This window comes from Scyliorhinus torazame, unplaced genomic scaffold, assembly GCF_047496885.1.
Source record: "Scyliorhinus torazame isolate Kashiwa2021f unplaced genomic scaffold, sScyTor2.1 scaffold_622, whole genome shotgun sequence".
Taxonomy (NCBI): Eukaryota; Metazoa; Chordata; class Chondrichthyes; order Carcharhiniformes; family Scyliorhinidae; genus Scyliorhinus; species Scyliorhinus torazame.
In genome coordinates this window covers 1-70,282 of record NW_027308349.1, presented here as the reverse complement: position 1 = coordinate 70,282, position 70,282 = coordinate 1, and the positions used below count along the sequence as shown (strand labels likewise).

The 70,282-nt window shown below is 50.4% G+C and overlaps 1 protein-coding gene across 1 annotated transcript; it reads left to right on the top strand.

The window, feature by feature from the left end:
• The first annotated feature begins 37,228 nt into the window (after positions 1-37,228).
• LOC140406561 (probable ATP-dependent RNA helicase DHX34) lies at positions 37,229-68,760 on the top strand. The gene is made up of 15 exons (XM_072494557.1): positions 37,229-39,240; positions 41,593-41,844; positions 43,395-43,497; positions 44,176-44,393; positions 45,786-45,960; positions 49,024-49,217; positions 51,216-51,317; positions 54,032-54,262; positions 54,948-55,121; positions 55,760-55,880; positions 56,589-56,695; positions 58,284-58,580; positions 66,435-66,614; positions 67,656-67,812; positions 67,935-68,760. Exons 1-15 carry the CDS (start codon positions 37,873-37,875, stop codon positions 68,069-68,071), a joined length of 3,816 nt encoding a protein of 1,271 aa, XP_072350658.1. The 5' UTR covers positions 37,229-37,872; the 3' UTR covers positions 68,072-68,760.
• The last annotated feature ends 1,522 nt before the right edge of the window (positions 68,761-70,282 follow it).

Genomic DNA, 70,282 nt, shown 5'->3' with positions numbered 1-70,282 from the left:
AATGCGTGATTAGAGGGATAAAAGTCAGCGCTGTGTGAAAGGAGAATAGCAGAATGTGGGAAAAGAGGGATAAAGGTCAGCGCTGTGTGAAAGGAGAATAGCAGAATGCGTGAATAGAGGGATAAAGGTCAGCAATGTGTGAAAGGAGAATAGCAGAATGTGTGAATAGAGGGATAAAGGTCAGCGCTGTGTGAAAGGAGAATAGCAGAATGTGTGAATAGAGGGATAAAGGTCAGCGCTGTGTGAAAAGAGAATAGCAGATTTTGTGAATAGCGGATAAAGGTCAGCGCTTTGTGTAAAGAGAATAGCAGAATGTGTGAATAGAGGGATAAATGTTAGCGCTGTGTGAAAGGAGAATTGCAGAATGTGTGAATAGAGGGATAAAGTACAGTAATTCGTGAAAGGAGAATAGCAGAATGTGTGAATAGAGGGATAAAGTACAGTAATTGGTGAAGGGAGAATAGCAGAATGTGTGAATAGAGGGATTAAGGTCAGCGCTGTGTGAAAGGAGAATAGCAGAATGTGTGAATAGAGGGATAAAGTACAGTAATTCGTGAAGGGTGAATAGCAGAATGCGTGAATAGAGGGATAAAGGTCAGCGCTGTGTGAAAGGAGAATAGCAGAATGTGTGAAGAGAGGGATTAAGGTCAGCGCTGTGTGAAAGGAGAATAGCAGAATGTGTGATCAGCGGGATAAAGGTCAGCGCTGTGTGAAAGGAGAATAGAAGAATATGTGAATAGCGGGATAAAGGTCAGCGCCGTGTGAAAGGAGAATAGCAGAATGTGTGAATAGAGGGATAAAGGTCAGCGCTGTGTGAAAAGAGAATAGCAGAATGCGTGAATGGAGGGATAAAGGTCAGCGCTGTGTGAAAGGAGAATAGCAGAATGCGTGAATAGAGGGTTAAAGGTCAGCGCTGTGTGAAAGGAGAATAGCAGAATGTGTGAATAGAGAGATAAAGGTCAGCGCAGTGTGAAAGGATAATAGCAGAATGCGTGAATAGAGGGATAAAGGTCAGCAATGTGTGAAAGGAGAATAGCAGAATGTGTGAATAGAGGGATAAAGGTCAACGCTGTGTGAAAGGAGAATAGCAGAATGTGTTAATAGAGGGAAAAAGGTCAGCGCTGTGTGAAAGGAGAATAGCAGAATGCGTGAATAGAGGGATAAAGGTCAGCGCTGTGTGAAAGGAGACTAGCAGAAAGTGTGAATAGAGGGATAATTGTCAGCGCTATGTGTAAGGAGAATAGCAGTATGTGTGAACAGCGGATATAGGTCAGCGCTGTGTGAAAGGAGAATAGCAGAATGCGTGAATAGAGGGATAAAGGTCATCGTCGTGTGAAAGGAGAATAGCAGAATATGTGAATAGATTGATAAAGGTCAGCACTGTGTGAAAAGAGAATAGCAGAATGCGTGAATAGAGGGTTAGAGGTCAGCACTGTGTGAAAGGAGAACAGCAGAATGGGTGAATAGAGTGATAAAGGTCAGCGCCGTGTGAAAGGAGAATAGCAGAATGCGTGAATAGAGGGATAAAGGTCAGCACTGTGTGAAAGGAGAATAGCAGAATTTGTGTATAGAGGGATAAAGTTCAACGCTGTGTGAAAGGAGAATAGAAGAATGTGTGAATAGAGGAATAAAGGTCAGCGATGTGTGAAAGCAGTATAGCAGAATGTGTGAATGGAGGGATAAAGGTCAGCGCTGTGTGAAAGGAGATTGGCAGAATGTGTGAATAGAGGGATAAAGGTCAGAGCTGTGTGAAAGGATAATAGCAGAATGCGTGATTAGAGGGATAAAAGTCAGCGCTGTGTGAAAGGAGATTAGCAGAATGTGGGAAAAGAGGGATAAAGGTCAGCGCTGTGTGAAAGGATAATAGCAGGAAGCGTGAATAGAGGGATAAAGGTCAGCAATGTGTGAAAGGAGAATAGCAGAATGTGTGAATAGAGGGATAAAGGTCAGCGCTGTGTGAAAGGAGAATAGCAGAATGTGTGAATAGAGGGATAAAGGTCAGCGCTGTGTGAAAGGAGAATAGCAAATTTTGTGAATAGCGGATAAAGGTCAGCGCTTTGTGTAAAGAGAATAGCAGAATGTGTGAATAGAGGGATAAAAGTTAGCGCTGTGTGAAAGGAGAATTGCAGAATGTGTGAATAGAGGGATAAAGGTCAGCGCTGTGTGAAAGGAGAATAGCAGAATGTGTGAATAGAGGGATAAAGTACAGTAATTGGTGAAGGGAGAATAGCAGAATGTGTGAATAGAGGGATTAAGGTCAGCGCTGTGTGAAAGGAGAATAGCAGAATGTGTGAATAGAGGGATAAAGTACAGTAATTCGTGAAGGGTGAATAGCAGAATGCGTGAATAGAGGGATAAAGGTCAGCGCTGTGTGAAAGGAGAATAGCAGAATGTGTGAAGAGAGGGATTAAGGTCAGCGCTGTGTGAAAGGAGAATAGCAGAATGTGTGATCAGCGGGATAAAGGTCAGCGCTGTGTGAAAGGAGAATAGAAGAATATGTGAATAGCGGGATAAAGGTCAGCGCCGTGTGAAAGGAGAATAGCAGAATGTGTGAATAGAGGGATAAAGGTCAGCGCTGTGTGAAAAGAGAATAACAGAATGCGTGAATAGAGGGATAAAGGTCAGCGCTGTGTGAAAGGAGAATAGCAGAATGCGTGAATAGAGGGTTAAAGGTCAGCGCTGTGTGAAAGGAGAATAGCAGAATGTGTGAATAGAGAGATAAAGGTCAGCGCAGTGTGAAAGGATAATAGCAGAATGCGTGAATAGAGGGATAAAGGTCAGCAATGTGTGAAAGGAGAATAGCAGAATGTGTGAATAGAGGGATAAAGGTCAACGCTGTGTGAAAGGAGAATAGCAGAATGTGTTAATAGAGGGAAAAAGGTCAGCGCTGTGTGAAAGGAGAATAGCAGAATGTGTGAATACAGGGATAAAGGTCAGCGCTGTGTGATAAGAGAATAGCAGGATGTGTGAATAGAGGGATAAAGGTCAGTGCTGTGGGCAACGAGAATAGCAGAATGTGTGAAAAGAGGGATAAAGGTCAGCGCTGTGTGAAAGGATAATAGCAGACTGCGTGAATAGAGGGATAAAGGTCAGCAATGTGTGAAAGGAGAATAGCAGAATGTGTGAATAGAGGGATAAAGGTCAGCGCTGTGTCAAAGGAGAATAGCAGAATGAGTTAATAGAGGGATAAAGTTCAGCGCTGTGTGAAAGGAGAATAGCAGAATGCGTGAATAGAGGGATAAAGGTCAGTGCTGTGTGAAAGGAGAATAGCAGAATGTGTGAATAGAGGGATAAAGGTCAGCAATGTGTGAAAGGAGAACATCAGAATGTGTGAATATAGGGATATAGGTCAGTGCTGTGAGAAAGGAGAATAGCAGAATGTGTGAATGGAGGGATAATGGTCAGCGCTGTGTGAAAGGAGAATAGCAGAATTTGTGAATAGTGGATAAAGGTCAGCACTGTGTGAAAGGAGAATAGCAGAATGTGTGAACAGAGGGATAAAGGTCAGCGCTGTGTGAAAGGAGAATAGCAGAATGTGTGAATAGAGGGATAAAGTACAGCAATTGGTGAAGGGAGAATAGCAGACTGTCTGAATAGAGGGATTAAAGTCAGCGCTGTGTGAAAGGAGAATAGCAGAATGTGTGAAGAGAGGGATTAAGGTCAGTGCTGTGTGAAACGAGAATAGCAGAATGTGTGAAGAGAGGGATAATGGTCAGCGCTGTGTGAAAGGAGAATAGCAGAATGTGTGAACAGCGGATAAAGGTCAGCGCTGTGTGAAAGGAGACTAGCAGCATGTGTGAATAGAGGGATAAAGGTCAGCGCTGTGTGAAAGGAGAATAGCAGAATGCGTGAATAGAGGGATAAAGGTCAGCACTGTTTGCAAGGAGAATAGCAGAATGTGTGAATAGAGGGATAAAGGTCAGCGCTGTGTGAAAGGAGAATAGCAGATTTTGTGAATAGCGGATAAAGGTCAGCGCTTTGTGTAAAGAGAATAGCAGAATGTGTGAATAGAGGGATAAAAGTTAGCGCTGTGTGAAAGGAGAATTGCAGAATGTGTGAATAGAGGGATAAAGGTCAGCGCTGTGTGAAAGGAGAATAGCAGAATGTGTGAATAGAGGGATAAAGTACAGTAATTGGTGAAGGGAGAATAGCAGAATGTGTGAATAGAGGGATTAAGGTCAGCGCTGTGTGAAAGGAGAATAGCAGAATGTGTGAATAGAGGGATAAAGTACAGTAATTCGTGAAGGGTGAATAGCAGAATGCGTGAATAGAGGGATAAAGGTCAGCGCTGTGTGAAAGGAGAATAGCAGAATGTGTGAAGAGAGGGATTAAGGTCAGCGCTGTGTGAAAGGAGAATAGCAGAATGTGTGATCAGCGGGATAAAGGTCAGCGCTGTGTGAAAGGAGAATAGAAGAATATGTGAATAGCGGGATAAAGGTCAGCGCCGTGTGAAAGGAGAATAGCAGAATGTGTGAATAGAGGGATAAAGGTCAGCGCTGTGTGAAAAGAGAATAACAGAATGCGTGAATAGAGGGATAAAGGTCAGCGCTGTGTGAAAGGAGAATAGCAGAATGCGTGAATAGAGGGTTAAAGGTCAGCGCTGTGTGAAAGGAGAATAGCAGAATGTGTGAATAGAGAGATAAAGGTCAGCGCAGTGTGAAAGGATAATAGCAGAATGCGTGAATAGAGGGATAAAGGTCAGCAATGTGTGAAAGGAGAATAGCAGAATGTGTGAATAGAGGGATAAAGGTCAACGCTGTGTGAAAGGAGAATAGCAGAATGTGTTAATAGAGGGAAAAAGGTCAGCGCTGTGTGAAAGGAGAATAGCAGAATGTGTGAATACAGGGATAAAGGTCAGCGCTGTGTGATAAGAGAATAGCAGGATGTGTGAATAGAGGGATAAAGGTCAGTGCTGTGGGCAACGAGAATAGCAGAATGTGTGAAAAGAGGGATAAAGGTCAGCGCTGTGTGAAAGGATAATAGCAGACTGCGTGAATAGAGGGATAAAGGTCAGCAATGTGTGAAAGGAGAATAGCAGAATGTGTGAATAGAGGGATAAAGGTCAGCGCTGTGTCAAAGGAGAATAGCAGAATGAGTTAATAGAGGGATAAAGTTCAGCGCTGTGTGAAAGGAGAATAGCAGAATGCGTGAATAGAGGGATAAAGGTCAGTGCTGTGTGAAAGGAGAATAGCAGAATGTGTGAATAGAGGGATAAAGGTCAGCAATGTGTGAAAGGAGAACATCAGAATGTGTGAATATAGGGATATAGGTCAGTGCTGTGAGAAAGGAGAATAGCAGAATGTGTGAATGGAGGGATAATGGTCAGCGCTGTGTGAAAGGAGAATAGCAGAATTTGTGAATAGTGGATAAAGGTCAGCACTGTGTGAAAGGAGAATAGCAGAATGTGTGAACAGAGGGATAAAGGTCAGCGCTGTGTGAAAGGAGAATAGCAGAATGTGTGAATAGAGGGATAAAGTACAGCAATTGGTGAAGGGAGAATAGCAGACTGTCTGAATAGAGGGATTAAAGTCAGCGCTGTGTGAAAGGAGAATAGCAGAATGTGTGAAGAGAGGGATTAAGGTCAGTGCTGTGTGAAACGAGAATAGCAGAATGTGTGAAGAGAGGGATAATGGTCAGCGCTGTGTGAAAGGAGAATAGCAGAATGTGTGAACAGCGGATAAAGGTCAGCGCTGTGTGAAAGGAGACTAGCAGCATGTGTGAATAGAGGGATAAAGGTCAGCGCTGTGTGAAAGGAGAATAGCAGAATGCGTGAATAGAGGGATAAAGGTCAGCACTGTTTGCAAGGAGAATAGCAGAATGTGTGAATAGAGGGATAAAGGTCAGCGCTGTGTGAAAGGAGAATAGCAGATTTTGTGAATAGCGGATAAAGGTCAGCGCTTTGTGTAAAGAGAATAGCAGAATGTGTGAATAGAGGGATAAAAGTTAGCGCTGTGTGAAAGGAGAATTGCAGAATGTGTGAATAGAGGGATAAAGGTCAGCGCTGTGTGAAAGGAGAATAGCAGAATGTGTGAATAGAGGGATAAAGTACAGTAATTGGTGAAGGGAGAATAGCAGAATGTGTGAATAGAGGGATTAAGGTCAGCGCTGTGTGAAAGGAGAATAGCAGAATGTGTGAATAGAGGGATAAAGTACAGTAATTCGTGAAGGGTGAATAGCAGAATGCGTGAATAGAGGGATAAAGGTCAGCGCTGTGTGAAAGGAGAATAGCAGAATGTGTGAAGAGAGGGATTAAGGTCAGCGCTGTGTGAAAGGAGAATAGCAGAATGTGTGATCAGCGGGATAAAGGTCAGCGCTGTGTGAAAGGAGAATAGAAGAATATGTGAATAGCGGGATAAAGGTCAGCGCCGTGTGAAAGGAGAATAGCAGAATGTGTGAATAGAGGGATAAAGGTCAGCGCTGTGTGAAAAGAGAATAGCAGAATGCGTGAATGGAGGGATAAAGGTCAGCGCTGTGTGAAAGGAGAATAGCAGAATGCGTGAATAGAGGGTTAAAGGTCAGCGCTGTGTGAAAGGAGAATAGCAGAATGTGTGAATAGAGAGATAAAGGTCAGCGCAGTGTGAAAGGATAATAGCAGAATGCGTGAATAGAGGGATAAAGGTCAGCAATGTGTGAAAGGAGAATAGCAGAATGTGTGAATAGAGGGATAAAGGTCAACGCTGTGTGAAAGGAGAATAGCAGAATGTGTTAATAGAGGGAAAAAGGTCAGCGCTGTGTGAAAGGAGAATAGCAGAATGCGTGAATAGAGGGATAAAGGTCAGCGCTGTGTGAAAGGAGACTAGCAGAAAGTGTGAATAGAGGGATAATTGTCAGCGCTATGTGTAAGGAGAATAGCAGTATGTGTGAACAGCGGATATAGGTCAGCGCTGTGTGAAAGGAGAATAGCAGAATGCGTGAATAGAGGGATAAAGGTCATCGTCGTGTGAAAGGAGAATAGCAGAATATGTGAATAGATTGATAAAGGTCAGCACTGTGTGAAAAGAGAATAGCAGAATGCGTGAATAGAGGGTTAGAGGTCAGCACTGTGTGAAAGGAGAACAGCAGAATGGGTGAATAGAGTGATAAAGGTCAGCGCCGTGTGAAAGGAGAATAGCAGAATGCGTGAATAGAGGGATAAAGGTCAGCACTGTGTGAAAGGAGAATAGCAGAATTTGTGTATAGAGGGATAAAGTTCAACGCTGTGTGAAAGGAGAATAGAAGAATGTGTGAATAGAGGAATAAAGGTCAGCGATGTGTGAAAGCAGTATAGCAGAATGTGTGAATGGAGGGATAAAGGTCAGCGCTGTGTGAAAGGAGATTGGCAGAATGTGTGAATAGAGGGATAAAGGTCAGAGCTGTGTGAAAGGATAATAGCAGAATGCGTGATTAGAGGGATAAAAGTCAGCGCTGTGTGAAAGGAGATTAGCAGAATGTGGGAAAAGAGGGATAAAGGTCAGCGCTGTGTGAAAGGATAATAGCAGGAAGCGTGAATAGAGGGATAAAGGTCAGCAATGTGTGAAAGGAGAATAGCAGAATGTGTGAATAGAGGGATAAAGGTCAGCGCTGTGTGAAAGGAGAATAGCAGAATGTGTGAATAGAGGGATAAAGGTCAGCGCTGTGTGAAAGGAGAATAGCAGATTTTGTGAATAGCGGATAAAGGTCAGCGCTTTGTGTAAAGAGAATAGCAGAATGTGTGAATAGAGGGATAAAAGTTAGCGCTGTGTGAAAGGAGAATTGCAGAATGTGTGAATAGAGGGATAAAGGTCAGCGCTGTGTGAAAGGAGAATAGCAGAATGTGTGAATAGAGGGATAAAGTACAGTAATTGGTGAAGGGAGAATAGCAGAATGTGTGAATAGAGGGATTAAGGTCAGCGCTGTGTGAAAGGAGAATAGCAGAATGTGTGAATAGAGGGATAAAGTACAGTAATTCGTGAAGGGTGAATAGCAGAATGCGTGAATAGAGGGATAAAGGTCAGCGCTGTGTGAAAGGAGAATAGCAGAATGTGTGAAGAGAGGGATTAAGGTCAGCGCTGTGTGAAAGGAGAATAGCAGAATGTGTGATCAGCGGGATAAAGGTCAGCGCTGTGTGAAAGGAGAATAGAAGAATATGTGAATAGCGGGATAAAGGTCAGCGCCGTGTGAAAGGAGAATAGCAGAATGTGTGAATAGAGGGATAAAGGTCAGCGCTGTGTGAAAAGAGAATAGCAGAATGCGTGAATAGAGGGATAAAGGTCAGCGCTGTGTGAAAGGAGAATAGCAGAATGCGTGAATAGAGGGTTAAAGGTCAGCGCTGTGTGAAAGGAGAATAGCAGAATGTGTGAATAGAGAGATAAAGGTCAGCGCAGTGTGAAAGGATAATAGCAGAATGCGTGAATAGAGGGATAAAGGTCAGCAATGTGTGAAAGGAGAATAGCAGAATGTGTGAATAGAGGGATAAAGGTAAACGCTGTGTGAAAGGAGAATAGCAGAATGTGTTAATAGAGGGAAAAAGGTCAGCGCTGTGTGAAAGGAGAATAGCAGAATGTGTGAATACAGGGATAAAGGTCAGCGCTGTGTGATAAGAGAATAGCAGGATGTGTGAATAGAGGGATAAAGGTCAGTGCTGTGGGCAACGAGAATAGCAGAATGTGTGAAAAGAGGGATAAAGGTCAGCGCTGTGTGAAAGGATAATAGCAGAATGCGTGAATAGAGGGATAAAGGTCAGCAATGTGTGAAAGGAGAATAGCAGAATGTGTGAATAGAGGGATAAAGGTCAGCGCTGTGTGAAAGGAGAATAGCAGAATGAGTTAATAGAGGGATAAAGTTCAGCGCTCTGTGAAAGGAGAATAGCAGAATGCGTGAATAGAGGGATAAAGGTCAGTGCTGTGTGAAAGGAGAATAGCAGAATGTGTGAATAGAGGGATAAAGGTCAGCAATGTGTGAAAGGAGAACATCAGAATGTGTGAATATAGGGATATAGGTCAGTGCTGTGAGAAAGGAGAATAGCAGAATGTGTGAATGGAGGGATAATGGTCAGCGCTGTGTGAAAGGAGAATAGCAGAATTTGTGAATAGTGGATAAAGGTCAGCACTGTGTGAAAGGAGAATAGCAGAATGTGTGAACAGAGGGATAAAGGTCAGCGCTGTGTGAAAGGAGAATAGCAGAATGTGTGAATAGAGGGATAAAGTACAGCAATTGGTGAAGGGAGAATAGCAGACTGTCTGAATAGAGGGATTAAGGTCAGCGCTGTGTGAAAGTAGAATAGCAGAATGTGTGAAGAGAGGGATTAAGGTCAGTGCTGTGTGAAACGAGAATAGCAGAATGTGTGAAGAGAGGGATAATGGTCAGCGCTGTGTGAAAGGAGAATAGCAGAATGTGTGAACAGCGGATAAAGGTCAGCGCTGTGTGAAAGGAGACTAGCAGCATGTGTGAATAGAGGGATAAAGGTCAGCGATGTGTGAAAGGAGAATAGAAGCATGTGTGAATAGAGGGATAAAGGAGAACGCTGTGAGAAAGGAGAATAGCAGAATGCGTGGATAGAGGGATGAAGGTCAGCGCTGTGTGAATGAAGAATAGCAGAATGTGTGAATAGCGGGATAAAGGTCAGCGCCGTGTGAAAGGAGAATAGCAGAATGTGTGAAGAGCGGGATAAAGGTCAGCGCTGTGTGAAAGGAGAACAGCAGAATGTGTGAATAGAGGGATAAAGGTCAGCGCTGTGTGAAAGGAGAATAGCAGAATGTGTGAATAGAGGGATAAAGGTCAGCGCCGTGTGAAAGGAGAACAGCAGAATGCGTGAATAGAGGGATAAAGGAGAGCGCTGTGAGAAAGGAGAATTGCAGAATGCGTGGATAGAGGGATAAAGGTCAGCGCTGTGTGAATGAAGAATAGCAGAATGTGTGAATAGCGGGATAAAGGTCAGCGCCGTGTGAAAGGAGAATAGCAGAATGCGTGAATAGAGGGATAAAGGTCAGCACTGTTTGCAAGGAGAATAGCAGAATGTGTGAATAGAGGGATAAAGGTCAGCGCTGTGTGATAGGAGAATTGCAGAATGTGTGGATAGAGGGATAAAGTACAGCAATTGGTGAAGGGAGAATAGCAGAATGTGTGAATAGAGGGATAAAGGTCAGCGCTGTGTGAAAGGAGAATAGCAGAATGCGTGAATAGAGGGATAAAGGTCAGCACTGTTTGCAAGGAGAATAGCAGAATGTGTGAATAGAGAGATAAAGGTCAGCGCTGTGTGATAGGAGAATTGCAGAATGTGTGGATAGAGGGATAAAGTACAGCAATTGGTGAAGGGAGAATAGCAGAATGTGTGAATAGAGGGATAGAGGTCAGCACTGTGTGAAAGGAGAATAGCAGAATGTGTTAATAGAGGGGTAAAGGTCAGCGCTGTGTGAAAGGAGAATAGCAGAATGCGTGAATAGAGGGATAAAGGTCAGCGATGTGTGAAAGGAGAATAGCAGAATGTGTGAATAGAGGGATAAAGGTCAAGGCTGTGTGAAAGCAGAATAGCAGAATGTTTGAATAGAGGGATAAAGGTCAGCGCTGTGTGAAAGGAGACTAGCAGAAAGTGTGAATAGAGGGATAAAGGTCAGCGCTATGTGTAAGGAGAATAGCAGAATGTGTGAACAGCGGATATAGGTCAGCGCTGTGTGAAAGGAGAATAGCAGAATGTGTGAATAGAGGGATAAAGGTCAGCACTGTCTGAAAGGAGAATAGCAGAATGTGTGAATAGAGGGATAGAGGTCAGCACTGTGTGAAAGGAGAATAGCAGAATGTGTTAATAGAGGGGTAAAGGTCAGCGCTGTGTGAAAGGAGAATAGCAGAATGCGTGAATAGAGGGATAAAGGTCAGCGCTCTGTGAAAGGAGAATAGCAGAATGCGTGAATAGAGGGATAAAGGTCAGCTCTGTGTGAAAGGAGAATAGCAGAATGCGTGAATAGAGGGATAAAGGTCAGCGATGTGTGAAAGGAGAATAGAAGCATGTGTGAATAGAGGGATAAAGGAGAACGCTGTGAGAAAGGAGAATAGCAGAATGCGTGGATAGAGGGATGAAGGTCAGCGCTGTGTGAATGAAGAATAGCAGAATGTGTGAATAGCGGGATAAAGGTCAGCGCCGTGTGAAAGGAGAATAGCAGAATGTGTGAAGAGCGGGATAAAGGTCAGCGCTGTGTGAAAGGAGAACAGCAGAATGTGTGAATAGAGGGATAAAGGTCAGCGCTGTGTGAAAGGAGAATAGCAGAATGTGTGAATAGAGGGATAAAGGTCAGCGCCGTGTGAAAGGAGAACAGCAGAATGCGTGAATAGAGGGATAAAGGAGAGCGCTGTGAGAAAGGAGAATTGCAGAATGCGTGGATAGAGGGATAAAGGTCAGCGCTGTGTGAATGAAGAATAGCAGAATGTGTGAATAGCGGGATAAAGGTCAGCGCCGTGTGAAAGGAGAATAGCAGAATGTGTGAATAGTGGGATAAAGGTCAGCGCCGTGTGAAAGGAGAATAGCAGAATGTGTGAATAGAGTGATAAAGGTCAGCGCTGTGTGAAAAGAGAATAGCAGAATGCGTGAATAGAGGGATAAAGGTCAGCGCTGTGTGAAAGGAGAATAGCAGGACACGTGAATAGAGGGATAAAGGCCAGCGACGTGTGAAAGGAGAATAGCAGAATGTGTGAATAGAGAGATAAAGGTCAGCGCTGTGTGAAAGGATAATAGCAGAATGCGTGAATAGAGGGATAAAGGTCAGCGCTGGGTGAAAGGAGAATAGCAGAATGTGTGAAAAGAGGGATAAAGGTCAGCGCTGTGTGAAAGGATAATAGAAGAATGCGTGAATAGAGGGATAAAGGTCAGCAATGTGTGAAAGAAGAATAGCAGAATGTGTGAAGACAGGGATAAAGGTCAACGCTGTGTGAAAGGAGAATAGCAGAATGCGTGAATAGAGGGATAATGGTCAGGGCTGTGTGAAAGGAGAATAGCAGAATGTGTGTATAGAGGGATAATGGTCAGGGCTGTGTGAAAGGAGAATAGCAGAATGTGTTAATAGAGGGATAAAGGTCAGCACTGTGTGAAAGGAGAATAGCAGAATGCGTGAATAGAGGGATAATGGTCAGGGCTGTGTGAAAGGGGAATAGCAGAATGTGTGAACAGCGGATAAAGGTCAGCACTGTGTGAAAGCAGAATAGCAGAATGTGTGAATACATGGATGAAGGTCAGCGCTGTGTGAAAGGAGAATAGCAGGATGTGTGAATAGAGGGATAAAGGTCAGCGCTGTGGGCAAGGAGAATAGCAGAATGCGTGAATGGAGGGATAATGGTCAGCGCTGTGTGAAAGGAGAATAGCAGAATGTGTGAACAGAGGGATAAAGGTCAGCGATGTGTGAAAGGAGAATAGCAGAATGCGTGAATAGAGGGATAAAGGTCAGCGCCGTGTGAAAGGAGAATAGCAGAATGTGTTAATAGAGGGATAAAGGTCAGCGCCGTGTGAAAGGAGAATAGCAGAATGCGTGAATCGAGCGATAAAGGTCAGGGCTATGTGAAAAGAGAATAGCAGAAAGCGTGAATAGAGGGATTAAGGTCAGCGCTGTGTGAAAGGATAATAGAAGAATGTGTGAATAGAGGGATAAAGGTCAGCGCTGTGTGAAAGGCGAATAGCAGAATGTGTGAATAGGGGGATAAAGGTCAGAGCTGCGTGAAAGGAGAATAGCAGAATGTGTGAATAGAGGGATAAAGGTCAGAGCTGTGTGAAAGGAGAATAGCAGAATGTGTGAATAGGGGGATAAAGGTCTGCGCTGTGTGAAAGGAGAATAGCAGAATGTGTGAATAGAGGGATAAAGGTCAGAGCTGTGTGAAAGGAGAATAGCAGAATGTGTGAATAGGGGGATAAAGGTCAGCGCTGTGTGAAAGGAGAATAGCAGAATGTGTGAATAGAGGGATAAAGGTCAGCGATGTGTGAAAGGAGAATAGCAGAATGTGTGAATGGAGGGATAAAGGTCAGTGCTGTGTGAAAGGAGTAGAGCAGAATGTGTGAATAGAGGGATAAAGGTCAGCGCTGTGTGAAAGCATAATAGCAGAATGTGTGAATAGAGGGATAAAGGTCAGAGCTGTGTGAAAGGAGAATAGCAGAATGTGTGAATAGAGAGATAAAGGTCAGCGCAGTGTGAAAGGATAATAGCAGAATGCGTGAATAGAGGGATAAAGGTCAGCAATGTGTGAAAGGAGAATAGCAGAATGTGTGAATAGAGGGATAAAGGGCAACGCTGTGTGAAAGGAGAATAGCAGAATGTGTTAATAGAGGGAAAAAGGTCAGCGCTGTGTGAAAGGAGAATAGCAGAATGTGTGAATACAGGGATAAAGGTCAGCGCAGTGTGAAAGGAGAATAGCAGAATGTGTGAATAGAGGGATAAATGTCAGCGCTGTGTGAAAGGAGAATAGCAGAATGTGTGAATAGGGGGATAAATGTCAGCGCTGTGTGAAAGGAGAATAGCAGAATGTGTGAATAGAGGGATAAAGGTCAGAGCTGTGTGAAAGGAGAATAGCAGAATGCGTGAATAGAGGGTTAAAGGTCAGCGCTGTGTGAAAGGAGAATAGCAGAATGTGTGAATAGAGAGATAAAGGTCAGCGCTGTGTGAAAGGAGGATAGCAGAATGCGTGAATAGAGGGATAAAAGTCAGCAATGTGTGAAAGGAGAATAGCAGAATGTGTGAATAGAGGGATAAAGGTCAGCAATGTGTGAAAGGAGAATAACAGAATGCGTGAATGGAGGGATAAAGGTCAGCGCTGTGTGAAAGGAGAATAGCAGAATGCGTGAATAGTGGGATAAAGGTCAGCGCTGTGTGAAAGGAGAATAGCAGAATGCGTGAATGGAGGGATAAAGGTCAGCGCTGTGTGAAATGAGAATAGCAGAATGCGTGAATAGAGGGATAAACGTCAGCGCTGTGTGAAAAGAGAATAGCAGAATGCCTGAATAGAGGGATAAAGGAGATCGCTGTGAGAAAGGAGAATAGCAGAATGCGTGGATAGAGGGATGAAGGTAAGCGCTGTGTGAATGAAGAATAGCAGAATGTGTGAATAGCGGGATAAAGGTCAGCGCCGTGTGAAAGGAGAATAGCAGAAGGTGTGAAGAGCGGGATAAAGGTCAGCGCCGTGTGAAAGGAGAACAGCAGAATGCGTGAATAGAGGAATAAAGGAGAGCGCTGTGAGAAAGGAGAATAGAAGAATGCGTGGATAGAGGGATAAAGGTCAGCGCTGTGTGAAAGGAGAACAGCAGAATGTGTGAATAGAGAGATAAAGGTCAGCGCTGTGTGAAAGGATAATAGCAGAATGCGTGAATAGAGGGATAAAGGTCAGCGCTGGGTGAAAGGAGAATAGCAGAATGTGTGAAGAGAGGGATAAAGGTCAACGCTGTGTGAAAGGAGAATAGCAGAATGTGTTAATAGAGGGATAAAGGTCAGCACTGTGTGAAAGGAGAATAGCAGAATGCGTGAATAGAGGGATAATGGTCAGGGCTGTGTGAAACGAGAATAGCAGAATGTGTGAACAGCGGATAAAGGTCAGCACTGTGTGAAAGCAGAATAGCAGAATGTGTGAATACATGGATGAAGGTCAGCGCTGTGTGAAAGGAGAATAGCAGGATGTGTGAATAGAGGGATAAAGGTCAGCGCTGTGGGCAAGGAGAATAGCAGAATGCGTGAATGGAGGGATAAAGGTCAGCGCTGTGTGAAAGGAGAGTAGCAGAATGCGTGAATAGAGGGATAAAGGTCAGCGCCGTGTGAAAGGAGAATAGCAGAATGTGTGAATAGAGTGATAAAGGTCAGCGCTGGGTGAAAAGAGAATAGCAGAATGCGTGAAAAGAGGGATAAAGGTCAGCACTGTGTGAAAGGAGAATAGCAGAATGTGTGAATAGAGGGATTAAGGTCAGTGCTGTGTGAAAGGAGAATAGCAGAATGTGTGAATAGGGGGATAAATGTCAGCGCTGTGTGAAAGGAGAATAGCAGAATGTGTGAATAGAGGGATAAAGGTCAGCGATCTGTCAAAGGAGAATAGCAGAATGTGTGAATAGAGGGATAAAGGTCAGCGCTGTGTGAAAGGATAATAGCAGAATGCGTGAAAAGAGGGATAAAGGTCAGCGCTGTGTGAAAGGAGAATAGCAGAATGTGTGAAAAGAGGGATAAAGGTCAGCACTGTGTGAAAGGAAAATAGCAGAATGCGTGAATAGAGGGATAAATGTCAGCAATGTGTGAAAGGAGAATAGCAGAATGTGTGAATACAGGGATAAAGGTCAGCGCTGTGTGAATGGAGAATAGCAGAATGAGTTAATAGAGGGATGAAGTTCAGCGCTGTGTGAAAGGAGAATAGCAGAATGCGTGAATAGAGGGATAAAGGTCAGTGCTGTGTGAAAGGAGAATAGCAGAATGTGTGAATGGAGGGATAAAGGTCAGTGCTGTGTGAAAGGAGTAGAGCAGAATGTGTGAATAGAGGGACAAAGGTCAGCGCGGTGTGAAAGCATAATAGCAGAATGTGTGAATAGAGGGATAAAGGTCAGAGCTGTGTGAAAGGAGAATAGCAGAATGTGTGAATAGAGAGATAAAGGTCAGCGCAGTGTGAAAGGATAATAGCAGAAAGCGTGAATAGAGGGATAAAGGTCAGCAATGTGTGAAAGGAGAATAGCAGAATGTGTGAATAGAGGGATAAAGGTCAACGCTGTGTGAAAGGAGAATAGCAGAATGTGTTAATAGAGGGAAAAAGGTCAGCGCTGTGTGAAAGGAGAATAGCAGAATGTGTGAATACAGGGATAAAGGTCAGCGCAGTGTGAAAGGAGAATAGCAGAATGTGTGAATAGAGGGATAAATGTCAGCGCTGTGTGAAAGGAGAATAGCAGAATGTGTGAATAGGGGGATAAATGTCAGCGCTGTGAGAAAGGAGAATAGCAGAATGTGTGAATAGAGGGATAAAGGTCAGAGCTGTGTGAAAGGAGAATAGCAGAATGTGTGAATAGAGAGATAAAGGTCAGCGCTGTGTGAAAGGAGGATAGCAGAATGTGTGAATAGAGGGATAAAGGTCAGCAATGTGTGAAAGGAGAATAGCAGAATGTGTGAATAGAGGGATAAAGGTCAGCAATGTGTGAAAGGAGAATAACAGAATGCGTGAATGGAGGGATAAAGGTCAGCGCTGTGTGAAAGGAGAATAGCAGAATGCGTGAATAGTGGGATAAAGGTCAGCGCTGTGTGAAAGGAGAATAGCAGAATGCGTGAATGGAGGGATAAAGGTCAGCGCTGTGTGAAAGGAGAATAGCAGAATGCGTGAATAGAGGGATAAACGTCAGCGCTGTGTGAAAAGAGAATAGCAGAATGCCTGAATAGAGGGATAAAGGAGAGCGCTGTGAGAAAGGAGAATAGCAGAATGCGTGGATAGAGGGATGAAGGGCAGCGCTGTGTAAATGAAGAATAGCAGAATGTGTGAATAGCGGGATAAAGGTCAGCGCCGTGTGAAAGGAGAATAGCAGAATGTGTGAAGAGCGGGATAAAGGTCAGCGCCGTGTGAAAGGAGAACAGCAGAATGCCTGAATAGAGGAATAAAGGAGAGCGCTGTGAGAAAGGAGAATAGAAGAATGCGTGGATAGAGGGATAAAGGTCAGCGCTGTGTGAATGAAGAATAGCAGAATGTGTGACTAGCGGGATAAAGGTCAGCGCCGGGTGAAAGGAGAATAGCAGAATGTCAGAATAGTGGGATAAAGGTCAGCGCCATGTGAAAGGAGAATAGCAGAATGTGTGAATAGAGGGATAAAGGTCAGCGCTGTGTGAAAAGAGAATAGCGGAATGCGTGAATAGAGGGATAAAGGTCAGCGACGTGTGAAAGGAGAATAGCAGAATGTGTGAATAGAGAGATAAAGGTCAGCGCTGTGTGAAAGGATAATAGCAGAATGCGTGAATAGAGGGATAAAGGTCAGCGCTGGGTGAAAGGAGAATAGCAGAATGTGTGAAGAGAGGGATAAAGGTCAACGCTGTGTGAAAGGAGAATAGCAGAATGTGTTAATAGAGGGATAAAGGTCAGCACTGTGTGAAAGGAGAACAGCAGAATGCGTGAATAGAGGGATAATGGTCAGGGCTGTGTGAAACGAGAATAGCAGAATGTGTGAACAGCGGATAAAGGTCAGCACTGTGTGAAAGCAGAATAGCAGAATGTGTGAATTCATGGATGAAGGTCAGCGCTGTGTGAAAGGAGAATAGCAGAATGTGTGAATAGAGGGATAAAGGTCAGCAATGTGGGAAAGGAGAACAGCAGAATGTGTGAATATAGGGATAAAGGTCAGTGCTGTGAGAAAGGAGAATAGCAGAATGTGTGAATAGTGGGATAAAGGTCAGCGCTGTGTGAAAGGAGAATAGCAGAATTTGTGAATAGCGGATAAAGGTCAGCGCTTTGTGTAAGGAGAATAGCAGAATGTGTGAATAGAGGCATAAAGACAGCGCTGTGTGAAAGGAGAATTGCAGAATGTGTGAATAGAGGGATAAACGTCAGCGCTGTGTGAAAGGAGAATAGCAGAATGTGTGAAGAGAGGGATTAAGGTCAGTGCTGTGTGAAAGGAGAATAGCAGAATGTGTGAAGAGAGGGATTAAGGTCAGCGCAGTGTGAAAGGAGAATAGCAGAATGTCTGAATAGAGGGATAAAGGTCAGCGCTGTGTGAAAGCAGAATAGCAGTATGTGTGAATATAGGGATAAAGGTCAGTGCTGTGTGAAAGGAGAATAGCAGAATGTGTGAACAGCGGACAAAGGTCAGCGCTGTGTGAAAGGAGAATAGCAGAATGTGTGAATAGAGGGATAAAGGACAGCGCCGTGCGAAAGGAGAATAGCAGAATGTGTGAATAGAGGGATAAAGGTCAGCACTGTTTTCAAGGAGAATAGCAGAATGTGTGAATAGAGGGATAAAGGTCAGCGCTGTGTGAAAGGAGAATTGCAGAATTTGAGGATAGAGGGATAAAGGTCAGCGCTGTGTGAAAGGAGAATAGCAGAATGTCTGAATAGAGGGATTAAGGTCAGCGCTGTGTGAAAGGAGAATAGCAGAATGTGTGAAGAGAGGGATTAAGGTCAGCGCTGTGTGAAAGGAGAATAGCAGAATGTGTGAACAGCGGATAAAGGTCAGCGCTGTGTGAAAGGAGAATAGCAGAATGTGTGAATAGAGGGATAAAGGTCAGCGGCTTGTGAAAGGAGAATAGCAGGATGTGTGAATAGAGGGAGAAAGGTCAGCACTGTGTGCAAGGAGAATAGCAGAATGTGTGAATAGAGGGATTAAGGTCAGCGCTGTCTCAAAGGAGAATAGCAGGATGTGTGAATAGAGGGATAAAGGTCAGCGCCGTGTGAAAGAGAATAGCAGGATGCGTGAATAGAGGGATTAAGGTCAGTGCTGTGTGAAAGGAGAATAGCAGAATGTGTGAATAGAGGGATAAAGGTCAGAGCTGTGTGAAAGGAGAATAGCAGAATGCGTGAATCGAGGGATAAAGGTCAGTGCTGTGTGAAAGGAGAATAGCAGAATGTGTGAATAGAGGGATAAAGGTCAGCGCTGTGTGAAAGGGGAATATCAGAATGTGTGAAAGGAGGGATAAAGGTCAGCGCTGTGTGAAAGGAGAATAGCAGAGTGTGTGAATAGAGAGATAAACGTCAGCGCTGCGTGAAAGGAGAATAGCAGAATGCGTGAATAGAGGGATAAAGGTCAGCGCTGTGTGAAAGGAGACTAGCAGAAAGTGTGAATAGAGGGATAATTGTCAGCGCTATGTGTAAGGAGAATAGCAGTATGTGTGAACAGCGGATATAGGTTAGCGCTGTGTGAAAGGAGAATAGCAGAATGCGTGAATCGAGGGATAAAGGTCAGCGTCGTGTGAAAGGAGAATAGCAGAATATGTGAATAGATTGACAAAGGTCAGCACTGTGTGAAAAGAGAATAGCAGAATGCGTGAATAGAGGGTTAGAGGTCAGCACTGTGTGAAAGGAGAATAGCAGAATGGGTGAATAGAGGGATAAATGTCAGCGCCGTGTGAAAGGAGAATAGCAGAATGCGTGAATAGAGGGATAAAGGTCAGCACTGTGTGAAAGGAGAATAGCAGAATTTGTGTATAGAGGGATAAAGTTCAACGCTGTGTGAAAGGAGAATAGCAGAATGTGTGAATAGAGGAATAAAGGTCAGCGATGTGTGAAAGCAGTATAGCAGAATGTGTGAATGGAGGGATAAAGGTCAGCGCTGTGTGAAAGGAGATTGGCAGAATGTGTGAATAGAGGGATAAAGGTCAGAGCTGTGTGAAAGGATAATAGCAGAATGCGTGATTAGAGGGATAAAAGTCAGCGCTGTGTGAAAGGAGAATAGCAGAATGTGGGAAAAGAGGGATAAAGGTCAGCGCTGTGTGAAAGGATAATAGCAGAATGCGTGAATAGAGGGATAAAGGTCAGCAATGTGTGAAAGGAGAATAGCAGAATGTGTGAATAGAGGGATAAAGGTCAATGCTGTGTGAAAGGAGAATAGCAGAATTTGTGAATAGAGGGATAAAGGTCAGCGCTGTGTGAAAGGAGAATAGCAGATTTTGTGAATAGCGGATAAAGGTCAGCGCTTTGTGTAAAGAGAATAGCAGAATGTGTGAATAGAGGGATAAAAGCTAGCGCTGTGTGAAAGGAGAATTGCAGAATGTGTGAATAGAGGGATAAAGGTCAGCGCTGTGTGAAAGGAGAATAGCAGAATGTGTGAATAGAGGGATAAAGTACAGTAATTGGTGAAGGGAGAATAGCAGAATGTGTGAATAGAGGGATTAAGGTCAGCGCTGTGTGAAAGGAGAATAGCAGAATGTGTGAATAGAGGGATAAAGTACAGTAATTCGTGAAGGGTGAATAGCAGAATGCGTGAATAGAGGGATAAAGGTCAGCGCTGTGTGAAAGGAGAATAGCAGAATGTGTGAAGAGAGGGATTAAGGTCAGCGCTGTGTGAAAGGAGAATAGCAGAATGTGTGATCAGCGGGATAAAGGTCAGCGCTGTGTGAAAGGAGAATAGAAGAATATGTGAATAGCGGGATAAAGGTCAGCGCCGTGTGAAAGGAGAATAGCAGAATGTGTGAATAGAGGGATAAAGGTCAGCGCTGTGTGAAAAGGGAATAGTAGAATGCGTGAATAGAGGGATAAAGGTCAGCGCTGTGTGAAAGGAGAATAGCAGAATGCGTGAATAGAGGGTTAAAGGTCAGCGCTGTGTGAAAGGAGAATAGCAGAATGTGTGAATAGAGAGATAAAGGTCAGCGCAGTGTGAAAGGATAATAGCAGAATGCGTGAATAGAGGGATAAAGGTCAGCAATGTGTGAAAGGAGAATAGCAGAATGTGTGAATAGAGGGATAAAGGTCAACGCTGTGTGAAAGGAGAATAGCAGAATGTGTTAATAGAGGGAAAAAGGTCAGCGCTGTGTGAAAGGAGAATAGCAGAATGTGTGAATAGAGGGATAAAGGTCAGCGCTGTGTGAAAGGAGAATAGCAGAGTGTGTGAATAGAGAGATAAACGTCAGCGCTGCGTGAAAGGAGAATAGCAGAATGCGTGAATAGAGGGATAAAGGTCAGCGCTGTGTGAAAGGAGACTAGCAGAAAGTGTGAATAGAGGGATAATTGTCAGCGCTATGTGTAAGGAGAATAGCAGTATGTGTGAACAGCGGATATAGGTTAGCGCTGTGTGAAAGGAGAATAGCAGAATGCGTGAATAGAGGGATAAAGGTCAGCGTCGTGTGAAAGGAGAATAGCAGAATATGTGAATAGATTGATAAAGGTCAGCACTGTGTGAAAAGAGAATAGCAGAATGCGTGAATAGAGGGTTAGAGGTCAGCACTGTGTGAAAGGGGAATAGCAGAATGGGTGAATAGAGGGATAAAGGTCAGCGCCGTGTGAAAGGAGAATAGCAGAATGCGTGAATAGAGGGATAAAGGTCAGCACTGTGTGAAAGGAGAATAGCAGAATTTGTGTATAGAGGGATAAAGTTCAACGCTGTGTGAAAGGAGAATAGCAGAATGTGTGAATAGAGGAATAAAGGTCAGCGATGTGTGAAAGCAGTATAGCAGAATGTGTGAATGGAGGGATAAAGGTCAGCGCTGTGTGAAAGGAGATTGGCAGAATGTGTGAATAGAGGGATAAAGGTCAGAGCTGTGTGAAAGGATAATAGCAGAATGCGTGATTAGGGGATAAAAGTCAGCGCTGTGTGAAAGGAGAATAGCAGAATGTGGGAAAAGAGGGATAAAGGTCAGCGCTGTGTGAAAGGATAATAGCAGAATGCGTGAATAGAGGGATAAAGGTCAGCAATGTGTGAAAGGAGAATAGCAGAATGTGTGAATAGAGGGATAAAGGTCAGCGCTGTGTGAAAGGAGAATAGCAGAATGTGTGAATAGAAGGATAAAGGTCAGCGCTGTGTGAAAGGAGAATAGCAGATTTTGTGAATAGCGGATAAAGGTCAGCGCTTTGTGTAAAGAGAATAGCAGAATGTGTGAATAGAGGGATAAAAGCTAGCGCTGTGTGAAAGGAGAATTGCAGAATGTGTGAATAGAGGGATAAAGGTCAGCGCTGTGTGAAAGGAGAATAGCAGAATGTGTGAATAGAGGGATAAAGTACAGTAATTGGTGAAGGGAGAATAGCAGAATGTGTGAATAGTGGGATTAAGGTCAGCGCTGTGTGAAAGGAGAATAGCATAATGTGTGAATAGAGGGATAAAGTACAGTAATTCGTGAAGGGTGAATAGCAGAATGCGTGAATAGAGGGATAAAGGTCAGCGCTGTGTGAAAGGAGAATAGCAGAATGTGTGAAGAGAGGGATTAAGGTCAGCGCTGTGTGAAAGGAGAATAGCAGAATGTGTGATCAGCGGGATAAAGGTCAGCGCTGTGTGAAAGGAGAATAGAAGAATATGTGAATAGCGGGATAAAGGTCAGCGCCGTGTGAAAGGAGAATAGCAGAATGTGTGAATAGAGGGATAAAGGTCAGCGCTGTGTGAAAAGAGAATAGTAGAATGCGTGAATAGAGGTATAAAGGTCAGCGCTGTGTGAAAGGAGAATAGCAGAATGCGTGAATAGAGGGTTAAAGGTCAGCGCTGTGTGAAAGGAGAATAGCAGAATGTGTGAATAGAGAGATAAAGGTCAGCGCAGTGTGAAAGGATAATAGCAGAATGCGTGAATAGAGGGATAAAGGTCAGCAATGTGTGAAAGGAGAATAGCAGAATGTGTGAATAGAGGGATAAAGGTCAACGCTGTGTGAAAGGAGAATAGCAGAATGTGTTAATAGAGGGAAAAAGGTCAGCGCTGTGTGAAAGGAGAATAGCAGAATGTGTGAATACAGGGATAAAGGTCAGCGCTGTGTGATAAGAGAATAGCAGGATGTGTGAATAGAGGGATAAAGGTCAGTGCTGTGGGCAAGGAGAATAGCAGAATGTGTGAAAAGAGGGATAAAGGTCAGCGCTGTGTGAAAGGATAATAGCAGAATGCGTGAATAGAGGGATAAAGGTCAGCAATGTGTGAAAGGAGAATAGCAGAATGTGTGAATTGAGGGATAAAGGTCAGCGCTGTGTGAAAGGAGAATAGCAGAATGAGTTAATAGAGGGATAAAGTTCAGCGCTGTGTGAAAGGAGAATAGCAGAATGCGTGAATAGAGGGATAAAGGTCAGTGCTGTGTGAAAGGAGAATAGCAGAATGTGTGAATAGAGGGATAAAGGTCAGCAATGTGTGAAAGGAGAACATCAGAATGTGTGAATATAGGGATAAAGGTCAGCAATGTGTGGAAGGAGAATAGCAGAATGCGTGAATAGAGGGATAAAGGTCAGTGCTGTGAGAAAGGAGAATAGCAGAATGTGTGAATGGAGGGATAATGGTCAGCGCTGTGTGAAAGGAGAATAGCAGAATTTGTGAATAGTGGATAAAGGTCAGCACTGTGTGAAAGGAGAATAGCAGAATGTGTGAACAGAGGGATAAAGGTCAGCGCTGTGTGAAAGGAGAATAGCAGAATGTGTGAATAGAGGGATAAAGTACAGCAATTGGTGAAGGGAGAATAGCAGACTGTCTGAATAGAGGGATTAAGGTCAGCGCTGTGTGAAAGGAGAATAGCAGAATGTGTGAAGAGAGGGATTAAGGACAGTGCTGTGTGAAACGAGAATAGCAGAATGTGTGAAGAGAGGGATAATGGTCAGCGCTGTGTGAAAGGAGAATAGCAGAATGTGTGAACAGCGGATAAAGGTCAGCGCTGTGTGAAAGGAGACTAGCAGCATGTGTGAATAGAGGGATAAAGGTCAGCGCTGTGTGAAAGGAGAATAGCAGAATGCGTGAATAGAGGGATAAAGGTCAGCACTGTTTGCAAGGAGAATAGCAGAATGTGTGAATAGAGGGATAAAGGTCAGCGCTGTGTGATAGGAGAATTGCAGAATGTGTGGATAGAGGGATAAAGTACAGCAATTGGTGAAGGGAGAATAGCAGAATGTGTGAATAGAGGGATAGAGGTCAGCACTGTGTGAAAGGAGAATAGCAGAATGTGTTAATAGAGGGGTAAAGGTCAGCGCTGTGTGGAAGGAGAATAGCAGAATGCGTGAATAGAGGGATAAAGGTCAGCGATGTGTGAAAGGAGAATAGCAGAATGTGTGAATAGAGGGATAAAGGTCAGGGCTGTGTGAAAGCAGAATAGCAGAATGTTTGAATAGAGGGATAAAGGTCAGCGCTGTGTGAAAGGAGACTAGCAGAAAGTGTGAATAGAGGGATAAAGGTCAGCGCTATGTGTAAGGAGAATAGCAGAATGTGTGAACAGCGGATATAGGTCAGCGCTGTGTGAAAGGAGAATAGCAGAATGTGTGAATAGAGGGATAAAGGTCAGCACTGTCTGAAAGGAGAATAGCAGAATGTGTGAATAGAGGGATAGAGGTCAGCACTGTGTGAAAGGAGAATAGCAGAATGTGTTAATAGAGGGTAAAGGTCAGCGCTGTGTGAAAGGAGAATAGCAGAATGCGTGAATAGAGGGATAAAGGTCAGCGCTCTGTGAAAGGAGAATAGCAGAATGCGTGAATAGAGGGATAAAGGTCAGCGCTCTGTGAAAGGAGAATAGCAGAATGCGTGAATAGAGGGATAAAGGTCAGCGCTCTGTAAGGTTTTCGGGCAATTCGGCCCTTTTGGAGAAACTCAGAGACTGTAAACTGACTTTCCAGCCAAGGGAACAGAACCAGTTTTCCCAGCAGGCTTGGCCCGCTGAGCTGAGTGGGGACATAAGCACATAAATATTTACAAACACCCCCCTAGGAGCTACAAGGAAGAAGGAGCCAGACAACAAGATAACATCAAGACACAGACAAAGGGGCACGGGAATACACAGGAGGCTTGCATGCAAGCAGGACAATGGGATGGTCATAGCCCCATGCAAATGTAAATGACCTGGCCTCCACCAGAGCAGAATCCAATCAACACCCCATCAACATAGCAGCATCTCCGGAGCAGATGGAAGTCTTTGAAAATCTTCAAGGGAGCTCAACCTCGTTATCTCAAAAAAAACAGACTGGAGGCGGACCTAGGGGAGGTACTCCCATCTCGACAGCTCTGACCGGCTCAAAGGGGGCGGGACCAGCGGGAACTTTAAAACTTACCTTTTCAATGCAAAAGGGGCTGGCCGATCACAGAACAAAGCCAGGTAAAGCAATATAAAAGGGGCTGTGTTTTCAATTGGGGGGCTCTTCGTTCGTGGCTCGACCTCTGCACCCCTGACTTGACCTCTGCAGCCTGTGACCGTAAGTACTCCGCAGCAGCTTGCGAAGCTCCCTTGATTTTAATAGTGGTTGAGGCTTTGGGGAAGGGAACTTGTTTTGTGCCTTGTGATTTTGCTAAAACCTGTGTAACCGTAAGAATTTTCGTTGTGTCCGCTATATTACCTTTTGAATAGACTTAGTTGTATTAGAGCATAAGATTTTATTGTGTTTCTTCTGTTGATGATTTTGACCTGGGTTTTACAATAAACCTTGATTTGATGCTAATTGGAGTCGTTTAAATTCTTCAATCCTTCACCAGCGATCTCTGACCAAGTAATTGTTAAAATACTCCTCACCTTAATTCCGGGTTCAAGAATCGAGGGTCATCTTGAGCGATTCACTCAGGACAGACTGCTGGTTAGGAAATAAACAGCAGTGTCCTATTCTCTCTCTTGGGAAAGCTACTCTAGTGGAGTAGGAACCGGGTGGGGGTTGTACCACCGGCAAGAGAGAGAATCACCTGGGTATTGGTAGGGGTCTGGAGATCTGTGTGATATAAGTCTCAGGCTGTCGGTTAGGAATAAACGGCAGGCTTGAATCAGTGCTCTCTTCAGTGGAAGTGTCCCAGTGCGACATCCCCTGGCCTCTGAAGTTTCAGTGCCAGCTGGAGAGAGACACACACAGACATCCAAACCCCAGATATCGGCCCAGTAGTGGAGTAGCGGAGATGGCACCCTCTACAATGCTGTGTGAAAGGAGAATAGCAGAATGCGTGAATAGAGGGATAAAGGTCAGTGATGTGTGAAAGGAGAATAGAAGCATGTGTGAATAGAGGGATAAAGGAGAACGCTGCGAGAAAGGAGAATAGCAGAATGCGTGGATAGAGGGATGAAGGTCAGCGCTGTGTGAATGAAGAATAGCAGAATGTGTGAATAGTGGGATAAAGGTCAGCGCTGTGTGAAAGGAGAACAGCAGAATGTGTGAATAGAGGGATAAAGGTCAGCGCTGTGTGAAAGGAGAATAGCAGAATGTGTGAATAGAGGGATAAAGGTCAGCGCTGTGTGAAAGGATAATAGCAGAATGCGTGAATAGAGGGATAAAGGTCAGCAATGTGTGAAAGGAGAATAGCAGAATGTGTGAATTGAGGGATAAAGGTCAGCGCTGTGTGAAAGGAGAATAGCAGAATGAGTTAATAGAGGGATAAAGTTCAGCGCTGTGTGAAAGGAGAATAGCAGAATGCGTGAATAGAGGGATAAAGGTCAGTGCTGTGTGAAAGGAGAATAGCAGAATGTGTGAATAGAGGGATAAAGGTCAGCAATGTGTGAAAGGAGAACATCAGAATGTGTGAATATAGGGATAAAGGTCAGTGCTGTGAGAAAGGAGAATAGCAGAATGTGTGAATGGAGGGATAATGGTCAGCGCTGTGTGAAAGGAGAATAGCAGAATTTGTGAATAGTGGATAAAGGTCAGCACTGTGTGAAAGGAGAATAGCAGAATGTGTGAACAGAGGGATAAAGGTCAGCGCTGTGTGAAAGGAGAATAGCAGAATGTGTGAATAGAGGGATAAAGTACAGCAATTGGTGAAGGGAGAATAGCAGACTGTCTGAATAGAGGGATTAAGGTCAGCGCTGTGTGAAAGGAGAATAGCAGAATGTGTGAAGAGAGGGATTAAGGTCAGTGCTGTGTGAAAAGAGAATAGCAGAATGTGTGAAGAGAGGGATAATGGTCAGCGCTGTGTGAAAGGAGAATAGCAGAATGTGTGAACAGCGGATAAAGGTCAGCGCTGTGTGAAAGGAGACTAGCAGCATGTGTGAATAGAGGGATAAAGGTCAACGCTGTGTGAAAGGAGAATAGCAGAATGCGTGAATAGAGGGATAAAGGTCAGCACTGTTTGCAAGGAGAATAGCAGAATGTGTGAATAGAGGGATAAAGGTCAGCGCTGTGTGATAGGAGAATTGCAGAATGTGTGGATAGAGGGATAAAGTACAGCAATTGGTGAAGGGAGAATAGCAGAATGTGTGAATAGAGGGATAGAGGTCAGCACTGTGTGAAAGGAGAATAGCAGAATTTGTTAATAGAGGGGTAAAGGTCAGCGCTGTGTGGATGGAGAATAGCAGAATGCGTGAATAGAGGGATAAAGGTCAGCGATGTGTGAAAGGAGAATAGCAGAATGTGTGAATAGAGGGGTAAAGGTCAGGGCTGTGTGAAAGCAGAATAGCAGAATGTTTGAATAGAGGGATAAAGGTCAGCGCTGTGTGAAAGGAGACTAGCAGAAAGTGTGAATAGAGGGATAAAGGTCAGCGCTATGTGTAAGGAGAATAGCAGAATGTGTGAACAGCGGATATAGGTCAGCGCTGTGTGAAAGGAGAATAGCAGAATGCGTGAATAGAGGGATAAAGGTCAGCGCTGTGTGAAAGGAGAATAGCAGAATGCGTGAATAGAGGGATAAAGGTCAGCGATGTGTGAAAGGAGAATAGAAGCATGTGTGAATAGAGGGATAAAGGAGAACGCTGCGAGAAAGGAGAATAGCAGAATGCGTGGATAGAGGGATGAAGGTCAGCGCTGTGTGAATGAAGAATAGCAGAATGTGTGAATAGTGGGATAAAGGTCAGCGCTGTGTGAAAGGAGAACCGCAGAATGTGTGAATAGAGGGATAAAGGTCAGCGCTGTGTGAAAGGAGAATAGCAGAATGTGTGAATAGAGGGATAAAGGTCAGCGCCGTGTGAAAGGAGAACAGCAGAATGTGTGAATAGAGGGATAAAGGAGAGCGCTGTGAGAAAGGAGAATTGCAGAATGCGTGGATAGAGGGATAAACGTCAGCGCTGTGTGAATGAAGAATAGCAGAATGTGTGAATAGCGGGATAAAGGTCAGCGCCGTGTGAAAGGAGAATAGCAGAATGTGTGAATAGTGGGATAAAGGTCAGCGCCGTGTGAAAGGAGAATAGCAGAATGTGTGAATAGAGGGATAAAGGTCAGCGCTGTGTGAAAAGAGAATAGCAGAATGCGTGAATAGAGGGATAAAGGTCAGCGCTGTGTGAAAGGAGAATAGCAGGACACGTGAATAGAGGGATAAAGGCCAGCGACGTGTGAAAGGAGAATAGCAGAATGTGTGAATAGAGAGATAAAGGTCAGCGCTGTGTGAAAGGATAATAGCAGAATGCGTGAATAGAGGGATAAAGGTCAGCGCTGGGTGAAAGGAGAATAGCAGAATGTGTGAAAAGAGGGATAAAGGTCAGCGCTGTGTGAAAGGATAATAGAAGAATGCGAGAATAGAGGGATAAAGGTCAGCAATGTGTGAAAGAAGAATAGCAGAATGTGTGAAGACAGGGATAAAGGTCAACGCTGTGTGAAAGGAGAATAGCAGAATGCGTGAATAGAGGGATAATGGTCAGGGCTGTGTGAAAGGAGAATAGCAGAATGTGTGTATAGAGGGATAATGGTCAGGGATGTGTGAAAGGAGAATAGCAGAATGTGTTAATAGAGGGATAAAGGTCAGCACTGTGTGAAAGGAGAATAGCAGAATGCGTGAATAGAGGGATAATGGTCAGGGCTGTGTGAAAGGGGAATAGCAGAATGTGTGAACAGCGGATAAAGGTCAGCACTGTGTGAAAGCAGAATAGCAGAATGTGTGAATACATGGATGAAGGTCAGCGCTGTGTGAAAGGAGAATAGCAGGATGTGTGAATAGAGGGATAAAGGTCAGCGCTGTGGGCAAGGAGAATAGCAGAATGCGTGAATGGAGGGATAATGGTCAGCGCTGTGTGAAAGGAGAATAGCAGAATGTGTGAACAGAGGGATAAAGGTCAGCGATGTGTGAAAGGAGAATAGCAGAATGCGTGAATAGAGGGATAAAGGTCAGCGCCGTGTGAAAGGAGAATAGCAGAATGTGTGAATAGAGGGATAAAGGTCAGCGCCGTGTGAAAGGAGAATAGCAGAATGCGTGAATCGAGCGATAAAGGTCAGGGCTATGTGAAAAGAGAATAGCAGAAAGCGTGAATAGAGGGATTAAGGTCAGCGCTGTGTGAAAGGATAATAGAAGAATGTGTGAATAGAGGGATAAAGGTCAGCGCTGTGTGAAAGGCGAATAGCAGAATGTGTGAATAGGGGGATGAAGGTCAGAGCTGCGTGAAAGGAGAATAGCAGAATGTGTGAATAGAGGGATAAAGGTCAGAGCTGTGTGAAAGGAGAATAGCAGAATGTGTGAATAGGGGGATAAAGGTCTGCGCTGTGTGAAAGGAGAATAGCAGAATGTGTGAATAGAGGGATAAAGGTCAGAGCTGTGTGAAAGGAGAATAGCAGAATGTGTAAATAGGGGGATAAAGGTCAGCGCTGTGTGAAAGGAGAATAGCAGAATGTGTGAATAGAGGGATAAAGGTCAGCGATGTGTGAAAGGAGAATAGCAGAATGTGTGAATGGAGGGAGAAAGGTCAGTGCTGTGTGAAAGGAGTAGAGCAGAATGTGTGAATAGGGGGATAAAGGTCAGCGCTGTGTGAAAGGAGAATAGCAGAATGTGTGAATAGGGGGATAAAGGTCAGCGCTGTGTGAAAGGAGAATAGCAGAATGTGTGTATAGAGGGATAAAGGTCAGCGATGTGTGAAAGGAGAATAGCAGAATGTGTGAATGGAGGGATAAAGGTCAGTGCTGTGTGAAAGGAGTAGAGCAGAATGTGTGAATAGAGGGATAAAGGTCAACGCTGTGTGAAAGCATAATAGCAGAATGTGTGAATAGAGGGATAAAGGTCAGAGCTGTGTGAAAGGAGAATAGCAGAATGTGTGAATAGAGAGATAAAGGTCAGCGCAGTGTGAAAGGATAATAGCAGAATGCGTGAATAGAGGGATAAAGGTCAGCAATGTGTGAAAGGAGAATAGCAGAATGTGTGAATAGAGGGATAAAGGTCAACGCTGTGTGAAAGGAGAATAGCAGAATGTGTTAATAGAGGGAAAAAGGTCAGCGCTGTGTGAAAGGAGAATAGCAGAATGTGTGAATACAGGGATAAAGGTCAGCGCAGTGTGAAAGGAGAATAGCAGAATGTGTGAATAGAGGGATAAATGTCAGCGCTGTGTGAAAGGAGAATAGCAGAATGTGTGAATAGGGGGATAAATGTCAGCGCTGTGTGAAAGGAGAATAGCAGAATGTGTGAATACAGGGATAAAGGTCAGCGCAGTGTGAAAGGAGAATAGCAGAATGTGTGAATAGAGGGATAAATGTCAGCGCTGTGTGAAAGGAGAATAGCAGAATGTGTGAATAGGGGGATAAATGTCAGCGCTGTGTGAAAGGAGAATAGCAGAATGTGTGAATAGAGGGATAAAGGTCAGAGCTGTGTGAAAGGAGAATAGCAGAATGTGTGAATAGAGGGTTAAAGGTCAGCGCTGTGTGAAAGGAGAATAGCAGAATGTGTGAATAGAGAGATAAAGGTCAGCGCTGTGTGAAAGGAGGATAGCAGAATGCGTGAATAGAGGGATAAAGGTCAGCGCTGTGTGAAAGGAGAATAGCAGATTGTGTGAATGCAGGGATAAAGGTCAGCGCAGTGTGAAAGGAGAATAGCAGAATGTGTGAATAGAGAGATAAAGGTCAGCGCTGTGTGAAAGGAGAATAGCAGAATGCGTGATTAGAGGGTTAAAGGTCAGCGCTGTGTGAAAGGAGAATAGCAGAATGTGTGAATAGAGAGTTAAAGGTCAGCGCAGTGTGAAAGTGTAATAGCAGAATGCGTGAATAGAGGGATAAAGGTCAGCAATGTGTGAAAGGAGAATAGCAGAATGTGTGAATAGAGGGATAAAGGTCAACGCTGTGTGAAAGGAGAATAGCAGAATGTGTTAATAGAGGGAAAAAGGTCAGCGCTGTGTGAAAGGAGAATAGCAGAATGTGTGAATACAGGGATAAAGGTCAGCGCAGTGTGAAAGGAGAATAGCAGAATGTGTGAATAGAGGGATAAAGGTCAGTGCTGTGTGAAAGGAGAATAGCAGAATGTGTGAATAGAGGGATAAAGGTCAGCGCTGTGTGAAAGGAGAATAGCAGAATGTGTGAATAGAGGGATAAAGGTCAGCGATGTGTGAAAGGAGAATAGCAGATTGCTTGAATAGAGGGATAAAGGTCAGCGCCGTGTGAAAGGAGAATAGCAGAATGTGTGAATAGAGGGATAAAGGTCAGCGCCGTGTGAAAGGAGAATAGCAGAATGCGTGAATCGAGCGATAAAGGTCAGGGCTATGTGAAAAGAGAATAGCAGAAAGTGTGAATAGAGGGATTAAGGTCAGCGCTGTGTGAAAGGATAATAGAAGAATGTGTGAATAGAGGGATAAAGGTCAGCGCTGTGTGAAAGGCGAATAGCAGAATGTGTGAATAGGGGGATAAAGGTCAGAGCTGCGTGAAAGGAGAATAGCAGAATGTGTGAATAGAGGGATAAAGGTCAGAGCTGTGTGAAAGGAGAATAGCAGAATGTGTGAATAGGGGGATAAAGGTCTGCGCTGTGTGAAAGGAGAATAGCAGAATGTGTGAATAGAGGGATAAAGGTCAGAGCTGTGTGAAAGGAGAATAGCAGAATGTGTGAATAGGGGGATAAAGGTCAGCGCTGTGTGAAAGGAGAATAGCAGAATGTGTGAATAGAGGGATAAAGGTCAGCGATGTGTGAAAGGAGAATAGCAGAATGTGTGAATGGAGGGATAAAGGTCAGTGCTGTGTGAAAGGAGTAGAGCAGAATGTGTGAATAGGGGGATAAAGGTCAGCGCTGTGTGAAAGGAGAATAGCAGAATGTGTGAATAGGGGGATAAAGGTCAGCGCTGTGTGAAAGGAGAATAGCAGAATGTGTGAATAGAGGGATAAAGGTCAGCGATGTGTGAAAGGAGAATAGCAGAATGTGTGAATGGAGGGATAAAGGTCAGTGCTGTGTGAAAGGAGTAGAGCAGAATGTGTGAATAGAGGGATAAAGGTCAGCGCTGTGTGAAAGCATAATAGCAGAATGTGTGAAGAGAGGGATAAAGGTCAGAGCTGTGTGAAAGGAGAATAGCAGAATGTGTGAATAGAGAGATAAAGGTCAGCGCAGTGTGAAAGGATAATAGCAGAATGCGTGAATAGAGGGATAAAGGTCAGCAATGTGTGAAAGGGGAATAGCAGAATGTGTGAATAGAGGGATAAAGGTCAACGCTGTGTGAAAGGAGAATAGCAGAATGTGTTAATAGAGGGAAAAAGGTCAGCGCTGTGTGAAAGGAGAATAGCAGAATGTGTGAATACAGGGATAAAGGTCAGCGCAGTGTGAAAGGAGAATAGCAGAATGTGTGAATAGAGGGATAAATGTCAGCGCTGTGTGAAAGGAGAATAGCAGAATGTGTGAATAGGGGGATAAATGTCAGCGCTGTGTGAAAGGAGAATAGCAGAATGTGTGCATAGAGGGATAAAGGTCAGAGCTGTGTGAAAGGAGAATAGCAGAATGCGTGAATAGAGGGTTAAAGGTCAGCGCTGTGTGAAAGGATAATAGCAGAATGTGTGAATAGAGAGATAAAGGTCAGCGCTGTGTGAAAGGAGGATAGCAGAATGCGTGAATAGAGGGATAAAGGTCAGCAATGTGTGAAAGGAGAATAGCAGAATGTGTGAATAGAGGGATAAAGGTCAACGCTGTGTGAAAGGAGAATAGCAGAATGTGTTAATAGAGGGAAAAAGGTCAGCGCTGTGTGAAAGGAGAATAGCAGAATGCGTGAATAGAGGGATAAAGGTCAGTGCTGTGTGAAAGGAAAAAAGCAGAATGTGTGAATAGAGAGATAAAGGTCAGCGCTGTGTGAAAGGAGAATAGCAGAATGCGTGATTAGAGGGTTAAAGGTCAGCGCTGTGTGAAAGGAGAATAGCAGAATGTGTGAATAGAGAGATAAAGGTCAGCGCAGTGTGAAAGGGTAATAGCAGAATGCGTGAATAGAGGGATAAAGGTCAGCAATGTGTGAATGGAGAATAGCAGAATGTGTGAATAGAGGGAAAAAGGTCAGCACTGTGTGAAAGGATAATAGCAGAATGTGTGAATAGAGGGATAAAGGTCAGCGCTGTGTGAAAGGAGAATAGCAGATTGTGTGAATGCAGGGATAAAGGTCAGCGCAGTGTGAAAGGAGAATAGCAGAATGTGTGAATAGAGAGATAAAGGTCAGCGCTGTGTGAAAGGAGAATAGCAGAATGCGTGATTAGAGGGTTAAAGGTCAGCGCTGTGTGAAAGGAGAAAAGCAGAATGTGTGAATAGAGAGTTAAAGGTCAGCGCAGTGTGAAAGTGTAATAGCAGAATGCGTGAATAGAGGGATAAAGGTCAGCAATGTGTGAAAGGAGAATAGCAGAATGTGTGAATAGAGGGATAAAGGTCAACGCTGTGTGAAAGGAGAATAGCAGAATGTGTTAATAGAGGGAAAAAGGTCAGCGCTGTGTGAAAGGAGAATAGCAGAATGTGTGAATACAGGGATAAAGGTCAGCGCAGTGTGAAAGGAGAATAGCAGAATGTGTGAATAGAGGGATAAAGGTCAGTGCTGTGTGATAGGAGAATAGCAGGATGTGTGAATAGAGGGATAAAGGTCAGCGCTGTGTGAAAGGAGAATAGCAGAATGTGTGAATAGAGGGATAAAGGTCAACGCTGTGTGAAAGGAGAATAGCAGAATGTGTTAATAGAGGGAAAAAGGTCAGCGCTGTGTGAAAGGAGAATAGCAGAATGTGTGAATACAGGGATAAAGGTCAGCGCAGTGTGAAAGGAGAATAGCAGAATGTGTGAATAGAGGGATAAAGGTCAGTGCTGTGTGATAGGAGAATAGCAGGATGTGTGAATAGAGGGATAAAGGTCAGCGCTGTGTGAAAGGAGAATAGCAGAATGCGTGAATAGAGGGATAAAGGTCAGCACTGTGTGAAAGGAGAATAGCAGTATGCGTGAATAGAGGGATAAAGGTCAGCGCCGTGTGAAAGGAGAATAGCAGAATCTGTGAATAGAGGGATAAAGGTCAGCGCTGTGTGAAAGGAGAATAGCAGTATGCGTGAATAGAGGGATAAAGGTCAGCGCCGTGTGAAAGGAGAATAGCAGTATGCGTGAATAGAGGGATAAAGGTCAGCGCCGTTTGAAAGGAGAATAGCAGAATGTGTGAATAGAGGGATAAAGGTCAGCGCTGTGTGCAAGGAGAATAGCAGAATGCGTGAAAAGAGGGATAAAGGCCAGCACTGTGTGAAAGGATAATAGAAGAATGCATGAATAGAGGGATAAAGTTCAGCGCTGTGTGAAAGGAGAATAGAAGAATGTGTGAATAGAGTGATAAAGTTCAGCGCTGTGTGAAAGGATAATAGAAGAATGCGTGAATAGAGGGATAAAGGTCAGCAATGTGTGAAAGGAGAATAGCAGAATGGGTGAATAGAGGGAAAAAGGTCAACGCTGTGTGAAAGGAGAATAGCAGAATGTGTTAATAGAGGGATAAAGGTCAGCACTGTGTGAAAGGAGAATCGCAGATGCGTGAATAGAGGGATAAAGGTCAGTGCTGTGTGAAAGGAGAATAGCAGAATGTGTGATCAGCGGATAAAGGTCAGCACTGTGCGAAAGGATAATAGCAGAATGTGTGAATACAGGGATGAAGGTCAGCGCTGTGTGAAAGGAGAATAGCAGGATGTGTGAATAGAGGGATAAAGGTCAGCGCTTTGGGCAAGGAGAATAGCAGAATGCGTGAATGGAGGGATAAAGGTCAGCGCTGTGTGAAAGGAGAATAGCAGAATGTGTGAATAGAGGGATAAAGTTCAGCGCTGTGTGAAAGGAGAATAGAAGAATGTGTGAATAGAGGGATAAAGTTCAGCGCTGTGTGAAAGGATAATAGAAGAATGCGTGAATAGAGGGATAAAGGTCAGCAATGTGTGATAGGAGAATAGCAGAATGTGTGAATAGAGGGATAAAGGTCAACGCTGTGTGAAAGGAGAATAGCAGAATGAGTTAATAGAGGGATAAAGGTCAGCACTGTGTGAAAGGAGAATAGCAGAATGCGTGAATAGAGGGATAAAGGTCAGCGCTGTGTGAAAGGAGAATAGCAGAATGTGTGATCAGCGGATAAAGGTCAGCACTGTGTGGAAGGATAATAGCAGAATGTGTGAATACAGGGATGAAGGTCAGCGATGTGCGAAAGCAGTATAGCAGAATGTGTGAATGGAGGGATAAAGGTCAGTGCTGTGTGAAAGGAGAATAGCAGAATGTGTGAATAGAGGGATAAAGGTCAGAGCTGTGTGAAAGGATAATAGCAGAATGCGTGAATAGAGCGATAAAGGTCAGCACTGTGTGAAAGGAGAATAGCAGAATGTGTGAATAGAGGGATAAAGGTCAGCGCTGTGTGAAAGGAGAATAGCAGAATGCGTGAATAGAGCGATAAAGGTCAGCGCTATGTGAAAGAGAATAGCAGAATGCGTGAATAGAGGGATAAAGGTCAGCACTGTGTGAAAGGAGAATAGCAGAATGTGCGAATAGAGGGATAAAGTTCAGCGCTGTGTGAAAGGAGAATAGCAGAATGTGTGAATAGAGGGATAAAGGTCAGCGATGTGCGAAAGCAGTATAGCAGAATGTGTGAATGGAGGGATAAAGGTCAGTGCTGTGTGAAAGGAGAATAGCAGAATGTGTGAATAGAGGGATAAAGGTCAGAGCTGTGTGAAAGGATAATAGCAGAATGCGTGAATAGAGCGATAAAGGTCAGCACTGTGTGAAAGGAGAATAGCAGAATGTGTGAATAGAGGGATAAAGGTCAGCGCTGTGTGAAAGGAGAATAGCAGAATGTGTGAATAGAGGGATAAAGGTCAGCGCTGTGTGAAAGGAGAATAGCAGAATGTGCGAATAGAGGGATAAAGTTCAGCGCTGTGTGAAAGGAGAATAGCAGAATGTGTGAATAGAGGGATAAAGGTCAGCGATGTGCGAAAGCAGTATAGCAGAATGTGTGAATGGAGGGATAAAGGTCAGTGCTGTGTGAAAGGAGAATAGCAGAATGTGTGAATAGAGGGATAAAGGTCAGAGCTGTGTGAAAGGATAATAGCAGAATGCGTGAATAGAGCGATAAAGGTCAGCACTGTGTGAAAGGAGAATAGCAGAATGTGTGAATAGAGGGATAAAGGTCAGCGCTGTGTGAAAGGAGAATAGCAGAATGTGTGAATAGAGGGATAAAGGTCAGCGCTGTGTGAAAGGAGAATAGCAGAATGTGTGAATAGAGGGATAAAGGTCAGCGCTGTGTGAAAGGAGAATAGCAGAATTTGTGAATAGCGGTATAAACGTCTGCGCTGTGTGAAAGGAGAATAGCAGAATGTGTGAATAGAGGGATAAAGGTCAGCGCTGTGTGAAAGGAGAATAGCAGAATGTGTGAATAGAGGGATAAAGGTCAGTGCTGTGTGAAAGGAGAATAGCAGAATCTGTGAATAGAGGGATAAAGGTCACCGCTGTGTGAAAGGAGAATAGCAGAATGTGTGAATAGAGGGATTAAGGTCAGGGCTGTGTGAAAGGAGAATAGCAGAATGTGTGAATAGAGTGATAAAGGTCAGTGCTGTGTGAAAGGAGAATAGCAGAATCTGTGAATAGAGGGATAAAGGTCACCGCTGTGTGAAAGGAGAATAGCAGAATGTGTGAATAGAGGGATAAAGGTCAGGGCTGTGTGAAAGGAGAATAGCAGAATGTGTGAATAGAGGGATAAAGGTCAGCGCTGTGTGAAAGGAGAATAGCAGAATGTGTGAATAGAGGGATAAAGGTCAGCGCTGTGTGAAATGAGAATAGCAGAATGTGTGAATGGAGGGATAAAGGTCAGTGCTGTGTGAAAGGAGAATAGCAGAATGTGTGAATAGAGGGATAAAGGTCAGCGATGTGTGAAAGGAGAATAGCAGAATGTGTGAATAGAGGGATAAAGGTCAGCGCTGTGTGAAAGGAGAATAGCAGAATTTGTGTATAGAGGTATAAAGGTCTGCGCTGTGTGAAAGGAGAATAGCAGAATGTGTGAATAGAGGGATAAAGGTCAGCGCTGTGTGAAAGGAGAATAGCAGAATGTGTGAATAGAGGGATAAAGGTCAGCGCTGTGTGAAAGGAGAATAGCAGAATGTGTGAATAGAGGGATAAAGGTCAGTGCTGTGTGAAAGGAGAATAGCAGAATGTGCGAATAGAGGGATAAAGGTCAGCGCTGTGTGAAAGGAGAATAGCAGAATGTGTGAATAGCGGGATAGATGTTAAGGATGGTTTTCTCAGAAATGCTGGCTCTTGTCAGTGTGCTGAGGGTAAGACTGTGTTTGGATGTGTGACCTGTTTTGTGGGCCTCGGGCCTCTGTGTCTGTCTGTGGTTCGGGCGCGGTCGGGCGGGCGCGCCAACCCCCTTTGTTCTGCGGGCGGTGGCGCGACTGCGCCTGCGCACATATTGTCATAGTGGTTCGTGCCGGCGCGGACCTCCCGAAAGTCGCGCGGTCGGTCCGACAGACGTCATCACTGCGCGACTCATGTTCGGGAGAGCAGGAGTCAGGCAGCAGAGAGAGAGAAGAGATAGAGAAAGAGACTGAGAGACTGGGGGGAGAGAGGGAAAGGAAAGGGAGGTAGGGAAAGGAAAAAGGAGGGGGAGAAGGAAAGGATGGAGAGATAGAGGGAAGGAAATAATAGAGAGGGAAAGGGAGAGAGAAGGAAGTAGAGAGAGTGAATGAAATAATAAACAGAGAGAGGGAAACAATAGCAAGAGAGAGAGAGGGAGAGAGAAAACGAAGACTATAATAGAGAGAGAAAAGAGGGAGGGAAAGAGTGAGAAGGAAATAATAGGGAGAAAAGGGTTAGATAGAGGGAAGGAAAAAGAAAAGGAGAGAGAATTAGATTCTAGAGAGGTAGAGGAAGAGATAGAGTTCGGCAGAGAGGGAGTGCAAAATGAGGAAAGGGAAGGGGGGAAAAGGAGGGAGCAAAGAGGGTCGGAGAGTATGAGAGACACTCAAACTGGGGGAGGAATGAGAATGGACAGAGACTGTGGCACTGAGAGAAAAGGGGCTGAGAAAGGTGGAGTGGGTGGGAGTTAGGGTTAGTCACAGGGAGCGGAGACAAGACACCTCAAAACAGAGAGAGGCACCGGCACAGGGGAACGCAGCAGCGAGAGTGAGAGAGACCGTCTAACGGGGAGTCTGACACTGTGAACTGGGCTGAAATATTAGACACAGGTTGTGAAAAGTTGAAGGAGTTGGTTGGATTGAGAGCGCGACGCCCCCCCAATCAGGGTGGGAAGACAATGTCCAGTCAAGGAGTGGGAGGCTACGACTGGAGCCGCCCTGAGAGGCGGGCTTGCCTGGAGGATATCTTCTTCCGAGGGAACGATTTCATTCGGGTAGGGAGCGAGGAATGCCGGGCGTTCTGGAGCTTCCTGGAGCGCTACCAGCGCTTCCAGGAGAGGCAGAGGGAGAGGAAGGACGCGGAGCATCGAGGAGAGGGAGAGGTGGTGGAAAGGAGGGGTGAGAAAAGAAGTGGGGAAAGAGAGAGTGGGAGAACGAGAGAGGGGAAGAGAGAGGAAGGGAGCGAGAGAAGGAGAGAGGAAGGGAGCGAGAGAAGGAGAGAGGAGGGGAGGAGAGAGGAAGGGAGAGAGGGGAGGAGAGAGGAAGGGAGAGAGGGGAGGAGAGAGGAAGGGAGAGAGGGGAGGAGAGAGGAAGGGAATGAGAGAAGGAGAGAGGGAAAGGGGAGAGAGGGAAGGAGAGAGGGAAAGGAGGGAAGTGAAAGAAGGAGAGAGGGGAGGAGAGAGGAAGGAGAGACTGAGAAGAGGAGAGAAGGAAGGAGAGAGGAAGGAAGGGAGGAGAGAGGGGGAAAAGGGGATGTGAGGAAAGGGCTGTTTCCAGACGTGCCGATGGAATACGACCCCAGTTACCGGATTAACCTGTCGGTGTTGACAGGGGATGTGGAGAGGGAGGGCTGTGGGCGGAGGAGGAGGAGGGGGGACGGGAGCGGGGAGGGGGAGATCCCGCGGTCAGAGCGGGCAGCGTTCCGCCAGGCACTGCGCCACTTTGCTGAGTTCGGCCAGAAGCAGAGCTTCGGGCGCCTATGTCGGCTGCTACAGTCCAGGCGGGCACTGCCCGTGGCCAGCTACCGGGCCCGGCTCCTGGAGCTGGTGCGGGGCAGCCCGGTGGTGGTGGTGGCGGGTGACACGGGCTGTGGCAAGTCCACCCAGGTGCCGCAATACTTGCTGGAGGAGTGGGCCGCGCCGGGGGAGCGCCTGGCGTGCACCCAGCCACGCCGCATTGCCTGCCTCTCGCTGGCCAGGCGGGTGGGCCTGGAGACCCTGTGCCCCTCCTCGGTGGGCTACCACATCCGCTTTGAGTCCTCGGCGCCCCCCGGCACCCGGCTCCTCTTCCTCACCGAGGGCCTCCTCCTCCGGCAGATACAGGCCGCCGGCCCCGCCCTGGACCGTTACCGCGCCATCATCATCGACGAGGCCCACGAACGGCACCTCCACGCGGACTTCCTCCTCGGGGTCCTGCGGGGTCTCCAGGCAGCCCAACCCAGCCTCCGCCTCCTCCTCATGTCGGCCACCATCAACGTCGAACTCTTCTCAAGATACTTTGACGGTGCCCCAGTCCTCCAGGTCCCTGGGAGGCTTTACCCCATCAAGGTGAGGAGGGTGGTCCGGGCTCGCTGTGGGGGCAATGTGGGCGGGGGGGGGTGAGGGAGGGAGGTATGATTCACAACCCGAGGGCCACACCCACTCCTTGACCATCAGCGCCAAACCTAAACCCATCGTCACTGCCCTCTGACCCTCACCCCTCCATTCCTGACTTCGACCCCTGACCCCCCTCCAATCCTGGATCGTCACCCCTCCAAAATCTGACCTTGACCCCCTCCAGCACGGTAGCACAGTGATTAGAACAATTGCTTTACAGCTCCAGGGCCCCAGGTTCGATTCCCGGCTGGGTCACTGTCCGTGCGGAGTCTGCACGTTCTCCCCCGTGTGTGCGTGGGTTTCCTCCGGGTGCTCCAGTTTCCTCCCACAGTCCAAACACGTGCACGTTAGGCCGTGCTAAGTTGCCCTTAGTGTCCAAAATGGTTAGGAGGGGTTACTGGGTTACGGGGATAGGTTGGAAGTGCGGGCTTAAGTGGGTCGGTGCAGACTCGATGGGCCGAATGGCCTCCTTCTGCACTGTAAATTCTAAATCCGGTGTGTGATCCGGAAATCCGGTCTCTGACCCCGGTATGGCCCCGGATCCTGACCCTGACCTTTTCTTCCTGATCCCTCATCTTGACCCCTGACTCTTGACCCTCACCCCACCCCTTGACGCTGCCCCTGATCCTGACTCTGAACCCGGCACAGAAATCACCCACCCTGCTCGCTCCTTAAAGTCTTCCTCAGACTCCCATCCACCCCCACCCAGCCCGGCCCTCTGCCCTGCAAGTTGTGCTTGGAATGGGGATCTGGCCTGTGTGTTAAACCTTCTGTCTCTCCCCCGCCCCATCTCTCTGTCCCTCTCCCCCCGCCTCTCTCTCTCTCTCTATCTCTCCCCCCCCCGCCTCTCTCTCTCTCTCCCCCGCCTCTCTCTCTCTCTCTCTCCCCCGCCTCTCTCTCTCTCTCTCTCTCTCATCCGCCCCGTCTCTCTCTCTCTCGTCCACCACCGTCTCTCTCTCTCTCCCCCCCGCCTCTCTCTCTCTCTCTCTCTCTCTCCCCCCGCCTCTCTCTCTCTCCCCTCACCTCTCTCTCTTTCCCCGCCTCTCTCTCTCTCCCATCCTCTCTCTCTCTCTCTCTCTCTCTCTCTCTCATCCGCCCCCATCTCTCTCTCTCTCTCCCCACCTCTCTCTCTCTCTCTCTCTCTCTCTCTCCCCCCATCTCTCTCTCTCTCATCCGCCCCCATCTCTCTCTCTCATCCGCCCCCGTCTCTCTCTCTCTCTGTCCCCGCCTCTCTCTCTCTGTCCCCGCCTCTCTCTCTCTGTCCCCCGCCTCTCTCTCTCATCCGCCCCCGCCTCTCTCTCATCCGCCCCCGTCTCTCACTCTCCCCCCATCTCTCTCTCTCCCGCCCCCCCATCTCTCTCTCTCTCCCGCCCCCCCATCTCTCTCTCTCCCACCTCCTCATCTCTCTCTCTCCCTTGCCCCCCCCATCTCTCTCTCTCCCTCTCCTTCCAACACCCCCATCTCTCTCTCCCTCTCCCTCCAACACCCCATCTCTCTCTCCCTCCCGCCCCCATCTCTCTCTCCCTCCCGCCCCATCTCTCTCTCCCTCCCGTCCCCATCTCACTCTCCCTCCCGCCCCCATCTCTCTCTCTCTCTCTCCCCCTCTCCTTCCAACGCCCCCATCTCACTCTCTCTCCCTCTCCCTCCAACACCCCCATCTCTCTCTCCCCCGCCGTCGTCTCTCTCTCCCCCTCCCCCATCTCTCTCTCTCACCCCCTCCCCCATCTCTCTCTCTCCCCCGCCCCGTCTCTCTCTCACCCTCTCCGTCCATACCCCCATCTCTCTCTCTCTCTCCCCCGCCACCCATCTCTCTCTCTCTCCCACCCCGTCTCTCTCTCTCTCCCTCTTCCTCCAACACCCCCATCTCTCTCTCTCTCCCCCCCGCCCCATCTCTCTCTCTCCACGCCCCATCTCTCTCTCTCACCCTCTCCGTCCACACCCCCATCTCTCTCTCTCTCTCTCTCTCCCCCCCCCCCCCGCCACCCATCTCTCTCTCTCTCCCACCCCGTTTCTCTCTCTCTCTCCCTCTCCCTCCAACACCCCCATCTCTCCCCCCCCCCCCCCCTGCCACCCATCTCTCTCTCCCACCCCGTCTCTCTCTCTCTACCTCTCCCTCCAACACCCCCATCTCTCTCTCTCTCCCCCCCCGCCCCATCTCTCTCTCTCTCTCTCCCCGCCCCGTCTCTCTCTCTCACCCCCCCCCCCCCCCCCATCTCTCTCTCTCTCTCTCTCCCCGCACCGTCTCTCTCTCTCTCTTTCCCCCCCCCCCATCTCTCTCTCACACACACACCCTTCCTCCTGCAGGTGATATACCAGCCGATCGAGGAGTCAGAAGAAGGGAGCCGGGAGCGCCTGGATCCGGGCCCCTACCTGAGGGTGATGCAGGCCATCGACCAGCAGTGCCCGGCTGAGGAGCGGGGGGACCTGCTGGCCTTCCTGAGCGGGGCGGCCGAGATTGCGGCGGTGGCAGACGCAGCACGGGCTTACGCTAACCTGACCCAACGCTGGATTGTGCTGCCACTTCACAGCGGATTGGCGGCGATGGAACAGGACAAGGTACAGCCTGAAACGCCCCATCGGCCGCCCGTTACACAGCCCCGCACACCTCAGCAACCCGGTTCAGGCAGAGAGATTCTCACCAGGACCCTTGGGAAACTGTCCCACCCTCGGCCTGTTCCCCCCAAATCACAGCCAGGTCCCCAAAAATCTATTTCAGAGGACAGGCATTGCGGCGCTCCCTCAGCACTGACCCTCCGACAGTGCGGCGCTCCCTCAGCACTGACCCTCCGACAGTGCGGCGCTCCCTCAGCACTGACCCTCCGACAGTGCGGCGCTCCCTCAGCACTGACCCTCCGACAGTGCGGCGCTCCCTCAGCACTGACCCTCCGACAGTGCGGCGCTCCCTCAGCACTGACCCTCCGACAGTGCGGCGCTCCCTCAGTACTGACCCTCCGACAGTGCAGCGCTCCCTCAGCACTGACCCTCCGACAGTGCGGCGCTCCCTCAGCACTGACCCTCCGACAGTGCGGCACTCCCTCAGCACTGACCCTCCGACAGTGCGGCGCTCCCTCAGCACTGACCCTACGACAGTGTGGCGCTCCCTCAGCACTGACCCTCCCACAGTGCGGCACTCCCTCAGCACTGACCCTCCGACAGTGCGGCACTCCCTCAGCACTGACCCTCCGACAGTGCGGCTCCCTCAGTACTGACCCTCCGACAGTGCGGCTCCCTCAGCACTGACCCTCCTACAGTGCGGCGCTCCCTCAGCACTGACCCTCCGACAGTGCGGCGCTCCCTCAGCACTGACCCTCCGACAGTGCGGCGCTCCCTCAGCACTGACCCTCCGACAGTGCGGCGCTCCCTCAGCACTGACCCTCCGACAGTGCAGCGCTCCCTCAGCACTGACCCTCCGACAGTGCGGCGCTCCCTCAGCACTGACCCTCCGACAGTGCGGCGCTCCCTCAGCACTGACCCTCCGACAGTGCGGCGCTCCCTCAGTACTGACCCTCCGACAGTGCAGCGCTCCCTCAGCACTGACCCTCCGACAGTGCGGCGCTCCCTCAGCACTGACCCTCCGACAGTGCGGCACTCCCTCAGCACTGACCCTCCGACAGTGCGGCGCTCCCTCAGCACTGACCCTACGACAGTGCGGCGCTCCCTCAGCACTGACCCTCCCACAGTGCGGCACTCCCTCAGCACTGACCCTCCGACAGTGCGGCACTCCCTCAGCACTGACCCTCCGACAGTGCGGCGCTCCCTCAGCACTGACCCTCCGACAGTGCGGCGCTCCCTCAGCACTGACCCTCCGAAAGTGCGGCGCTCCCTCAGCACTGACCCTCCGACAGTGCGGCGCTCCCTCAGCACTGACCCTCCGACAGTGCGGCGCTCCCTCAGCACTGACCCTCCGACAGTGCGGCGCTCCCTCAGCACTGACCCTCCGACAGTGCGGCGCTCCCTCAGTACTAATCCTCCGACAGTGCGGCGCTTCCTCAGCACTGACCCTCCGACAGTGCGGCGCTCCCTCAGCACTGACCCTCCGACAGTGCGGCGCTCCCTCAGCAATGACACTTCGGTGCTTACTCAGTTCCTCCCGATCCTCATTCCAGGTTTTTGACATTGCTCCACCGGGCGTCCGGAAGTGCATCGTAGCTACGAACATCGCAGAAACGTCTGTTACGATTGACGGTGTGCGTTTTGTTGTGGATTCTGGTGAGATGGAGTTTTACTCTGTATCTAACCCCGTGCTATACCTGTCCTGGGAGTGTTTGATGGGGACAGTGTAAAGGGAGCTTTACTCTGTATCTAACCCCGTGCTGTACCTGTCCTGGGAGTGTTTGATGGGGACAGTGTAGTGGGAGCATTACTCTGTATCTAACCCCGTGCTGTACCTGTCCTGGGAGTGTTTGATGGGGACCGTGTAGAGGGAGCTTTACTCTGTATCTAACCCCGTGCTGTACCTGTCCTGGGAGTGTTTGATGGGGACAGTGTAGAGGGAGCATTACTCTGTATCTAACCCCGTGCTGTACCTGTCCTGGGAGTGTTTGATGGGGACAGTGTAGAGGGAGCTTTACTCTGTATCTAACCCCGTGCTGTACCTGTCTTGGGAGTGTTTGATGGGGACAGTGTAGAGGGAGATTTATGTTCCCGGAATGCCTGATATTATGGGCCCACGCGGATTGTACTGCCTCCCATGGTTGAATAGGCCCATGATGTAGATTGGCCACCTGCCCCATACGGCAAGATAATCTATTGACACCCCCAGGCCCGGATGGGAAACGGCGATTTGAACAAGGGCTTTGCTGCGATGCCCCGCACAGTTTAATTGTTCAGCCTGCATGCATTGGAACAAAGGCTACTAACCCCTCGCACTTCAACCCCACCTCCCAGGGAAGGTCAAGGAGATGAGCTACGATCCAAAGACAAAGATGCATCGTCTGCAGGAGTTCTGGATCAGCAGGGCCAGCGCTGAGCAGCGCAAGGGGCGTGCGGGCCGAACGGGGCCCGGGGTCTGCTACCGCATGTATGCCGAGTCTGAGTACAACGCCTTCGCCCCTTACCCCGTGCCCGAGATCCAGCGGGTTGCCCTCGACGCCCTGGTGCTGCAGGTAAGACTCCCATCGCTCGTGGCACAGGAGAGAGAGAGACAGACTGAGAGAAGGCAGGAGAGACAGAGCGAGGGCAGGCTTCGGGCCTAATCTCCATGAACCACCTGTGACCCGAGTTTGGGGACTTTGAGAGTAAAAACCTACATTGTTTCACTGCCTCAGGACGTCCCATGGCTCTGCACAGCCGATGAAGCTGTTTTTTGTTTTTTTTGTTTCGGGAGGTGCTCCAGCAGCAGTGCAAGAAAAGTTGCTGCCAACCTGTGCACAGCAAGATCCCAAAAACAGCGACGTGACAAGTGACGCAGATAGTTTACGGTTTTTTCCGGTGACTTTGATCCATTTTATTTATTTAGGGTGAAGTGGGCGTCCATGGTGAAGCTACCATTTGTTGACGGTCTCTAACATTCGGCCCCAGGACTACTGGGAGAAACCACCACCTACCCGCCCTCCCTCCCTCACCCCAGCAGTCCTCCGCAGCACTTACCCTCTTCCAGCAGCAGTTGCAGCATCTTTAGCATCCTCCCGAGAGGAAAGGCAGAGGCCCCAGGTCTAATGTGTCATCCAGACAGACACCCCTCCGACAGTGCGGCGCTCCCTCAGCACTGACCCTCCGACAGTGCTGCGCTCCCTCAGCACTGACCCTCCGACAGTGCGGCGCTCCCTCAGCACTGACCCTCCAACAGTGCGCCGCTCCCTCAGAACTGACCGTCCGACAGTGCGGCGCTCCCTCAGCACTGACCCTCTGACAGTGCAGCGCTCCCTCAGCACTGACCGTCCGACAGTGCGGCGCTCCCTCAGCACTGACCCTCCAACAGTGCGCCGCTCCCTCAGCACTGACCCTCCGACAGTGCGGCGCTCCCTCAGCAGTGACCCTCTGACAGTGCAGCGCTCCCTCAGCACTGACCGTCCGACAGTGCGGCGCTCCCTCAGCACTGACCCTCCAACAGTGCGCCGCTCCCTCAGAACTGACCGTCCGACAGTGCGGCGCTCCCTCAGCACTGATCGTCCGACAGTGCGGCGCTCCCTCAGCACTGACCGTCTGACAGTGCGGCGCTCCCTCAGCACTGACCCTCCGACAGTGCTGCGCTCCCTCAGCACTGAAACATTTGGGGAGCTGAGAACAATCTGAGGGCTGGATTTTGTGGCTGGAAGCTGTGACCGGCTGAGTTGACAGTGAGGCTGCCACAGTGGGTGTTCCCCATGGTGTCAGCTGCTTTGTCCATCTAGGGGGTAGAGGTGGCGGGTTTGGGCTTGTCGAAGGAGCCTTGGCGAGTGGCTGCAGTGCATCTTGTAGACGGTGCACACGGCTGCCGCTGTGCGTCAGTGGGTGGAGGGGGTGGGCGTTGCTGACGATTGTCTGGACAGCTGTGTATGTTGTGTCTTCCTGTGCAGATGAAGAGCATGGGACTCGGAGACCCGCGCACCTTTCCCTTCATCGAGCCGCCCCCCCCGAGCAGCGTGGAAACGGCGGTCCAGTACCTGCGGGACCAGGGAGCGCTGGACAGCGGCGAAAACCTCACGGCCGTCGGGAGTCTCCTGGCACAGCTGCCCGTCGACGTGGTCATCGGTACGGCGTGTCTCCCTCTTAACCCTCTCGCTGCTTCGATCGTCCCACACCCTCCATCTCCCCTCTCACCCACCCCCCACCGCACTGACTCCCACAGACAGCCCCCGGCTCTGCCGCGACCGTCGCTTCCCCCAAATGAATCCCCCACCCCACTCCCCTGCATGAACTGAAGCCCCCTCATTCCCGGGAACCGTTCTGGGGGAATCTCCCACTCACGACCACCCCTCCCCGAGACCCCCATAACCTTCCGAATGTGCGGGCTCCGGAATGAAACGCAGTCTGGAAGCTGGGACCCTCCCCCAATCTTTGTAAATGGAATTTGGCCTTTGTTTCAAAGGGAATGTCTCTAAAGATAGGGAAGTGCGGCTAAAACTACACAAGGCGCTAGTTCGGCCACACCTGGAATACTGTGAACAGTTTTGATCCCCTTATCTAAGGAAAGATATCCCGGCATTGGAGGCAGTCCAGAGAAGGTTCACTTGATCCCCGGGAATGGAGGGATTTTGTTATGAGGAGGGGTTGAGTAGGCCGGGGCCTGTACTCGTTGGGAGTTTAGAAGAATGAGAGGCAACCTTATTGAGACAGAGAGGATTCTGGGTGGGGTTGACGGGGTCGATGCTGAGAGGATGTTTCCTCTTGTGGGAGAGTCTAGGACCAGAGGGCAGAATCTCAGAGCCCATTTGAGACAGAGATGAGGAGGAATTTCTTCTCTCAGAATCTGTGGAATTCTTTACCGCAGAGAGCAGTAGAGGCTGGGCCGTTAAGTGTGTTCAAGGCCGAGAGAGACAGATATTTAATCAGTGAGGGGGTCGAGGGTTACGGGGATAAGGCGGGAAAGTGGAGTTGAGGATTATCACATCGGATCGGCCAGGATCTCATTGGATGGCGGAGCAGACTCGGGCCGAGTGTCCCACTTCTCTTCTGGTGTCCTACATGTGAAATGTAGAAATGGTGAGAGAGCTCTGAGATGCAGAGGGATCTGGGAGTCTGGGAGCATGGCGCAGCATATCGTCGGAAAGCTAACAGAATGCACGCACAAACCCCGAGGACTCTCAGCCTTTGCACCCCCTGGGAAACTATCCCCTTCATGTTATATTGTCTCTGCACGATCGCCTTGCCAAAATGCATCACGGGGGAAACAAGAATCAGGAGAAGGAGGCCATTTGGCCCCTCTCTTCCTGCTACCCCAATCATTAGATCGCGCCTGATCCACTTCCCTCTCACCCCCTCGTCGATCAGAAATCTGTCTAACTCGGCCATGAATGTATTCAACGAGCCACAGCCCCCACAGCTGTCTGAGGGGGGGGGAAATTCCACAGACTGCCCCCCCCCACCCGAGAAATGAAATTCCTCCTAATTTCAATAGAAGACCCCCCCATTCTCAAACTGTGCCCCCCCCCCCCCCCCCAGTTCTAGATTCCTCCCCCGCTACGAGGGGGCAACATCCTCTTCGCACCCACCCTGTCAAAACCCCCTCAGAATCTGATATGTTTCAATCAGATCACCTTGCGTTCTTCCAAACTCCGATGGGGTACAGGACTCCGACCTGCTCGACCCTTTCCTCATCGGATACACCCCTTCATCCCGGGAATCGACCACGTGAACTTTCTCCGAACGGCCTCCAACACGAGTGTATCTCCTCCTCAAGTAAGGAAGCCAAGACTGTGCGCAGTACTCCAGGTGCGGAAACACCCCCCCCCCCCCTTTAAAGGACAACATTCCATTTGCCTCCCAAACACTCGCTATACCTGCTTGTGATTTGTACCTCTCCACGTTTGGTCACGTCTGCCTTCTGATGTTTATATATTTCTAAGTTTGCTGACGACGCAAAACTTGGTCGGGATGTGAGTGGTGAGGAAGATGTTAAGACACTTTTGAGGTGATTTAGTCAAGTTGAGCGAGTGGGCAAATACATGGCAGATGCAGTTTAATGTGGACCAATGTGGAGTTATCCACTTCGGACAGAGAAACAGAATGGCGGAGTAATATCGAAATGGTGATAGATCGGGAAATGTTGACGTACAAAAGGGACCTGGGTGTCCTTGTACACCAGTCACTGAAAACAAACCGGCAGGTACAGCAAGCAATGAGGAAGGTAAATGGTATGTTGGCCTTTGTTGCAAGAGGAGTCAGGTATATGAGCAAGGATGTCTTGCACCTGTACAGGGCCTTGCTGAGGCCGCACCTGTACAGGGCCTTGGTGAGGTCGCACCTGTACAGGGCCTAGGTTAGGCTGCACCTGTACAGGGCCTTGGTGAGGTCGCACCTGGACAGGGCCTTGGTGAGGTCGCACCTGTACAGGGCCTAGGTGAGGTCGCACCTGTACAGGGCCTAGGTTAGGCTGCACCTGTACAGGGCCTAGGTTAGGCTGCACCTGTACAGGGCCTTGGTGAGGTCGCACCTGTACAGGGCCTTGGTGCGGCTGCACCTGTACAGGGCCTTGGTGAGACCACACCTGTACAGGGCCTTGGTGAGGCTGCACCTGTACAGGGCCTTGGTGAGGCTGCACCTGTACAGGGCCTTGGTGAGGCCGCACCTGTACAGGGCCTTGGTGAGGCCCACACCTGTACAGGGCCTTGGTGAGGTCGCACCTGTACAGGGCCTTGGTGAGACCACACCTGTACAGGGCCTAGGAGAGGCTGCACCTGTACTAGGCCTTGCTGAGGCCGCACCTGTACAGGGCCTTGGTGAGACCGCACCTGTACAGGGCCTTGGTGAGGCTGCACCTGTACTAGGCCTTGCTGAGGCCGCACCTGTACAGGGCCTTGGTGAGACCGCACCTGTACAGGGCCTTGGTGAGGCCCACACCTGTACAGGGCCTTGGCGAGGCCGCACCTGTACTAGGCCTTGCTGAGGCCGCACCTGTACAGGGCCTTGGTGAGGCTGCACCTGTACTAGGCCTTGCTGAGGCCGCACCTGTACAGGGCCTTGGTGAGACCGCACCTGTACAGGGCCTTGGTGAGGCCCACACCTGTACAGGGCCTAGGTGAGGCCGCACCTGTACGGGGCCTTTGTTCAGTTGCTCATTTGCTCCTTACTCCCCCTTCTACCTTCCTCCCACAGGAAAGATGCTGATTCTGGGCTGTGCCTTCAAGATTATCGAGCCGGTACTGACTCTGGCCGCAGCTCTCAGCCTGCAGTCCCCCTTCGTCCGGAGCAGGCAGGGAGACCCCGACTGCGCAACAGTCCGCCGGCCCCTGGAAAGTGACGATGGGGACCCCTTCACCCTGCTCAACGCCTTCGAGGAGTGGCTACAGGTGAGGCAGATCTGACTGTGCCCACTCGGTGTCTGAGGGGGCCCGCGTGTCTGAGGGGGCCCCGCGTGCCTGAGGGGGCCCCGCGTGCCTGAGGGGGCCCCGCGTGCCTGAGGGGGCCCCGCGTGCCTGAGGGGGCCCCGCGTGCCTGAGGGGGCCCCGCGTGTTTGAGGGGGCCCGCGTGTTTGAGGGGGCCTGCGTGTCTGAGGGGGTTGTGTAGTATGTCTGAGGGAAGTGCATTCTTGTCTGTCATCCTACAAGTAAACCTTTCACCTTGGCGATACGTATTATATTGCACAATTACATGGATTTAACCAAAACACAGACAAGAAATGAAGATTTGCGGCATTTGTAAACACAGCCTCGTCAGAACTGAACCCTTCGAGTTTATTTTTTTCCCTCTTGCTCCAAGTTTTTGAACTCAACAAAGAGTGTTTCGGTCGGGCCCACGCCCTATAATCCTCCTCGTCACCTGTAGGTGTAGCTCCTTTCGGAGTCTCACCTTCCAACCCCAAATGTGGTGAATCCGCGGTACAATTCAGCAAAGTCTCGAAATGGCATTTTCTCTTTGGCGTTGTGTTGCTGCGCTGACATCTCCCCTCGCGGTGAATTACCCTCTGGCGTTCCACAGTTCACAGCAGACCCGTCTGCATAAAGTATGGAATACCCCTGCCACTCTTCAGCAGGGTCTTTTGCAATGTGCCCACTCGCCTGCACTCCCAGTGCCACTCTTGTATTTTGGCACAAATCTGTGCCGCTAGCCGTTGACCCAGAAAGATAAATTTATAATTTCCTGTTGACGATTCGTAATTTCTGATTTTCCCGCCGCCTCAGTTGCTTCACTGTAGTCAGGTACTGATGCATCAACCTCAATAATGTGACTTGGATCGGTTTTGCGATGAACGGGATCACAGTTCCGGCAATGGGGTTTTTACCCGACTTCAGAATTGTGACACTCCACAGCCACCCACGCTCTCCCTCGATTGTTTTCTCCAGTTTGCCTTGAGGTTCAAGAACCTCATTGTGCTTCTCGAGACTAAGTGCCGACAGTTCACTAGTTTTGATTTATTAAAAGTTCCGCATTCGACCAATTGTTCGATTCACCGGCAGTTCCTTCGCCTCTTCCCGGAGGCGTTTTCCTGATGTTTGAAGATCAGGTTTTAATTGAAGATCGAGCTTTACCGATGTGAAGTTAATCGTTCAGACAGCTCAGGAACCCGTCCCGTGTCCCACTTTCCGTGACCGATTCTCAGTTGTTCTCACCATCTCTCTTTTCTCATCAGCAAACTCCCCTTCCGTACGGACAGGCTGCTTTTCGACCTCAACCAGGTTTTACTTCAGTAGCTTTTTACCTGCAGTAAGGGTCTCATTTTTGACCACTATCTTTAAATAGTTGGTTAAGAGCAACATGATTAACGGCACAGCTGTAACCCAGTCTCCACTCACCAAATCACTACAGTGAATATATGTGTGTGTGTGAAGGTGTGTGTGTGAAGGTGTGTGTGTGAAGGTGTGTGTGTGAAGGTGTGTGTGTGAAGGTGTGTGTATGAAGGTGTGTGTGTGAAGGTGTGTGTGTGAAGGTGTGTGTGTGAAGGTGTGTGTGTGTAGCTGTAGGTGTGAAGGTGTGTGTGTGAAGGTGTGTGTGTGTAGGTGTGTGTGTGTGTGAAGGTGTGTGTGTGAAGGTGTGTGTGTGAAGGTGTGTGTGTAGCTGTAGGTGTGAAGGTGTGTGTGTGAAGGTGTGTGTGTAGGTGTGTGTGTGTGTGAAGGGGTGTATGTGTGTAGGTGTGTGTGTGTGTGTGATGGTGTGTGTGTAGGTGTGTGTGTGAAGGTGGAGGTGTGTGTGTGTGAAGGTGTGTGTGTGTAGGGGTGTGTGTGTGAAGGTGTAGGTGTGTGTGTGTGTGAAGGTGTGTGTGTGAAGGTGTGTGTGTAGCTGTAGGTGGGTGTGTAGGTGTGTGTGTGTGTGAAGGTGTGAACTGACCGCAATCCGCTCCAATGTTGAAGGTGAAATCCGAGAAAAGGAACAATTCCCGGAAGTGGTGTCGGCGGAGGGGTCTGGAGGAGCAGAGACTGTACGAGATGGTCAACCTCAGAGAGCAGTTCAAGGTGATGCAGCTGCACCAAACCCCGTGCTGTACCTGTCCTGGGAGTGTTTGATGGGGACAGTGCAGAGGGAGCTTTACTCTGTATCTAACCCCGTGCTGTACCTGTCCTGGGAGTGTTTGATGGGGACAGTGTAGAGGGAGCTTTACTCTGTATCTAACCCCGTGCTGTACCTGTCCTGGGAGTGTTTGATGGGGACAGTGTAGAGGGAGCTTCACTCTGTATCTAACCCCGTGCTGTACCTGTCCTGGGAGTGTTTGATGGGGACAGTGTAGAGGGAGCTTTACTCTGTATCTAACCCCGTGCTGTACTTGTCCTGGGAGTGTTTGATGGGGACAGTGTAGAGGGAGCTTTACTCTGTATCTAACCCCGTGCTGTACGTGTCCTGGGAGTGTTTGATGGGGACAGTGTAGAGGGAGCTTTACTCTGTATCTAACCCCGTGCTGTACCTGTCCTGGGAGTGTTTGATGGGGACAGTGTAGAGGGAGCTTTACTCTGTATCTAACCCCGTGCTGTACCTGTCCTGGGCGTGTTTGATGGGGACAGTGTAGAGGGAGCTTTACTCTGTATCTAACCCCGTGCTGTACCTGTCCTGGGAGTGTTTGATGGGGACAGTGTAGAGGGAGCTTTACTCTGTATCTAACCCCGGGCTGTACCTGTCCTGGGAGTGTTTGATGGGGACAGTGTAGAGGGAGCTTTACTCTGTATCTAACCCCGTGCTGTACCTGTCCTGGGAGTGTTTGATGGGGACGGTGTAGAGGGAGCCTTACTCTGTATCTAACCCCGTGCTGTACCTGTCCTGGGAGTGTTTGATGGGGACAGTGTAGAGGGAGCTTTACTCTGTATCTAACCCCATGCTGTACCTGTCCTGGGAGTGTTTGATGGGGACAGTGCAGAGGGAGCTTTACTCTGTATCTAACCCCGTGCTGCACCTGTCCTGGGAGTGTTTGATGGGGACAGTGTAGAGGGAGCTTTACTCTGTATCTAACCCCGTGCTGTACCTGTCCTGGGAGTGTTTGATGGGGACAGTGTAGAGGGAGCTTCACTCTGTATCTAACCCCGTGCTGTACCTGTCCTGGGAGTGTTTGATGGGGACAGTGTAGAGGGAGCTTTACTCTGTATCTAACCCCGTGCTGTACTTGTCCTGGGAGTGTTTGATGGGGACAGTGTAGAGGGAGCTTTACTCTGTATCTAACCCCGTGCTGTACGTGTCCTGGGAGTGTTTGATGGGGACAGTGTAGAGGGAGCTTTACTCTGTATCTAACCCCGTGCTGTACCTGTCCTGGGAGTGTTTGATGGGGACAGTGTAGAGGGAGCTTTACTCTGTATCTAACCCCGTGCTGTACCTGTCCTGGGCGTGTTTGATGGGGACAGTGTAGAGGGAGCTTTACTCTGTATCTAACCCCGTGCTGTACCTGTCCTGGGAGTGTTTGATGGGGACAGTGTAGAGGGAGCTTTACTCTGTATCTAACCCCGGGCTGTACCTGTCCTGGGAGTGTTTGATGGGGACAGTGTAGAGGGAGCTTTACTCTGTATCTAACCCCGTGCTGTACCTGTCCTGGGAGTGTTTGATGGGGACGGTGTAGAGGGAGCCTTACTCTGTATCTAACCCCGTGCTGTACCTGTCCTGGGAGTGTTTGATGGGGACAGTGTAGAGGGAGCTTTACTCTGTATCTAACCCCGTGCTGTACCTGTCCTGGGAGTGTTTGATGGGGACAGTGTAGAGGGAGCTTTACTCTGTATCTAACCCCGTGCTGTACGTGTCCTGGGAGTGTTTGATGGGGACAGTGTAGAGGGAGCTTTACTCTGTATCTAACCCCGTGTTGTACCTGTCCTGGGAGTGTTTGATGGGGACAGTGTAGAGGGACCTTTACTCTGTATCTAACCCCGTGCTGTACCTGTCCTGGGAGTGTTTGATGGGGACAGTGTAGAGGGAGCTTTACTCTGTATCTAACCCCGTGCTGTACCTGTCCTGGGAGTGTTTGATGGGGACAGTGTAGAGGGAGCTTTACTCTGTATCTAACCCCGTGCTGTACCTGTCCTGGGAGTGTTTGATGGGGACGGTGTAGAGGGAGCCTTACTCTGTATCTGACCCCGTGCTGTACCTGTCCTGGGAGTGTTTGATGGGGACAGTGTAGAGGGAGCTTTACTCTGTATCTAACCCCGTGCTGTACCTGTCCCGGGAGTGTTTGATGGGGACGGTGTAGAGGGAGCCTTACTCTGTATCTAACCCCGTGCTGTACCTGTCCTGGGAGTGTTTGATGGGGACAGTGTAGAGGGAGCTTTACTCTGTATCTAACCCCATGCTGTACCTGTCCTGGGAGTGTTTGATGGGACAGTGTAGAGGGAGCTTTACTCTGTATCTAACCTCGTGCTGTACCTGTCCTGGGAGTGTTGGGGACAGTGTAGAGGGAGCTTTACACTGTATCTAACCGTGTGCTGTACCTGCCCTGGGAGTGTTTGATGGGACAGTGTAGAGAGAGCTTTACTCTGTATCTAACCCTGTGCTGTTCCTGTCCTGGGAGTGTTTGATGGGGACTGTGTAGAGGGAGCTTTACTCTGTATCTAACCCCGTGCTGTACCTGTCCTGGGAGTGTTTGATGGGGACAGTGTAGAGGGAGCTTTACTCTGTATGTAACCCCGTGCTGTACCTGTCCTGGGAGTGTTTGATGGGGACATTAGCTTTACTCTAACCCCGTGTTGACCTTGTGCCTCAGACCTTGTTGAAGGACCATGGCCTCTTGAGGGAGGAGCGCGCCCAGGACGTGGGCAGCTACCAAAGACAACGGCGTCACCGAGAGCGCCGGGAGCTACAGCGAGCGAAGCGTCGCCACGAGGAACAGGACGGGCGGCGGCGCAAGGTGTTGCGCCTGGAGGAGGAGATGGGCTCGTCTGAGGATGAGGGGCCGAGTGGTGCCCAGGGAGAGGAGCGGGTGTTGGACATTCAGGTTTGTGCTTGACGGGGCCTGTGGGGGCCGTCCCGGGTGGGGCTGGAAGCAGGCTCACCGCCCCGCTGTCCTGCCCTGCACCAGAATGGGGCCCCGGCACCCAGACGTGTGTCTGGTTCTGCTGCTCGCTTCTGGTGGCTTCACACCCCCAGTCTCCCTTCGTCACAGTTTACAAAGCCCCACGCCAATCCTGAGCCGGAAGCAGAGAGGAGCAGCGACCTGTTTACCCCGTCTCTCCCAGACACACTGAATGAAAGCTGTCTGCTTTCCCCAACAAATCGATAACCTAAAAAAAGAATGTTCTGTGTAAACTTGTTACAGTGCACTTACTCCACCCAGGCTCGAGCGCGGCTGAAAGGGGCCTCCTCCTGTTCCTGTGGAACAGGCTCGAGAGGGGCTGAATGGGCCTCCTCCTGTTCCTGTGGAACAGGCTCGAGAGGGGCTGAATGGGCCTCCTCCTGTTCCTGTGGAACAGGCTCGAGAGGGGCTGAATGGGCCTCCTCCTGTTCCTGTGGAACAGGCTCGAGAGGAGCTGAATGGGCCTCCTCCAGTTCCTGTGTAACAGGCTCGAGAGGGGCTGAATGGGCCTCCTCCTGTTCCTGTGTAACAGGCCCGAGAGGGGCTGAATGGGCCTCCTGTTCTGTAATCTCCAGCGTGAGTCTCTCTCTCTCTCTCTGCCTCGCAGGATGTGAAGTTTAAACTGAAACACGATGTGAAGGATCTGGAAGCCGCCAGCAGCTCCTTCCGTGACCTGGGCAGGCGCCGCTTCCAACTCCTCAAGTTGCTGATGTGCCGAGGCCTCTACCCGCAGCTGGCAGTGCCTGACGAGTTCAACGCTTGTCGTAAGGATTCTGACCAGGTAGGAAGAGGGGGAGGGGAGCAAGGCGTGGTGATGGGGGTGTGGCGTGGGTGATGGGGGGACAGGGCAGGGGTGTTGGGCGTGATGGGGGTGATGGGGGCATGATGGGTGGGCAGGGCAGGGGTGATGGGGGGACAGGGCAGGGGTGTTGGGTGTGGCGGGGGTGATGGGGGGGCAGGGCAGGGGTGATGGGGCGTGATGGGGGGGACAGGGCAGGGGTGTTGGGTGTGGCGGGGGTGATGGGGGGCAGGGCAGGGGTGATGGGGGCGTGGTGGGGGACAGGGTAGGGGTGTTGGGCATGGCGGGGGTGTTGGGTGTGGCGGGGGTGATGGGGGGCAGGGGTGTTGGGCGTGGCGGGGTGATGGGGGCATGATGGGGGGGCAGGGCAGGGGTGATGGGGGTGGGGCAGGGGTGATGGGCATGTCAATGCCAGTAAAGATTAATCCTCTCCCTCTCTCTGTCTCCCCCTCTCTCTCTGTCCCCCCCCTCTCTCTCCGTCTCCCCCTCTCTCTCCGTCTCCTCTCTCTCTGTCCCTCTTTCTCTGTCTCCCTCTCTGTCCCTCTTTCTCTGTCTCCCTCCTCCCCTCTCTGTCTCTGTGTCTCTCCCTTTGTCTATCCCCCTGTCTCTTTCTCTCACAGATCTTCCACACGAAAGATAAGCAGGGGGTGGTCCTCCATCCTACTAGTGTCTTCGCCAGCAACCCCTCACTGCTACATCCCAAAGATAACAATGAGGATGGACAAGACACTCCCAGGACAGGTACAGCACAGGGTTAGATACAGAGTAAAGCTCCCTCTACCCTGTCCGCATCAGACACTCCCAGGACAGGTACAGCACAGGGTTAGATACAGAGTAAAGCTCCCCCTAGACTGTCCCCATCAAACACTCCCAGGACAGGTACAGCACAGGGTTAGGTAGAGAGTAAAGCTCCCTCTACACTGTCCCCATCAAACACTCCCAGGACAGGTACAGCACGGGGTTAGATACAGAGTAAAGCTCCCTCTACACTGTCCCCATCAAACACTCCCAGGGCAGGTACAGCACGGGGTTAGATACAGAGTAAAGCTCTCTCTACACTGTCCCCATCAAACACTCCCAGGACAGGTACAGCACGGGGTTAGCTACAGAGTAAAGCTCCCTCTGCACTGTCCCCATCAAACACTCCCAGGACAGGTACAGCACGGGGTTAGATACAGAGTAAAACTCCCTCTACACTGTCCCCATCAAACACTCCCAGGACAGGTACAGCACGGGGTTAGATACAGAGAAAAGCTCCCTCTACACTGTCCCCATCAAACACTCCCAGGACAGGTACAGCACGGGGTTCGATACAGAGTAAAGCTCCCTCTACACTGTCCCCATCAAACACTCCCAGGACAGGTACAGCACGGGGTTAGATACAGAGTAAATCTCAGGTTGAGTCGGGGTTACCTGTTGAACACCTGTCCCTCGCCCCTTTCCCAACAGGTTTGGACGGTGGCCAGAGCTGCCAGCACCGGCTGCTCGCCTTCGTGTCGCTGCTGGAGACCAACAAGCCGTACCTGCTCAACTGTGTCCGGGAGCCGGCGCTGCAGGTCAGTGTGTGAACCCCGTCCCACTGCACGCCCGAGCCCCCCCCCTCGCCATTCCTCAGTGGGACAGCCTAGAGGCTCTGCCACCATCGGGCAGGATTCAACAGGCCGAGGCTGTTTCCACAAGGAAAGCGGTGGCCAACGGCGAGACTGACCTGATTGACGTCTTTAACACGGTGATCGAGGTTTCAGTCGGGCCGACGGCGTAGCAAACGTGTTTCCACTTTTTTAGCGTTCGTTTACGGGGATGTGGGCATCGCTCGCACCAGCATTTAATCCCCGTCCCTAGTTGCCCCTCGGGAAGGGGGTGGGTGAGCCGCCATCTTGAACACCTTCTCGGGGGTCGAGGTGGCGGGTTTGGGCGACGCTTGTCGAAGGAGCCTTGGCGAGTGGCTGCCGTGCATCTTGTAGACGGTGCTCACGGCTGCCGCTGTGCGTCGGTGGGTGGAGGGAGTGGGTGTTGAAGGTGGGGGTTAGCGTGTCGATCGAGCGGGGGGGGGAGGGGGGCTGCTTTGTCCTGGATGGTGTTGAGCTTCTCGAGTGTTGTCGGAGCTGCGCTCATCCAGGCAAGTGGAGGGGGTGTGGGGAGACACCCTAAATCAATCTAACATGGTCACTAATAAATCCAGTCGAAGAGGGGGGGGTGCGGTGAAGAGATTCAGGAAGGAGATTTTTACCCAGTGAGTGGGGAGAATTGGGACTGGTTCCCACGGGGAGTGGGGAGAATGTGGGACTGGTTCCCACGGGGAGTGGGGAGAATGTGGGACTCACTCCCACGGGGAGTGGGGAGAATGTGGGACTCGGTCCCACGGAGAGTGGGGAGAATGTGGGACTGGTTCCCAAGGGGAGTGGGGAGAATGTGGGACTCGCTCTCACGGGGAGTGGGGAGAATGTGGGACTCGCTCCCACGGGGAGTGGGGGGAATGTGGGACTTGTGCCACGGGGAGTGGGGAGAATGTGGGACTCGCTCCCACGGGGAGAATGTGGGACTCGCTCGCACGGGGAGTAGGGCGAATGTGGGACTCACTCCCACGGGGAGTGGGGAGAATGTGGGACTCGCTCCCGCGGGGAGTGGGGAGAATGAGGGACTCGCTCCCACGGGGAGTGGGGAGAATGTGGGCTCGCTCCCACGGGGAGTGGGGAGATTGTGGAACTCGCTCCCATGGGGAGTGGGGGGAATGTGGGACTCGCTCCCACGGGGAGTGGGGAAAATGTGGGACTCGCTCCCACGGGGAGTGGGGAGAATGTGGGACTCGCTCCCGCGGGGAGTGGGGAGAATGAGGGACTCGCTCCCACGGGGAGTGGGGAGAATGTGGGCTCGCTCCCACGGGGAGTGGGGAGATTGTGGGACTCGCTCCCATGGGGAGTGGGGGGAATGTGGGACTCGCTCCCACGGGGAGTGGGGAGAATGTGGGACTCGCTCCCACAGGGAGTGGAGAGATCCGGGACTCGCTCCCACGGGGAGTGGGGAGAATGTGGGACTCGCTCCCACGGGGAGTGGGGAGAATGTGGGACTCGCTCCCACGGAGAGTGGGGAGAATGTGGGACTCATTAACATGTTCCGACCTCTCTCTCTCTCCTGTTCCCGCAGAGTCTCCTGCTGGTTGCCCGCTCGCTGGACAGTAACAGTGACTGCTCGCGGGTGGCCATCGATGGGTGGCTGGAGGTGAGGCTGGTGAATCCGGAGGCAGGGCCGGGGCTCATGTCCACCGTCACGAGGCTGCGCGACGGCTGGGAGCGGGCGCTGAGCGCCCAGCTGAAGAGGGCAGAGCGCCGGGGCACTGCCCGGGAGGACGACGGGGAGGACGAGAATGAGGGGAATGAGCGGAACCTCAATCGGGTGACGGATGTCCTGTGCCGGCAGCTGGTGGAGTTCCTCGAGGCCGAGGTGAGGAGGAGCACGCGCGACCTGGCATCGTCTCCTCGCATCTCGAGGAGCACAAACAGCAGCAAAGATAGCTGACTGATTGCCCCCATCATAGGGCCGAGCAGTACTGTACCCCAGTGTTATACAGTGACAGACCCATCCCCACCAGTACTGTACCCCAGTGTTATACAGTTACAGACCCGACCCCACCAGTACTGTACCCCAGTGTTATACAGTGACAGACCCGTCCCCACCAGTACTGTACCCAGTGTTATACAGTGACAGACCCATCCCCACCAGTACTGTACCCCAGTGTTATACAGTGAAAAACCCATCCCCACCAGTACTGTACCCCAGTGTCATAGTGACAGACCCGTCCACACCAGTACTGTACCTCAGTGTTATACAGTGACAGACCCGTCTCCACCAGTACTGTACCCCAGTGTCATAGTGACAGACCCGTCCCCACCAGTACTGTACCCCAGTGTTATAGTGACAGACCCATCCCCACCACTACTGTACCCCAGTGTTATACAGTGACAGACCCATCCCCACCAGTACTGTACACCAGTGTTATACAGTGACAGACCCGTCCCCACCAGTACTGTACCCCAGTGTTATAGTGACAGACCCGTCCCCACCAGTACTGTACCCCAGTGTTATACAGTGACAGACCCGTCCCCACCAGTACTGTACCCCAGTGTCATAGTGACAGACCCGTCCCCACCAGTACTGTACCCCAGTGTTATACAGTGACAGACCCGTCCCCACCAGTACTGTACCCCAGTGTCATAGTGACAGACCCGTCCCCACCAGTACTGTACCCCAGTGTTATACAGTGACAGACCCGTCCCCACCAGTACTGTACCCCAGTGTTATACAGTGACAGACCCGTCCCCACCAGTACTGTACCCCAGTGTCATAGTGACAGACCCGTCCCCACCAGTACTGTAACCCCAGTGTTATACAGTGACAGACCCGTCCCCACCAGTACTGTACCCCAGTGTCATAGTGACAGACCCGTCCCCACCAGTACTGTACCCCAGTGTTATACAGTGACAGACCCGTCCCCACCAGTACTGTACCCCAGTGTCATAGTGACAGACCCGTCCCCACCAGTACTGTATCCCAGTGTTATACAGTGACAGACCCGTCCCCACCAGTACTGTACCCCAGTGTCATACAGTGACAGACCCGTCCCCACCAGTACTGTATCCCAGTGTTATTCAGTGACAGACCCGTCCCCACCAGTACTGTACCCCAGTGTTATACAGTGACAGACCCGTCCCCACCAGTACTGTATCCCAGTGTTATACAGTGACAGACCCGTCCCCACCAGTACTGTACCCCAGTATTATACAGTGACAGACCCGTCCCCACCTGTACTGTACCCCAGTGTTATACAGTGACAGACCCATCCCCACCAGTACTGTACCCCAGTGTTACACAGTGACAGACCCGTCCCCACCAGTACTGTACCCCAGTGTTATACAGTGACCGACCCGTCCCCACCAGTACTGTACCCCAGTGTTATACAGTGATAGACCCGTCCCCACCAGTACTGTACCCCAGTGTTATACAGTGACAGACCCGTCCCCACCAGTACTGTACCCCAGTGTTCTCCAGTGACAGACCCATCCCCACCAGTACTGTACCCCAGGGTTATACAGTGACAGATCCGTCCCCACCAGTACTGTACCCCAGTGTTATACAGTGACAGACCCGTCCCCACCAGTACTGTACCCCAGTGTTATACCGTGACAAACCCGTCCCCAGCAGGACTGTACCCCAGTGTTATACAGTGACAGACCCGTCCCCACCAGTACTGCCCCCCAGTGTTATACAGTGACAGACCCGTCCCCACCAGTACTGTACCCCAGTGTTATACAATGACAGACCCGTCCCCACCAGCACTGTACCCCAGTGTTATACAGTGACAGACCAGTCCCCACCAGTACTGTCCCCCAGTGTTATACAGTGACAGACCCGTCCCCACCAGTACTGTACCCTAGTGTTATACAATGACAGACCCGTCCCCACCAGCACTGTATCCCAGTGTTATACAGTGACAGACCCGACCCCACCAGTTCTGTACCCCAGTTATACAGAAACAGACCCATCCCCACCAGTACTGTATCCCAGTGTTATCGTGACAGACCCGACCCCACCTGTACTGTACCCCAGTGTTATACAGTGACAGACCCGTCCCCACCAGTACTGTACCCCAGTGTTATAGTGACAGACCCGTCCCCACCAGTACTGTACCCGTGTTATGCAGTGACAGACTTGTCCCCACCAGTACTGTACCCGTGTTATACAGTGACAGCCCCATCCCCACCAGTACTGTACCCCAGTGTTATACAGTGACAGACCCGTCCCCACCAGTACTGTACACCAGTGTCATACAGTAACAGACTCGTCACCACCAGTACTGTACCCCAGTGTTATACAGTGACAAACCCGTTCCCAGCAGGACTGTACCCCAGTGTTATACAGTGACAGACCCATCCACACCAGTACAGTACCCCAGTGTTATACAGTGACAGACCCGTCCCCAGCAGGACTGTACCCCAGTGTTATACAGTGACAGACCCGTCCCCACCAGTACTGTACCCCAGTGTTATACAGTGACAGACCCGTCCCCACCAGTACTGTATCCCAGTGTTATACAGTGACAGACCCGTCCCCACCAGTATTGTACCCCAGTGTTATACAGTGACAGACCCGTTCCCACCAATACTGTACCCCAGTGTTATACAGTGACAGACCCGTCCCCACCAGTACTGTACCCCAGTGTTATACAGTGACAGACCCGTCCCCACCAGTACTGTACCCCAGTGTTATACAGTGACAGACCCGTCCCCACCAGTACTGTACCCCAGTGTTATACAGTGACAGACCCATCCCCACCAGTACTGTACCCCAGTGTTATACAGTGACAGACCCGTCCCCACCGGTACTGTACCCCAGTGTTATACAGTGACAGACCCATCCCCACCAGTACTGTACCCCAGTCCTATACAGTGACAGACCCATCCCCACCAGTACTGTACCCAGTGTTATACAGTGACAGACACGTCCCCAGCAGTACTGTACCCCAGTGTTATACAGTGACAGACCCATCCCCACCAGTACTGTAACCCAGTGTTATACAGTGACAGACCCGTCCCCAGCAGTACTGTACCCCAGTGTTATACAGTGACAGACCCATCCCCACCAGTACTGTAACCCAGTGTTATACAGTGACAGACCCGTCCCCACCAGTACTGTATCCCAGTGTTATACAGTGACAGAACCGTCCCCACCAGTACTGTACCCAGCGTTCTACAGTGATAGATCCGTCCCCACCAGTACTGTACCCCAGTGTTATACAGTGACAGACCCGTCCCCACCAGTACTGTACCCCAGTGTTATACAGTGACAGACCCGTCCCACCAGGACTGTACTCCAATGTTATACAGTGACAGAGCCGTCCACACCAGTACTGTACCCCAGTGTTCTACAGCGACAGACCATTCACCACCAGTACTGTACCCCAGTGTTATACAGTGACAGACCCGCACCCACCAGCACTGTACCCCAGTGTTATACAGTGACAGACCCGTCCCCACCAGTACTGTATCCGTGTTATACAGTGACAGACCCGTCCCCACCAGTACTGTACCCCAGTCCTATACAGTGACAGACCCATCCCCACCAGTACTGTACCCAGTGTTATACAGTGACAGACCCGTCCCCAGCAGTACTGTACCCCAGTGTTATACAGTGACAGACCCATCCCCACCAGTACTGTAACCCAGTGTTATACAGTGACAGACCCGTCCCCACCAGTACTGTATCCCAGTGTTATACAGTGACAGAACCGTCCCCACCAGTACTGTACCCAGCGTTCTACAGTGATAGATCCGTCCCCACCAGTACTGTACCCCAGTGTTATACAGTGACAGACCCGTCCCCACCAGTACTGTACCCCAGTGTTATACAGTGACAGACCCGTCCCACCAGGACTGTACTCCAATGTTATACAGTGACAGAGCCGTCCACACCAGTACTGTACCCCAGTGTTCTACAGCGACAGACCATTCACCACCAGTACTGTACCCCAGTGTTATACAGTGACAGACCCGCCCCCACCAGCAGTGTACCCCAGTGTTATAGTGACAGACCCTTCCCCACCAGGACTGTACCCCAGTGTTATAGTGACAGACCCATCCCCACCAGTACTGTACCCCAGTGTTATACAGAGACAGACCCGTCCCCACCAGTACTGTACCCCAGTGTTATACAGTGACAGACCCATCCCCACCAGTACTGTCCCCCAGTGTTATACTGTGACAGACCCGTCCCCACCAGGACTGTACCTCAGTGTTATACAGTGACAGACCAGTCCCCACCAGTACTGTACCCCAGTGTTATACAGTGACAGACCCGACCCCACCAGTTCTGTACCCCAGTTATACAGAGACAGACCCGTCCCCACCAGTACTGTATCCCAGTGTTATAGTGACAGACCCGACCCCACCAGTACTGTACCCCAGTGTTATACAGTGACAGACCCGTCCCCACCAGTACTGTACCCCAGTGTTATAGTGACAGACCCGTCCCCACCAGTACTGTACCCGTGTTATGCAGTGACAGACTTGTCCCCACCAGTACTGTACCCGTGTTATACAGTGACAGACCCATCCCCACCAGTACTGTACCCCAGTGTCATACAGTGACAGACCCGTCCCCACCAGTACTGTACCCCAGTGTTATACAGTGACAGACCCGTTCCCACCAATACTGTACCCCAGTGTTATACAGTGACTAACCCGTCCCCACCAGTACTGTACCCCAGTGTTATACAGTGACAGACCCGTCCCCACCAGTACTGTACCCCAGTGTTACACAGTGACAGACCCGTCCCCACCAGTACTGTCCCCCAGTGTTATACAGTGACAGACCCGTCCCCACCAGTACTGTACCCCAGCGTTATACAATGACAGACCCGTCCCCACCAGCACTGTACCCCAGTGTTATACAGTGACAGACCCGTCCCCACCAGTACTGTACCCCAGTGTTATACAGTGACAGACCAGTCCCCACCAGTACTGTATCCCAGTGTTATACAGTGACAGACCCGACCCCACCAGTTCTGTACCCCAGTTATACAGAGACAGACCCGTCCCCACCAGTACTGTATCCCAGTGTTATACAGTGACAGACCAGTCCCCACCAGTACTGTCCCCCAGTGTTATACAGTGACAGACCCGTCCCCACCAGTACTGTACCCCAGTGTTATACAATGACAGACCCGTCCCCACCAGCACTGTACCCCAGTGTTATACAGTGACAGACCAGTCCCCACCAGTACTGTATCCCAGTGTTATACTGTGACAGACCCGACCCCACCAGTTCTGTACCCCAGTTATACAGAGACAGACCCGTCCCCACCAGTACTGTACCCCAGTGTTATACAGTGTCAGACCCGTTCCCACCAATACTGTACCCCAGTGTTATACAGTGACTGACCCGTCCCCACCAGTACTGTACCCCAGTGTTATACAGTGACAGACCCGTCCCCACCAGTACTGTACCCCGTGTTATACAGTGACAGACCCGTCCCCACCAGTACTGTCCCCCAGTGTTATACAGTGACAGACCCGTCCCCACCAGTACTGTACCCCAGCGTTATACAATGACAGACCCGTCCCCACCAGCACTGTACCCCAGTGTTATACAGTGACAGACCAGTCCCCACCAGTACTGTATCCCAGTGTTATACAGTGACAGACCCGACCCCACCAGTTCTGTACCCCAGTTATACAGAGACAGACCCGTCCCCACCAGTACTGTATCCCAGTGTTATACAGTGACAGACCAGTCCCCACCAGTACTGTCCCCCAGTGTTATACAGTGACAGACCCGTCCCCACCAGTACTGTACCCTAGTGTTATACAATGACAGACCCGTCCCCACCAGCACTGTACCCCAGTGTTATACAGTGACAGACCAGTCCCCACCAGTACTGTATCCCAGTGTTATACTGTGACAGACCCGACCCCACCAGTTCTGTACCCCAGTTATACAGAGACAGACCCGTCCCCACCAGTACTGTATCCCAGTGTTATAGTGACAGACCCGACCCCACCAGTACTGTACCCCAGTGTTATACAGTGACAGACCCGTCCCCACCAGTACTGTACCCCAGTGTTATAGTGACAGACCCGTCCCCACCAGTACTGTACCCGTGTTATGCAGTGACAGACTTGTCCCCACCAGTACTATACCCGTGTTATACAGTGACAGCCCCATCCCCACCAGTACTGTACCCCAGTGTTATACAGTGACAGACCCATCCCCACCAGTACTGTACCCCAGTGTCATACAGTAACAGACTCGTCCCCACCAGTACTGTACCCCAGTGTTATCCAGTGACAAACCCGTCCCCAGCAGGACTGTACCCCAGTGTTATACAGTGACAGACCCATCCCCACCAGTACAGTACCCCAGTGTTATACAGTGACAGACCCGTCCCCAGCAGGACTGTACCCCAGTGTTATACAGTGACAGACCCGTCCCCACCAGTACTGTACCCCAGTGTTATACAGTGACAGACCCGTCCCCACCAGTACTGTACCCCAGTGTTGTACAGTGACAGACCCGTCCCCACCAGTACTGTACCCCAGTGTTATACAGTGACAGACCCGTCCCCACCAGTACTGTACCCCAGTGTTATACAGTGACAGACCCGTCCCCACCGGTACTGTACCCCAGTGTTATACAGTGACAGACCCATCCCCACCAGTACAGTACCCCAGTGTTATACAGTGACAGACCCGTCCCCAGCAGGACTGTACCCCAGTGTTATACAGTGACAGACACGTCCCCACCAGTACTGTACCCCAGTGTTATACAGTGACAGACCCGTTCCCACCAGTACTGTACCCCAGTGTTATACAGTGACAGACCCGTCCCCACCAGTACTGTACCCCAGTGTTATACAGTGACAGACCCGTCCCCACCAGTACTGTACCCCAGTGTTATACAGTGACAGACCCGTCCCCACCAGTACTGTACCCCAGTGTTATACAGTGACAGACCCGTCCCCACCGGTACTGTACCCCAGTGTTATACAGTGACAGACCCATCCCCACCAGTACTGTACCCCAGTGTTATACAGTGACAGACCCATCCCCACCAGTACTGTACCCCAGTGTTAAACAGTGACAGACCCGTCCCCACCAGGACTGTACCCGTGTTATACAGTGACAGACCCGTCCCCACCAGTACTGTATCCGTGTTATACAGTGACAGACCCGTCCCCACCAGTGACAGACCCATCCCCACCAGTACTGTACCCAGTGTTATACAGTGACAGACCCGTCCCCACCAGTACTGTACCAGTGTTATACAGTGACACACCCGTCCCCACCAGCACTGTACCCCAGTGTTATACAGTGACAGACCCGTCCCCACCAGTACTGTACCCCAGTGTTATACAGTGACAGACCCGTCCCCACTACTGTACCCCAGTGTTTTACAGTGACAGACCCATCCCCACCAGTACTGTACCCCAGTGTTATACAGTGACAGACCCATCCCCACCAGTACTTTACCCCAGTGTTATACAGTGACAGACCCGTCCCCACCAGTACTGTACCCAGTGTTATCCAATGACAGACCCGTCCCCACCAGTACTGTACCCCAGTGTTATACAGTGACAGACCCGTCCCCACCAGTACTGTACCCCAGTGTTATACATTGACAGACCCGTCCCCACCAGTACTGTACCCCAGTGTTACAGTGACAGACCCGTCCCTACCTGCACTCGGTGTTGTCCATTGGGCCTGTTTAGTACGTCGCTCTTTCTCTCGCATGCTCTCTCTCCAGGTGCCGTACACCCTGCACCGTCTGACTGGCCTCGAGAAGCAGCACCTGTTTGTGGGACCTCAGACAGTGACGGTCATGCCTGCTCTCACAGGACTGGCTCCCGGCCTCGGTGATTGGAAACCGCACCCCGAGAAAGGGGGCGTGGCTGTGACAGACTACTTTACGTATAACTGTCTGATGGTGAGTGTCTCACTGGTGTGGGTCGCGCGAAGACGGTTAAAAAAGTAAACTCCGTGGGGGTGGGTGGTTGTGTTGAATCAAGGGGGCAGTGACTTCGGAAACAGTACATATTTCCGGGCCCACATCTAACGCTCCTCCACCCCCCGGTATCAGCACCACACTGTCGGAGGGTCAGCACTGAGGGAGCACCGCACTGTCGGAGGGTCAGGGCTGAGGGGGCGCCGCACTGTCGGAGGGTCAGTGCTGAGGGAGCGCCGCACTGTGGGAGGGTCAGTGCTGAGGGAACGCTGCACTGTCGGAGGGTCAGTGCTGCGGGAGCGCCACACTGTCGGAGGGTCAGTGCTGAGGGAGCGCCGCGCTGTCGGAGAGTCAGTGCTGAGGGAGTGCCGCACTGTCGGAGGGTCAGTGCTGAGGGTGCGCCGCACTGTCGGAGGGTCAGTGCTGAGGGAGCACCGCGCTGTCGGAGGGTCAGTGCTGAAGGAGCGCCGCACTGTCGGAGGGTCAGTGCTGAAGGAGCGCCGCACTGTCCGGAGGGTCGGTGCTGAGGGAGCGGCGCCCTGTCGGAGGGGTCAGTGCTGAGGGAGCACCGCACTGTCGGAGTGTGAGTGCTGAGGGAGCACCGCACTGTGGGAGGGTCAGTGCTGAGGGAGTGCCGCACTGTCGGAGGGTCAGCGCTGAGGGAGCGCCGCACTGTCGGAGGGTCGGTGCTGAGGGAGCGGCGCCCTGTCGGAGGGTCAGTGCTGAGGAGGAAGCGCAGCACTGTCGGAGGGTCAGTGCTGAGGGAGCGCCGCACTGTTGGAGGGTCAGTTGCTGAGGAAGCGCAGCACTGTCAGAGGGTCAGTGCTGAGGGAGCGCCGCACTGTCGGAGGGGTCAGTGCTGAGGGAGCGCCGCACTGTCGGAGGGTCAGTGCTGAGGGAGCGCCGCACTGTCGGAGGGTCAGTGCTGAGGGAGCGGTGCACTGTCAGAGGTGCTGTTGGTGAGACCTGTTTGGGTGGAAGGGACGATCCTCGCTGTCTGAAATGTCTGTCTCCACCCTACAGGAAGACAAAGATTTTTACAGCGAGTGTCTCCGGACTTTCTGGTCCTGTCCGACCTGTGACCTCTACATGCCCTTCACCCCCTTGGAGCGGCTGCAGCACGAGGCGAGTTGTGCGAAGCAGGGACAATGCGAACCGGGTAAGAAATATCGGAGCTGCCGTGGAGCCGGAGAATCTCGGGCCTGCTTCCCACCGTCCCGTGTGTGTGTGTGTGAGAGAGACCACCCCCTTAATCCAGCTTCCATTTCCTTCACAGCCCCTCCTCCCCACGGCTCGACGCAGCCCCCAGGTGGCCTCCGCCCTCCAAGCTTCCGTACAGCTGTGACGCCTGCCAGCAGGACTTCCTCTTCACCCCCACCCAGATCCTCAAACACAAGAGGCAGCACCAGGTAACGTGCGGACCCGGAGGTGGCACGTAACACCGTGGGGGCGGGTGGCGTCAGGAAACCACCGCCTTTTTAACGGGGACAGAATTATATTTTTGTGCACTGCTGGAAAAGAGACTGCGGAAGTATTTCCTCTTCGACTCAACAGGACAAATAGAAGAATGCCCAATTTCCGAGGGAGCAGCGTTTATTTGTGCGGCGCGAGGACAAACGTAATATCCTCGCCCACCACCACATTCTGGCCGAGTGGTCGCCGCTTGTGACTGTGTAGAATCGTCACGCACAACAGTTCCGTGTGGGGGGCGGGCAGTGGAAGAATTCTCTAAGTAAAGCAACACGAGTGATTGTGACATCTGTTTTATTTAAATCTATACACGGTCTTTTTTTGCAATTCGTAGATTTCAACAGAAAGAGAAATGGTGAAAGTGGAACCGTCTTATTGTGCAGCAGAGGGATTAAGACGGACGTCCTTAGTGTCTGATGGGGAAGCAAATCCAGAGTTCTGAGCACAAGGTCAAATGAGGGGAAATACGACAAATTCGATCAATCTGGTGACGATTGGATCTCGCACCCCAGCGCACTCCCTCACAGAGCGACTTAACAGATATGTCGCTTGAAGCCCTCCCTCATGAAAGCAGCAGCAGAGGGGAATTGCCCTGCCTCCCCCCTCCGTCTCCACCCCAGGAGTTGGCGCTGTACGGAAGGATCGCCGTCCAAACACACCCACCGCACCCCTCCCATTCTCTCCCCACACCACTTACCGCTTCCAGCAGCCGAGAATTGGATGTGAAAGCTCAGGTGATGGACTGGCGAGGAGGATGGGACGTGCGCTAGACTGGCGAGGAGGATGGGGCGTGCGCTAGACTGGCGAGGAGGATGGGACGTGCGCTAGACTGGCGAGGAGGAGGCGACGTGCGCTAGACTGGCGAGGAGGATGGGACATGCGCTAGACTGGCGAGGAGGATGGGACGCGCGCTAGACTGGCGAGGAGGCGACGTGCGCTAGACTGGCGAGGAGGATGGGGCGTGCGCTAGACTGGCGAGGAGGATGGGACGTGCGCTAGACTGGCGAGGAGGCGACGTGCGCTAGACTGGCGAGGAGGATGGGACGTGCGCTAGACTGGCGAGGAGGATAGGACGTGCGCTAGACTGGCGAGGAGGATGGGACATGCGCTAGACTGGCGAGGAGGATGGGACGTGCGCTAGACTGGCGGGGAGGCTGGGACGTGCTCTAGACTGGCGAGGAGGATGGGGCATGCTCTAGTCTGGCGAGAGGGATGGGGCGTGCTCTAGACAGGCGAGGAGGATGGGACGGGCGCTAGACTGGCGAGGAGGACGGGGTGTGCGCGAAACTGGCGAGGGTGCGACGTGCGCTTGACTGGCGAGGAGGATGGGAGGTGCTCTAGACTGGCGAGGAGGATGGGACGTGCGCTAGACTGGCGAGGAGGATGGGACGTGCGCTTGACTGGCGAGGAGGATGGGAGGTGCTCTAGATTGGCGAGGAGGATGGACGTGCTCTAGACTGGCGAGGATGATGGGACGTGCTCTAGACTGGCGAGGATGATGGGACGTGCGCTTGACTGGCGAGGAGGATGGGAGGTGCTCTAAACTGGCGAGGAGGATGCGACATGTGCTGGGTCGGTATCAAAGGGGAATAATCTTTTTTTCTGGTTTCTTATTTCCCCCCACCCCCCCAAAACGGAAGGGTGCGCTACGATGGGATGTATTTACAAAAGGAGTCGGCTGGAGGGCGTGGGGTCAAGTTTCCATTCAGCATGGTTTAATTTTGCCGCACGACGCAGACACGCCACTCCTCGCCCGTACTCCGCTAGATTGGCGGCTGTCTCCGAGGAGACAATACGAGATGATGGCTGTAAAGTGCGTGATTGCAAAAGCTGGGAGAGTGAGCCTTCAGTCAATGGTATTTCCGTGAGATGGGAAGTTTGGAGGGGAGAGAGTCACTCCCCCGAGCGACAGCAGGCTCGCACGGAGCACTGAAGATTCTGGCAGCCACTGGCCGTGTTCGCATGAGGACCTGTGAATGCAGAGAGAGAGTTAGAACGGGGCACAGTATTGACACATTCAGCCCGAGACTTTCCCTTCCGTCACAAACGGCCTATGGACTGGAAATCACCTCACTCTCGTTGGTGAGGAGGTTACGAGCCCCATGATCCAGGCACAACATGGGTGGCGCAGTGGGTTAGCACTGCAGCCTCTTCTCAGCCCCAGGGTCCCAGGTTCAATT

Bases quoted from the DNA above. Each gene is read 5' to 3' on its own strand.
- LOC140406561 (XM_072494557.1), top strand. From the start codon at position 37,873: ATGTCCAGTCAAGGAGTGGGAGGCTACGACTGGAGCCGCCCTGAGAGG. The intron at 54,263-54,947 runs GTTTGTGCTTGA...TCTGCCTCGCAG, and splicing joins AGCGGGTGTTGGACATTCAG to GATGTGAAGTTTAAACTGAA. The intron at 55,122-55,759 runs GTAGGAAGAGGG...TTTCTCTCACAG, and splicing joins GTCGTAAGGATTCTGACCAG to ATCTTCCACACGAAAGATAA.